The 71,446-nt window shown below is 43.3% G+C and overlaps 2 protein-coding genes across 5 annotated transcripts; both read left to right on the top strand.

The window, feature by feature from the left end:
* Positions 1-8,706: 8,706 nt before the first annotated feature.
* FIBIN (fin bud initiation factor homolog) lies at positions 8,707-10,769 on the top strand. Of its 2 annotated transcripts, XM_075094949.1 has the most exons (2): positions 8,707-9,078; positions 9,166-10,769. In XM_075094949.1, exons 1-2 carry the CDS (start codon positions 8,905-8,907, stop codon positions 9,529-9,531), a joined length of 540 nt encoding a protein of 179 aa, XP_074951050.1. In that variant the 5' UTR covers positions 8,707-8,904; the 3' UTR covers positions 9,532-10,769. The 2 variants fall into 2 exon arrangements, with proteins under 2 accessions (XP_074951050.1, XP_074951049.1); XM_075094948.1 differs by having other exon boundaries at positions 8,708-10,769.
* An 8,382-nt stretch (positions 10,770-19,151) lies between these two features.
* Positions 19,152-57,852, top strand: BBOX1 (gamma-butyrobetaine hydroxylase 1). 3 transcript variants are annotated; one of them, XM_075094944.1, is made up of 8 exons: positions 19,154-19,237; positions 25,209-25,629; positions 27,331-27,445; positions 43,280-43,478; positions 51,388-51,493; positions 53,190-53,386; positions 54,048-54,214; positions 55,831-57,852. In XM_075094944.1, exons 2-8 carry the CDS (start codon positions 25,258-25,260, stop codon positions 55,989-55,991), a joined length of 1,317 nt encoding a protein of 438 aa, XP_074951045.1. In that variant the 5' UTR covers positions 19,154-19,237; positions 25,209-25,257; the 3' UTR covers positions 55,992-57,852. The 3 variants fall into 3 exon arrangements, with proteins under 3 accessions (XP_074951047.1, XP_074951045.1, XP_074951046.1); XM_075094945.1 differs by lacking the exon at positions 19,154-19,237 and adding an exon at positions 24,780-24,850; XM_075094946.1 differs by lacking the exon at positions 27,331-27,445 and having other exon boundaries at positions 19,152-19,237.
* The last annotated feature ends 13,594 nt before the right edge of the window (positions 57,853-71,446 follow it).

Here is a 71,446-nt window from a genome sequence, read left to right as displayed (position 1 = left end):
CCTAGTTACTAAGGTAGTTATTTTCTCCACTTACGCTGAAGCAGCGTTGGGCCCCTGATTCTGTCACTGCAGCAGAAGCAACAGTAGCAAACGTCCAGATACTGTTCTCAGAGGTGTGCTCACATTCTTGACAGTGAGTTAAGACTAAACCATTCCCTTTCAGAAAAAAAGGAGGGGAAATAACATTGATAAATGGAATAAGGCAAACAGAAGATTTTGTAAGGGGCAAATAATATGATTTAAATAACTGCTATGGAATTAATGGTCCTAACTAGAATTTATAACTCGCAAGTCTTCCCAAAAGCTGTAGCGTAGTGCTTCTTACGCACTTTAACGTGTTTGAAAACCCTGCGTGTACATTTTCAGGAATGTGAGAAACCACCACAAAAAAAAAGCTCCAGTTTGCACGCCCTAGTTATATGTGGATTACTGGACTACTTCAAAAGAAAGCTAGGTTAGTTTCAATGTATGTCTGAGTATGTTTTGGTGAGTCCATCTCAGCAATGAGACCTCCTTCGTAGTTCAAATTCTTCAGTTTTTACAAGTGATCAAAAGATTACAAACTAGTGTCTATAATTTTTTATAAAGTAACTTTAGAGAGCTTGGCCTGACACTCTGTATGTTGGATCAGTTCAAATGTATAATGCTCTTTTAAAAAAAATCAGCAATAGGAGAAAATAAGCAAAATGTGGCTCTTTGAAGATAAGTACATAAAAACACATAAGCGCGTGCAATGGCAGTGCCTCTTGTTGCAGCGTGGTTGACAAACCCTCAGAACTGTGCCTGAACGGTAGCTTGACCCCACAGCCCCTCTGGCAGGGCAGTTTCCTGGGGCAGCGAAGGTCAAGCACGTCTCGTAATCATACTCTGCACAAGGTGCTTTGGGAGGCAAGCGTGAAGGTAAGTAGAAAATGGGAAAACCTCTATGGTTTCATTACCCAAAGAAATTTTTTCTGCTATTTCAAGAGTTTTTATTTCTCCTAAATTACTCCTTCATCAAACTGACATTCAAATGATTCCAGTGCAACAAGAGGTTAAGAAAACATGGGATATGTCACCTTTTGCCATCATCCTACGTGCAGACTTTCCACAAAAGGGAGTGATTTTGAAGTCCGATGCCTCTGGGAGCAGAGCCTGCAAAATATATTATAACACAACAGAGTAAGTAGTGATTTAGCAGGTTTGAAACCAAGGGTGAAATCCCACCTCCCACCATAGGTATGGCAGAGTGCCAGGAGCCAGATTTTACCCGGAGGTTATTTATTGCTAGTGTACCCCAAGGTACAACGGGGGAGCCAGAGAGGGGAACGTTCATTGCCTTTTTTTTCAGAGCAATGTTTGCACCTTTGAATTTTTCTGCTCTAAGCTCTTTGGTAAATGGGGTGAAAGAGGCCACACGCTCGCACTACTCCTTTCTGTTCAGCCATTGTGCTGCAGATTTAACTTGCAGATTTAATGCTGGAAACTTAATTATGCAGCGTCTTCCTTGGGAGAAGAGCGGAAGGGGAAGGAGAGGCAACCCTGTAGTTGTAGGCACGCTCCCTCTGCTCTGAAGGCTGCTGGTACCAAATAAGCAGTGCACGTTGCAGCCGTTTAACCCGCAGAGGTGTTCTGCCTGCGGGCTGCCCTTGTAGAGAGGTTGGGTTGTCCAGCCCTGCCTCCCAGACACGACACTTCTTGGTTTTGAATGTACCCTCTTAATTTTCATTTCCAACAGTTGTCACAGCATTGCTTTGGTTTGGTTGAACCATCTCAAGGCTCTGAATAGCAAAGTGTTTTGAACGCTTCCAAAACTGCCTGCTGCGAAACAGAGGCATTTATTCTCTTAACAGAGGGAAGCTGCTCTTCTTTGTGCCTCTGTGGGTTTGGGTGCTGAGAACCTTCACCAAATTTATGCTCAGGCATCACCTGTCTGACCCCGGAGGAATTCCTCCCAAGCCTGCCGCGGCACTACAGTGCTGCCGTCTCGGGCTTTCCAGCGCCCTGGCAAGACAGTCCCTAGGGAAAAGCAGGTTCATCAGCTGGCACAGGCTCTGGGAGCGTAAACCCCGGTGGGATTAAAGGACCGATTTGTGAGACCAAACGTGGTGTTGAGAGGCTCTGAATGCCAGAGGCAGGGCCGGGGCTTTCTCATCCAGGGCAACCATGGTGGAAGAGCCGTAGTATTTCCTAAGCCTAAATTAGCCCACAAACTTTATTCAATTCAGCTTCTTTCCATTAAAGCCAATTGTACGTCTTTGCTTCTTGACCATAAACGCGGAAACAAGCGGGCAGTGTTCCTGCAGCTCTGCACAGCACCCCGTGCACTCTGGTTCAAGGTCAGTCGTAGCGAACGACTGCGCTGGGGCTCCAGGTCTAGCTGCGGAGGCAAGTTTTGCCAGTGCCCATCGCATCTTCTCCAGAAGGGCCTGCACAGCCACGAGCAAGTCATCTCAAATGCTGGTTCTGTAGGCTTGCCTTTCGGAATAAGAGTCATAAATTGCAGTAGGAGGTATAAATTCCCTGTCGATATTCTGCAGCAACCTCAGGCACGGGAGAATAACGCAGTGTTAGGGCTGCTGAATGAGTGCTCTGTGTGCACCGAGTCATTAAAAACCTGGGGAACAGTCAACCATGACTGCACAAAAATAAATATAGAGCTGACTGTAAATAGTGCCCCTTCACCTGCTTCTTCAAGTAGAATTTTATAAGAATGTTTGTTAAAAGGAAAGATTTTTTTTTTTTTAAAACGGGGAGATTTTGATATATTTCAATTGAAACCATATGCTTGGTCTTATGCTGCTCAAATACAAAGTCAGCCTAGTTTTAAATTTAATACACTGTTAAAAACACCTAAATAAAAATCCAAGTGAATGTGTTAGGATACAAAAAGGACATTTTCCAACTCCTAAAAACCAGATCTGGGAATACAAGTGCATTTTACTATAGCAGCATGTTTTGTTTTATTCTTTATTTGCTACACTGAGAAAGGTACGGGCGAGAGGAGATTAAACCAGTTAAATCCTAGGAATTTTATTTTTATCATTTTCCATCTTCCCTCACTTTTACTGCACATAAGATACTATTATAAATATTTAATTTTTATCTGAGGCAGAAAATAGAAAAGCTAAACCATTGTGGAGATGTGTTTAATAAAACTACGTGCAGTTCGTGAGCCTGAACAGGTAGGCTCCCACGCTAAATTCACAAGCAGGGACTTCAAAGGGTTGGTGAGAAGAGGAAATCTGACAACTGATCAGCGTAAACTGTGTCAGGATCTAGCTCTTATTCAAGAATTAATTCTTGATCTTAATACCTAGGTTTATGTGTGATCAGAATATGCCATCCTTATAAAGGTGGCAAAACTGGAAATTACATAGTGTAAAATCTGCTTAAATTGTTGGGGAACTGACCTAGAGAATTGGCTGGGTGAAATTTGGCTTTCAGAAAATTCAGATGTTTTCAAGACCCTGCCTCAAATGAATACATTAGATCGCAGGACTGCAAATCCTGAGCAACTGTATCAATGGATTAATCCCACTGGAAATGGCATCAGCATTTCCCCACCAGACTCTCTTAGATTTCTTCCAAGACTTTTATTCAAATTCTTTTCCAGTCCTGCCTGGGCAGAACGCATCAGGTTATCAGCTTTTTACTGTTTTGTAAAGGAGGGAGAGAAGGAAAGAGAAGAAAAGGTTTGTTGTGCTGTGTTTTTTTTTAAATCCTAAAATAAATCTTATTTTTCTCCTAACAGGTTAGAGGCAAGGAGAACGCATTATCACGAATAATTAGTGAACTATGTTTCTGTAACATCTGCAAAGTATATGTTTTCGCATACAGCCTCTTCACGTTCACATAAAGCATTAAAAATAACACAGAAAGGACTGAAAATCAAATCAACATTTTAACAGCACGATACGCTGTCTCTATAACAAACCACATTTACAGTAATGGGAAAGCTTCTCCATGTGCTGGCCAATGATGATGCTTTTTAAAGTGTTTTCATTTCCACCAAGGAAGTGTTGTTATTTCCACTTCAGGAACCTTGCTGAAGAAATCCCAGCGATATCCCTTTTTGGGTTCGAAGTTTTTCATCAACAGACAGAAACTGCACTAGTACAATACCAGTAAATGCTGCCCCCTCTTCACCTCTTATTTAATCCCCCTCCCTTCTTAGGAAGCATCCAGCTGCATCACTTCTCTTTTCCAAAATAACCCAAGCACATGCTCCATTTTCTGCTTTCAGCAAATTATACGTAAAGTAAACCAGCGCCCACTACAGAGAGGGGCTGTGGTAAAATCTCTTTCTGTATTTTTCTGCCAAGGTTGAGCTCATTTTGGTGTTGGCTAAAGTTGAAGTAGATTCAATACTAATTGCATATTCTTCTGAGACATCCAGCCTGACAGACCCTTTTTATTAGTTGTATTCACGTTCAGCCTCATACCCAATACTTTCTATAACTACTCATGTTTTTTGAATTTGGTTTTCTGTATTGCTTATTTAAGAGGAGCCAGTGCTACAGGGCTCAGACAGCTCTGTGCCCAGACACGGCTGTGGTTTCAGCCTGAAATCTGCAAAGAAGAAAAGGGTTATCAGAATCTGTCCATCTTAAACGTAAGCTAACAACAAAGTTGTTTTCTCTAGAAAGTTGTATTTGAGAATTCTCTGGTTCAGCTGTTCCAATTCTGAACTAAACGTGCCTTTCTGAGAAATTCGAATTTTCAGTGTAACCCCAGGTGAGCATGCTGGCCCTGGGACATTCAGTATGGTTCGTACCTCAGCATATTCATCCCTAATTTCTGTTGTGCTCCGAAGTTACACTGAATTAATATGAAGTGCTTCATAAAAGTTTCATTCAACAAATCTTTTTTTTCATTTTGCAGAATTTCTGGCATATTCTTATGGCAATTTTCCTACGACAAACTGCCGTTATTCTTTCATGGGCTATTTCATGCCCACCTAACTTGATGACATTTAAGCATTTAGTGCAACACCCTACAATTAGAAATTACACACACATACTTATTAGGCTCGTGTCTAAACAAGGTATCTTTATGTAAAGCTAAAGAACAGTTCACGGCAGGAAAACAGACGCCACTAGTCAGAAAACAACATTTATACCCTAAAGCCTGTGGGGCCTTTAGGACCATATAACATATATCTGTTCTCCAAATTAATGGTCATTTACATCTGAAACATTCTGACGCGGCAAAGTTTACCGTCACCTGCGACAGAAATAGCAAGCGTGCGTGAGCCAAGAACCAAAGATGAAGCACTGCTTGCAGAGGAAGATTATGCAAGCGTCACCTGAAGTCCAGCGCCGAGCTGTGTATTTGCCACCAGTTTATAGGCCGTTTCTGGAGTGGAGGCTGATTTTGGTGTTTAGGTTACGCGGAGTAAATTCTGCACTTCTTTATAGTACTATAAACCTAATGCTGTTCAGTGGAAAAACAATGGCTTTACCACAGCAGAGTGTATGATGCCAAGTATTTGTAAAAGACAGTATCGGTATGCTGCTGTATTTTTGTTTCCAGTACTTTTTCCTCATTTTATGCAAAAGGAATTTTTAAATGCTTGAGCAGGCAGGGAGGGTAAAATACTGTCATGCTGAAATCAATGGGCCTTTTGACAATGCCAGGATTTCAATGAGGGCCTTCATGGGAGCATGCCACAAGGAGCAACTGTTTCTTGGATGCATCCCAAAAGCTCCCCAGATATCTGATCTCATACAACTACCCCTATGGGTTCCCAGCAGAAAATGCAATGTTCAGCAGAAAACGGCTTGCTCTCCTCCCTGGTTCTCTCCACCCCGTGTTTCTGGTATTCCTGAGAAATTCCCTTCTGTCCTCCTTTGGTTTTATTGCCCTCTATGCCTCCCAGACAATGCCAGAAATTACTTTTAAAAACTCTCTGTTGACACTGATTTTTATGTTGTTATTTCAGCCATTGCTGTGGTGTTCCTGCTGCCTTTAACTGTGATGAAAACGTCTGACCCTTCGACCCAGGTCTGGATGGATAAAGGTAATTGTTGTTACTCTCACTGTGTGTCTTTCAAAAGAAAAAAGAAAAACTGATTTTCATTCGCATGCACATGGTTTTATGGACAGTTTAAGGGTATTCATATTAGATTACCTCAGTGCAGTCTTAAGACTTTTGTCTTGTAGATGTGATTTTGGAACGAATAATGGCTTACCTACGCGCAGTATTACCCCACCAGCGTGAGCCTACATCTTTTCCGTTGTTTGATGCTTTTCAGTTAAAACTTAGGGTTCTGCTGCGTTGTAATCCTCAACCATAATAGGTGGTGCGTATCTTTCAGCAAGTTCCAGCTTTTACCAAAGCTTTGCCCACTGAGTCACCGAGCCTGCAGATCCCATATTGCAGACTTCCTTCAGAAGCAGACATTCCAAGTGGGATAATTGGGGAGAGACTATTTTGACGTCAAATTTAAATAGAACTTGGATAATGCACATTGCATTGAAAACAGCAGTGGCCAGGAGTCAGCAGCTGTAGCGGGGCGCAACAGACACCTTTTAGTCTCTTAATGTATGAAGAGATGGAGAAAAAGTATTTACTAAGGCCAATTATTTTTGCCCACTGTGGCACCGGTGAAAGCATAACCATGCTGACAAAGCTGCAGCCGAGTGATTTACAGCGCGGTACTTCCATGAAGAGACCTCAAAAGTGGAGTCCACCACAACCCAGTATCAGCCAAACCAGTCAACTGGCAGTAACACCAGCTGGGTGGAAACTTATGTAGATAAAATACTATGGCTGGCAAAGAATTGGGAACCAAATAAAATATTAGGTGAAAGAAGAGCGTCCTGGGAATAAAATTGTTTGAAAGAGCCCCTGTTGGCAAACACAGACCAAGGACAAATGCCAAGCAGGCTCAGTTGAATAAGCTTTAAACCTTTTATAGAAAGTTGAAGCACAAAAGCTTAGCCTAATCCAACCTATTTATATGAGTGTTTTCTGAACTTAATTACAAATTTAAAATGCTTCCAAATGCGTGCAGTGTTTCTGTTTGGATAGCTTGTCTGGCCTGGGCTTTCAGCAGTGCAGAAGTTACTTGGTCTCTGCAGACATTGCTCACCTTGAGGTGCACATGCGCATGGTCTTAACTGACTCCGAGGCTCGGAAAGTCTACCTAAAGCAATTCAATAACTGTTTGGCTATTACCTTTGCTGTCTCTGGGTTAGGTTTCTGTTGGTTGGCTGACTGGTTGGTTTATTTTTCGCTTGTTTCTTGGTGTTTGTTGGTCTTGCGACCTTCCGCGCTTGTGTAAAGCATTTCTGTAGGCTCTAAAGCCAATACTTGGGAAGGCTGAAATACATATAGCATTAAAGGCCATACTGCTAGTGAGAACTTGTTTTCAATGCTGCTGTGTCATACACTAAAGGGCCCGGCGATGTAGTTAAGCCCATTGCTGAGCTCCCAGCCCCATTGGCAGCGGGGGCACCTGGGGACAGAGTCAGCAGCCAGCCAACAAAGCCAGATACGTGGAGGCAGGGGCCTCGCTGGAGCCTCTCGGGGAAGTGCAAGCAAAGAAAGGAGCAGCTTGTGGAGCTCAGCACGCTTGAGCTCAAGAAGAGCATCTGGTCTCTAGAGCAGCTATTTGCTCCACATATGTCCAGAAACAGGATAGCTTGTGATTACAGAACGAAGCCGCCGTGAGGGAAGGGGCTCGAGACTGTGTTTGAAACGTAGGTGTCTAAAATCATGGCAGCGTAAGAAATGGTAGAGCCAAAGTCCCCTGCGCCCCGTAAGGCTCTAATCTACAATGCCCAACATAACAGTGAAAAAAAGCATAAGTGGCTGGCCTATTGCCCAATCGAGTTAACTGTAAGCATCATAGTGATTTGCAACATGCAGGAAGTGTCAAGATGGTAGTTAAAATATTTACATTAAAGAGGTGATATGAATATTTTTGCAGGCAAAGCCCTCACGGACAGCAGTGGGAGTTTTAACTCTGGATGACTGCAGGATTTGGTATAATCCCTGCTAGCTGGTGATTTTTTCCATGGAAGAGGAAAGATGACGCGAAAGGAGCTGGTAACGTTACAGACCCTTTCTTTTTGTGATCCTACCTTCATTTAACAACTCAAAAATAGTAAAGACAGATTGAGGCCAGTTACGTGCAAGGTTCGACCCTGCTGTAATCCAGCTACTGGATTCACGCAGAATATTGTTTCGTGAAAGAGAAACACTTAAAATTTTACATAGTCAGCGCCACGGGATGAACTGTGTGTGGATTTTCCTCAAACGCACCCGACATTTTATTTCAGGGCAGATTTTGCGTTTCGCTTCCCTGCCTTTGCCCTCCAAGGTTTACTGCATTACACCTTATACCTGAACCCGCATCTTTTCCCCTCTGAAGTTCTCAGTCGGTGACCAACCAGGCTGCCCGAGCTTTGCGAAGCCCCTCTGCCCCGCACCCTGTGTTTGCTGAGGGGCGCGCGGAGCTGCCGTGAAAACTATTTCAGGAGAACGAGGAGCGCGGAGCCGTTCCAGGTTTGGGGTGATTATTCAGGGGAGCGGGGTGCCCGCGCCCCCTCCCCTCCCCGCGCAGGCCGCCCCCCGCGGGGGCGATGCCGGGGGCGGTGCCCGGTGCCCGGGGCGGCCCGGCCCGGCCCGGCCCGGCCCTGCCCTGCCCTGCCCGGGGGCCGCTTCCCCCTCGGCGGGGGCTGCCCCCGTTTTAAAGGCGGCGCGGCGGCAGCCGGCCCCAGAGCGCCGCCAGGCCTCCGCCCGCGCTGCGCGACCGGCGCCGGCCGTGCCCGCAGCGGAGCCGGCCGCGCCCGCGGGGCGGCAGCGGCGGGGCCCGGGCGCCTCCATGGGGCGCGGGCGGCGGCGGCGCCCCTAGGCTGCCCCCCTCGGCTGCCCCCGCCTCGGCTGCCCGGCGCCCCCGGGCTGCCGGCCGCAGCATGCCGGCAGCGCTGCGGCTGCTGTGGCTGGGCTGCCTCGGCAGCCTGTGCCGCGGGTACTTCGAGGGCCCGCTGTACCCCGAGATGTCCAACGGCACCCTGCACCACTACTTCGTCCCCGACGGGGACTACGAGGAGAACGACGACCCCGAGCGGTGCCAGCTGCTCTTCAGGGTGAGCGAGCAGCGGCGGTGCGGGGCGGCGGCGGCGGCGGGCGGCGGGCTCAGCCTGCGGGAGGAGCTGACGGTGCTGGGCCGGCAGGTGGAGGACGCGGGCCGGGTGCTGGAGGGCATCGGCAAGAGCATCTCCTACGACCTGGACGGGGAGGAGAGCTACAGCACCTACCTGCGCCGGGAGTCCGCCCAGATCAGCGACGCCTACTCCAGCTCGGACCGGTCGCTGAGCGAGCTGGAGGGCAAGTTCCGGCAGGGGCAGGAGCAGGGGGACCGGGAGGAGGCCCGCCTGGGCGACAGCTTCCTGGGGCTGCTGCTGCACGCCCGCGCCCTGCTCCGGGAGACCCGCCACATCTCCAGCGGGCTGCGGGACAAGCACGACCTCCTCGCCCTCACCGTCCGCAGCCACGGCGCCCGCCTCAGCCGCCTCAAGAACGACTATCTCCGGGCCTGAGCCGGGACCCCCCCCCGCACCGCACCGCACCGCACCGCCGCGGGCGAGGGGCTTCGGAGGGGCGCCGCAGCCCCCCCGGGAGGCGCCCCGGGGCGAGGGGAGGGCGCAGCGCCGGGTCTCCCTGGAAGGAGCGCCTCCTCGCGCAGATGCCTCCGTCATCCTGGAAAAAAACTTATTTATTATAGTTGACTTCCTAAACAAATAGCGCGTTTCTATAAACCGGGAGGTTAGAGGTACGTTTAAGTTAATATCCCATATTTAAAAAACTACCCCGTGTTACGTTGTTCACCCTTGCTCGCAAAGCCAAGTAAGCTTTCTCGTCTCCCGTTCCCTGTCGTCGGTTCACATACCGCCTTTCCTGCTGCGGCTCACCTGCCGCCAGCGTGGATAAAGCGTGATGCTTGTCAGCCCCGTCCGGACGCGCGTGTCGCAGATGCTTAAATTGTCTTTGTTGTTACTCTCCTTCAGGGTGAAACCTCTGGCCCTCTATTGCCTTTCTTAAACTTTTTGTAACGGTATGTATTCTACACACGTAACGCATTGTTCTACTACGTAACTTAAAGCTGTGATTTCCATTTGTGTTTTGAAAGACGGAAACTATTCTGGCAGGATTTGTACTCTTCCAGGCCTGCTTACCTGTGACTCGGAGCTATCATAACCCCAAGACCCAGCCAAAAAGGCTTGTGGCGGATCCTGAGAATGCCGATGCAGGTTTTTATAGTAAGAAGGAGCCCTAGCAGCGATTGTAGTTTCAGATCCCAAATTTGCAAGCCGGGCTTCTTAGAGCATATTTTTAAAGCAGACAAAAAGGTTTAGTCTGTGCCAGCACAGTGGCATTTCTCATTGGCGCCTTGTACTTTTGCTAGCTAAGCTATTAATAAAATTATTTGTGCTCCTAGACAATAGCAAAAGTGCCTCCTGGAAAGGAGGGGGAGGATTGTTTGGGATTTTCGACTTACTGCTATTTAATTGTCAATTTGGGGTAGTATGGCTACCAGGTTACAGATACCGCAGGCAGAATCGCTGTTTGGATGGAAAAATTCATATGTTGTTTTAATAAATATTTGAAAACAATGTTAAAGCACATTTTTTCCCTTTTATTGCTGTGCTTGAGACACTCTTGGTTTAAAACATGCTGTCGTAATATGTCTTTTCAGCAAAAAACTGCAACTGTGTAGATCCTGCCAAACAAAATAATTGCTTTTCAGTAAAAAACAAATAAAAATTTACAGGCTGAAGAGGTAAGCAAGTTTCATTAAACGCAACGATACAGAAGGGTGCGCAGGGTGGATATTTTTGGAGTTTGTAAGCCTTTTTAAGAAACCAGCAAGCTCCTGACACTGGAAAAGAAGCTGTTTGAGTCACGTTTGAGTCTGATCTTGTTAACTACTCGCTTTCAGTCAGACTTCGGTCTGCAGACCATCCAGTTGGTAAGTTACTCGGAAGTGCAGGGGGTCAACATAAGTCACCTGCGAGCAGAGCGCTGAAGGCACCAAGAAATGTCTGATGAAGGTAAGTGCTCACAGAACCCCTGGACGATGCCGGCAGTTGCTTTTGCACAAGGCAGTATACTTCAGTTGTCAATATGCACCTTTAGAATCCCAGAACCTTTGAAGATCTGCCTGAAAAAAACCTGAAACATTTTATTGATTGAGTTCAGTGGAACTATTCAGTGTTATTTTCAAGTACATTGTCAAATGAGAAGGTACAACAGGTTCTGGCTCTTAAAAATTCATTTATTAGTGCTACTTTCCTTGCCCCTAGGGTTAGATGTAACAGTGCAGGAGTGAAAAAGGCCGTCTGAGTCACTGAGTCTCGTCTGCCCACTGTCACAGTAAACTATATAGCATCCTGGGATGGACTGAGCTCTAAAAGTGCCCAAGGGTTTCATTCATGTCCAGTCTCTCTTCCAGAATCTCGCCCCTTTAGAAGTAGGTGCCAAAGATGTCGCACAGTTCCATTTGTGCCCAGATGCTTCTTAGAAGGTGTTTTAGTCTCTGCTTACTCACTTTCTGAGTCATTGATGATAACATGAACTGTGAGCATCAGTAAAGAGACTAAAATGGCAGGCCACGCTAGTTTTTTAGCCATATGAGAGCAGTATTCAAATCCTAATAGAAAAATAGTAGTAGTAGTAGTGTAAGAGACAGCTTCTTGAATATGCTTTAAGCAGCTTGGCTAGTCTCTTTGCAGTAGCAAACCTTTAGTCAAGCTCAAACTATCCCAACATGTGCAGCACATCAAGAGAGTAAATGTTTGCAGAGTGCTTGCTTTTCAGAGCAGGCGATTACGTGACCTGTAGAGATACACAGTATAACTTGTTCCGCTCAATACGCCTGTCTGTAAGTTGTCATCTAATGAAGCAAAACCATGGTTCTTGGAAACCCACACTAATGTTTCATATGATAAATATTAATATTTTGATAAATATCTCCATTGATTTATGTTTCAGCGAAATACAAACATTTTAATATTTGAAATTAAAAATCAGAGTTCTGCTCTGTAACGTTGATTATAAAAGGCTTAAAACGTTCTCTTTCAAGAAGAAAATGTGTACATCTGACTGGTCTATGCGTAAGTTCACATGTTTAGTAAAAAGAGTCAATCTTATGTGGATTTGATGAAGGCAGTACAAAACCTTTTTAGGACACTTAGATCTACTAGAATGTGATTTACATCATTTTGGCTGGTCTAAGTAAATGTGTATATTAAATGTAGCCATTCACTATATCAATTTTGAGTCAGAGCTGATACATTAAGTGGCCTTTATAAATCTGCAGTGCCTGCAAGAACTGGGTGTCCAGTGATATCCAGCAGTTTAAACTTTTAAATTCAAAATATTTCTTTAAAAATGATGAAAACTATATTGCAATCCTCTTTGCAATCTTATAATTTCTTCTGCTTTTGCTTTTTTATCTGATAAAACTTATTTACATAGAAGAGATGAAGATCCTCTGGTTTTATACAGCCTATTTCAAATAGTAAAGGCCTTTCCGTCACTGAAAACTCAGTGAGGACTTTTAAGCAGGGAGCTTTAAAAGGATGAGTGTAGCAGCTATTTTGACCCAATAGCTCCTCCTGTTGTGTTTCAATATTGCATCAGTATTGGGCTCTTTGCGTCTTCTTTTTTTTTTTTTTCCAAATGCAGAAGTTGGAGCTAAGACTGAGCTGACTTGGTCCTTTTTGCAGTATTCTGGAGATTTTCAAAATATATATGGTGTTCTGAATTTATTAAAGAGTTTGATTACACTGAAGAGCAGATGACAATGTTTTCTGAAAACAAATAACAATACAGCTGGAACAGTCATAGAGAGCTTTCTTAAGTTTTCTTTGCCACTCAGCCTGTGATTTAATTCCTCAAGAGCCAAAGCAAGGTGGTAAGAGAGACACCTCCACTCCCCTCCAGGTAGCTTAGTTTTGAAGGCAGTGTGCTCTGCTGTGGGCATTCTCGCATCTACTGCTGTACACGTGGAGAGGAAAAGGTTCAGGGTATGAGTACGGAGCAAACTCTGCTGTCTCACATCAGCGCTCAGAAAAGCTTGGGAGAGAAAAGGCTGTGCTTGCCTCGTGGCAAGGTGCTGGCTAGGAACGTAAGGAGGTGGTGGTGGTGGTGGTGCAAACTGTGGCTTTGTCAACTGCGACTTCCAAAGTTTCACAGGTTGACCCATCCTGAGAAACAGAAGTCGAGGGAAGCTTTCAGAAACATGGTCAACCTCTCAAAAACCCTGTGCGCGCCAAGCTAGGCGTATGAATTGTCTGAAGCGAAGTTGTTGCTCCTATAGCTTGTCATGTGCTCGGATGCAGGCTGCGAGCTGTGTGCCTCAGAAGCAAAAAATACGCTTGCCTTAGCCAAGAGAAACAACACGGTGAGCTACAGTGAAAGCATCAGCTCTGGTTGTAATCTTACCTAGAAAACGTGTATTTTGTGGAGAAATCCTACCGGGTGCATCTGATGCTGTTGGTGTAGCTGTTTATTTAATGGGCTTCTTGTTACTTTACCTGCTTCTTGCTCATGCTTCTTGGATATCACTTCTGTGGTTGGTAAAGAAGTTTTCAGCTAACACCGAAGTGCTGTTGTGTGAAACGTACTTGACAGCCATTATTCCTGAGGTAATCCTGTACGTTCACAATCTGGGATTTTTCTATCTTTTAAAAAGTATTCTTACTTAATAGCCCATTGGGGAATTTGTTTTCTATTACTTTGCTTTTTGGCGAGCCATTAGCAAAAACTGAACAATTTGTGGGTCCGTGTTTCATTCCTGAATTATGTGAAACTGAAAAACGCTGACCCCGCTACACACTCTTTTAAAAAGCTTTTACTAGGATATATATGTATAAAAAGGCTATAACTCTGTGCTTATTTTATTTTCTTCATAAAGTTGTCATCCTGCCTAGAAGATCAGTTTACAACTAGAAAATGCAGAAATTAATGACTAATTCTGTAACAAGAAAAACATATGGTCTCCATAATCATTACGTTTTTAATGATTTGCTTGGACAGAGTCATTCATGGCTCGTGGAGTCATTCGTCCTTGAAAACTGCCTTACCTTGGGGAGGTTTTGCTGATGGTCTCTAACATGCCATTAACATTCTTTCATAAGAAAAGACAATGCCAAGTGTATCGCATTTTCTCAGATGACAACAGTCCTGAGGCTGTATGGATACCTCTTAAGTGCGTTCAAACTGCCTATGTTTACGCCTGAATGTTCACGTCTGAACTTTCTTTGGGGGGGTGGGGAAAGTCCTTGGAGAAGGTTGGCTTAGGGGAAGATGCGTTATCCAGCACTAGATATTGGCAAGTGCAGGATGACCGAAAAGGCTATGTACGTGCATCGTATTTTCCATACTTTTTCCATGCTGCAAACATTTCACTGCGACAGGAATTACCAACGTAAATTAGCTTCAGTGTAAATAATAGAGAATTTACTACAGACAGGCTGCCCAAACTGCAAGATGTTGTCTTCTCTCTACTTATCATCTCTTCTTGAAAATAGCATGACCAAGATTTTCAGGTTTGTGCTAGGTCCAAGACAATGAATTCAGTGGGCCTTTGGTCTTAGGTTCTCAGCTTCTTTACTTAAATTTATCTGAGAGCTTGTTATGCCTTTACCTGGGTAATGGTAAAGAACTCTTTCCTATACACTTTCTGTGTTGACAGCTCTTCGCTTAACCAAGGGCAGTCAACTTTTCTTAATAGCAGGCTTTGCCCTTTTTTATGAATATGAATTTGTTTCTAATTTAATGTGATTTAACTGAGTTTTGTATTAAAACTCAGAGTAACATGAATGCATATGTTAAATATCTTCCAAATTATTTTTACATTTCAATGCTTTCTTACAGAGTAACTCTGGATTCTAATGGAGGCACAACAAAACACAAGCTAGTTCCTAACTGGGTCAGCACACAAGTCAGGGTGCTATTGGGTTTGTAATTTTAAATAATATTTTGCACATCCTCTAATTTCGGAAGAGTAGCCCTAGAAAAAAGCGAGTGAAAGAACAAGAGAGAAACCACGCTCAGTTTTTTTCCCTGATAGGAGTGCAGAGGAATAAATCTGACCGTGTACATCAAGAATGAACTGAAGATAACCCTGTGCTCGTCTACCCTAGAGGCTAATTTGCAGCCAGGCCCAGTTGTTGTTTCTAACATTTATATTTCTGTAGTAATTAGGGTTTTCAAGAGTCAGGCATCCCCCTGTGCTGCATATATATTGATTTATAGCTCCTATCCTAACCACCATCCAATTTGTCTGGTTCCACAACCATATGCAGGCTGTGTGGTATTTATTTACTTACAGAGTCTTACTGAATTTAGTATTAATTCCGCTACATTTCAGTCTGCCCTGCTGCACAGATGTCTCAGGCCTGCTCTAAGTTGCTGCTTAGATCTCCTCAGCACACGTGTAGAGCTGAAGCTCACGGGACCAGGAAAACATCATTGTTGCTGGTATATCTGACTCCACTGGGAATACTGGTCTAGTTTATAACCTTCTACTGTCATTTCAGGGTAACAAAATTATTGGACAAACATCGGCCTTTGCTTCCTAAGGATGAGCTGCTTCTTACGCCCTTTGCGTGTTAGCCTGTGGCTTTAAATTTTGCAGCGCCCTTTACCTACTAATTGCTGCCAACCCGAAATTTATTTGGCAGTAACTTACTGCATAGACTAGTAGTCGCACGGAAACCTGCGGCGTAACCCCCACGCTATCGTACTTCCCTAGATGAGTGAAAGCGCCGGAGTAAAGCCCAAAGGGAATTGGTGAACTGATCTTGCGCTACAGCATTCAGCAAAACGATGTCGTGACAGTAAAAAGGCACATAAATACACTGTAAAATAAATAAGGTCCAGATTTTCATTCTATAGCACATCTGATATCATAAATTTAAATTTTAAATTCTTTTTTATAGATACCCGGCACATACAAGTACAACACTAATGATTCGTATTTTGCTGAGTTATGTCATCTTGAAGGCAGTTTGTTTTTATTTCCACTTGGATAGGATACTTTTCCACTTGCGTATTATATAATACTCCTTATAAAAATAGAGACCCGGTCTTGCAAACACCTTGGAGCGCTCCCGTTACAAAATGAGACTTGTGACCGTTTCAGTTCTCACACCCTCCTTCTTATGCTTAATACTTAAAAATGTTCCTATTTTGGCTTGAAAAAAAAAAAACCAACCTCCATTCTTGGTCTAAGTACAGCTTTTCTTCCTAAGGTCTAAACAGAATTTCTTCTGGTTCTTTCTTTCAGCCTGATGTGGACTAAATGTATGCTTATATGCTTAGTTTATGTTAATAATAGTTTCCACTCGTTAAAAACCCCTAAATATATTATTTATGCACAATTTGATTTGTTTCTCCATGCTTGAAATGGATTCACTTGATTTTTCCCTTTAATTACTAAAAATAAGAAATTATGATAAACATATACCATATAAAAATGTTTTCTTTCAGCCATTATGCATTTAATAGGGTGTGCGCTGGATCTAAAAGAAAGCAAAGAAGCAAAAGTATTTTAAAAACTTAATGTAATAGGTTGTAAAGCCAACAGTATAAAGAGTCAGGAAATTAAAAACTGTGGCTTCTCAAGCGACGATCTACAGTCAGCGTAGGCTGAATGTTCACACTGCCCTTTCCTAAGAGCTACTACTTACAGGTTAGCAACTGACACAAGGAATAAATGCAGGTACAGAATTTTCTTCTTTCCTTTTTTTTTTAATGAAGAGTAACTAAAACACTGGAATAAAGCAGTTTGTAAACAGTATATATTTTGTAAACAGTATATATGAAATGAACCCAATTATCTGCCAGACATCCGATCTATCAAACCTTGAAAATAATGTAGAATTTTCAAGCTCCTGGTTTCAAATAACAAATTGAATTGGGGGGAGGGGAAGAGGTGCACATTTGTTACTTTGGTTACTTACTAAAAAAAACAAAAAACAACCTAGGATGACAGTCATGACAACCAAGAATATGTGTGTTCCACAGAGAAAATAGGGAAAAAAACAAGGCAAGGGTGTGAAAGAAAGGTGGAAAATGGATGTGGGATCTAATATGAAAGCAGCTAATTCCTACTGCTCTTTCCTTAAAAGAAAGTAATGAATCCAACTCCATGCATTACAGCACTGCTTTGGCACATGAAGATTGTTTTTTATTGAAGATGTTGAACGATAACTACCAACAAAAATATTTAATTTCCTATAAGTCACAGACTTGGTCTTAGCCCTTTTTAACTGCCAAAATGCTTAGACAGTCTCTAAACAGTCATTGAATATTTTCACTTCTGCATGTACTTGTTTCCGTCCAACTAGCCAACTTCTTCATGAATGCTTTACTGTCTGTGAAAGTGCTGCTTAGGCAACATTTATGTTGAAGGTTTTCCCTTTATTGGCTATACTGAGGCACCAGGACTTTTCTGGGCGCTTTGCAGACCACAGTATGGCCGCTGAGTGTCCAGTGGAGCAGGTGCCTCTTGCACAGCTGGGAAAAAGCTTCCCATCAGGAGGAAAATAAAGGTTTTCCTTTTCCTTTTTAGTTCATCTCTTATTTTTTTCATGTCAGTCATGCCACCAGCTTATGCGTACCGAAGAAGGTGGGGATTCCAGTCCAGTACAAGCTGAAAACTTGAAGACCAACATGGGCTGCTCCGGCCAAAAACTGGCAGGTGCTACGTCCTGCTATTGCCTTCAACCACATGAGCCATGTTTCTGTCTATTAGAACCTCCCTTCCTTCAATCATGAGAAACACGCTGTTCAAAAAAATGTAGCAATAACGTATTTGCCAGCCAGAAGGTATCAGGCACTAAATAATGAGGGTATGTTAATGCTGTTTTTACATTTATTCCTAAGAGGCTCGTCTGCCTGAAGCTTACTGCTCAGAAGGTTTGTTTGACAGTGAAATCATAGAATGGAATCATTAAGGCTGGAAAAGAATTTTAAGATCTAGTCCAGCTGTTAACCCAACATTGCCAAGGCCACCACTAAGCCATGTCCCTAAGCACCACACCTACACCTCTTTTAAATACCTCCAGGGATGGAGACTCTGCCACTTCCCTGGGCAGCCATTTCTTCTCATCCTACCACTTCTTACTTGGGAGAAGAGACCAACACCCACCTCGCTACAGCCTCCTCTCAAGTAGCTGTAGAGAGCGATAAGGTCTCCCCTCAGCCTCCTCTTCTCCAGGCTAAACACCCCCAGCTCCCTCAGCTGCTCCTCATCAGACTTGTTCTCCAGACCCTTCACCAGCCTCGTTGCCTTTTTCTGGACACGCTCCAGCACCTCAATGTCCTTCTTGTCCTGAGGGGCCCAAAACTGAACACAGGATTTGAGGTGGGCCTCACCAGTGCCGAGCACAGGGGCCCCGTCCCTGCCCTGCTCCTGCTGGCCACACCAGTGCTGATACAGACCTGCACCGTTAACTGGGAGGATACAGACAAGGTCTGCCCTATCTGAAACAGCAGGTAGGTTTTATGCCACAACATAGGCTTTGTTTGGCCATAGTCCCACTAAATGTTGCCTGTAAAGGCCATATTTCATATTTGGTGATGTTTTCCATAGGCTATATCTGGCATATAGAGACCCCAGGGGTGTGGGGGTTTTTTGTTTTGTTGTGGTGGGGGTTTGGGGTTGTTTGGTGTTTCCCCCCCCCTTTGTTTCTCTCCCTGCTTCTGCTGTAAGGGCAGGTGGCTCAGCACCCCCAGGACACTCCATAGTACATTTCTTGCCAGGTCCTAGCTTTGGTCCTGTGGGTCGAAGAGGGTTCTTAGTCTGCTCTCTCTCCTCACCAAAACCTGGGAGCCTGAAGTAGCTGCGGAGCGTTTGCTGCACACGGGAGAAGAAGCCATAGGAAAGGATGGCTTTTTCCACCCCTTCATCTTCAAATCAAGCCAAATGCCTTTTTAAAAACCACACCGCAGTCAAGCAGAAGGTCAGTGCGGCGGCAGCCGGGAACTAACCGAGCCCGGTTCTGCGCGGGGCGTTTCGCAGCGGACTAAATAATTTAGGAAAGATCCCCCTTAGCCCGAAAGCGATCCCGAACCCAATTCCCCGGGAAGCGCCGGGCGCGGGTGGGCGCTGCCCGCCGGGAGGGCGCTGCGGCGGGGTCCTCCCCGGGGCCGGGCCCGCCCAGCCAGGCCGAGCCCAGCCGAGCCGAGCCCCGGCAGGCCGAGCCCGGCCCCGCGGCGGGGGGAGCCGGGCAGGTAAGGGGCGCGGGGGCGGGGGGCAGCGGGGGCGCGCGGCCGTGGCATCCTCCCGGAGCCCACCGGGCGCGGGCACGGCCGTCCTGCGCGCCTCCCCGGGGGCGGCGGGCGGTGCGGCATCCCCTCGCCGCCGCGGAGCCTGCCTGCCCGCCCGAGCTGCTTTGTCATTTAATCAGGCTAGTTTAGAGGATTGGAAGGTGGAGCGGGACTGACGCCTGCCTCCCGAGCGGGAACCCTCGGGCAGGAGCTCCTCCCGGGCCCCCGTACGCGGTTCTGCGTGGGCGTGAAGCGATGGGAACGCGCAGGGGCTTTTTCCCCTTTACGTACAATATTTGCTTCTTTGTTTCTGTTGTAAGCTGAGATAAGAGTATCAGGCAAGCGTTTCCCTGCACGGACTTTCCGGTACGATTGTACCCAAGAGTCAGCGTCGCAATCGAAGGCAGTACGTGCGCTGTATTCAGTCTAGGGTTATTCTTTTCCTGAAGTTTGCATTATTTTTTTATTCGGGTAATGCTTACAAGATAGAAATCCTCAGTTCAAACTGAGGCCAGTGTGAACTCTCCCTGCAATTGTCCAAGTTTTCACTTATCCGTGTTAAATTCTACTTCCTACATGGAGCTGGTTATGCCGACCAGCTTCTGATGCAGCAAGCTGGTTTTAAGACACGGCTAAAACTTGGTTATCATACACTAATTATACCCTTCATTGCTCTGCAGCGTCTTAACCTTGTGTGAAAAAAGCATACGTTGTCCAAAGGAGCTCAGCTGTCTTAAAGCACCGTTAACCAGAATTAACTTTGAAGCAGCTGTGCGGGTAAAGCTAACAAACACACTGCTGCTGTCAGCACACAGGGGAGTCTGGGTGTGGGCTGAGGTTCGAGGGGTCTGAAGGAAACAGATTTTTGAGAAAGAGAATAGCGAGCATTGCCTTTTAACTGGAGAGCTGGGGAAGGCCGAAAGCATCGCCTCCCGGTGATGGGGATCGCCTTAAATCGTAGTTGCTGTCAGCATCCAGGCTGACCCTCGCCATGCTGCTGAGGATTACGAGTGAATAATGAAAAAGTGGACAGAAAATCCTTGAGCCTGGGGTGATGTTCCCATGGGGCAGTGTGGCTCGTAGGAGCTATTGGTAGTATTTGTTTTAAACTACACAAATCTGAGGTCTCATAACTGAGAGTGGAGTTACGTATGGTGGCCTCCAGGTTTCATGCAGATAACTGGTTCAAAGACAAGAAACACGGACAGCTGCGATGCAGAGAATTTGTTCTGCATTATCAGTTGCTCTTCAATTTGGTCATGGTTATAAGCATGCTAACTTTAGACTAACTGGTGACTTTTGCTTCTAGTTTAGTACAGAATGTAATTTCAAGTGTAAAACAGCAGTACAGGCGTTAAGTATCTACCTGATAATTTTGAGTGTGTGAGGAGTTAAAGACTCCTGGAACTCTTGCTGGGAATTTAGTCTCCGTTACTTTGAGACTAGCATCCTACTTTTATTGTAAAAATGAAAATAAAAATAAAAAACAAGGCAAACCTCTATCCAACTGTCAAGAATTGAAGAATTACACTGAAAGCAATAAGAGAATCCATGTTGCATGACTGATTCCTTTAAACATCTTCAGTAGCTTCCTAGAATAAGAGATGTGTTTTATGCAGTGGCCTGGCACCATCAGCACCAGGCATTTGGATTTGTTTTTCTTACCAGCAGCTCAGATTTCTTGGACTCCAGCTTTTTTTGAGACATAAAGTTGTATTTCTCTAGCATTTAGTATCATGTCTTAACATACAGGTTTTGGGAAAACAGCAGTATAACCCAGTAGTTTCAGTGTGCAAATCACTGATCAGGGATGGAAATGGTCATTTTGCCCAGCTGCACCATTTATGGTTACTAGTAAGGGGGGGGAAAGGATGTTTTTTTATCCATCGAAGGGGAAGGTAGTAGTTGGCTTCTGTGTGGTACTTTTAAGTGTGCAGTTGCAGGATTTTCTGAAGATGTCAGTATGAACAGTTCCAAGTTCTTTACTGCCATTTTCAGGCTCACCTTAATGTTCTTTATGTGCTCAAGGTAAAGAAAAATCACTTAATTAGGGATCAGGAATAACATGCAGTTTTCAGACAAAACCACCGAGTCCATGGACACCTCTCCTTTCCTTACAGTAGGCTGGAAATGGGCAGAGCCATCAGACTGGGGTTCTTGTTCATGTGGCAGCTAGGAGCTTGTCAGTGCTACTTGAGGAATATTTCATCCCAGCCCTATGCCTTCTGCCATCCATTGCTCCAGGAAGGAGGAATGCCAGCACCAGGCTGCCTTTGTCTTTCCAGCAGGAGCTGGTAGTTACCCTCTTCCCCCATGGTGGTTTGGAGTGCTGTGGTCCCTGGGAGGGTCGGAGTGGCTGGGCGCTGCATCTGCGGCCTGCAGCTGGGTGGCCTCACCGTCCAGGTCTTGCATGGTGCAAGTGAGAAAGAGGGGGCTTGATGTGCCTGTCACGCACCTGGCACACGACTCCCAGCTGGGGAGGCTGAGCACCGGTAGCAGAAGTAGTGACAAATCCCTGGTTGCTGTGAAATGCCTTATTGGAGTACTCCAGTGAAGACATGCCAGGTGTCTTCCTCGTGGAGAACCTGACCCAGAATACTCTAGCAGCCCACTGATGCAAACTGGAGAAAATCCTACTGAAGGAAAAGTTTCTGCTGTGGTGCTGTGTGTATGGGACAAAAACTAGACTTGCAGATCTATTTGATTTGTGTATCTAAGAGGAAAAACATCTAGCGGGCATGCTGTAGCAGGTATTTTTAATCACTGGCATCTGGATTTTCACTTTAATAATGATACCATGATGTGGCTAACTCAAGGAAAACAACAAACGGCCTCTTTATTGTAACAAGATTTCTGTCCGTAGGTGGCTAAGCTGAAAAAGTGCTTTACAGCAAAGACAGAAACAGAACTTTGACGCAAACACTGCGGTGTGTTTAAAGAGTTAAATGCTTAACTTCACCGCGAGGGAAATCTTTTTGCTACAATAATTTTCATGGTTTCCTCTCACATAACCAGCGAACTGAATAATACTAGAGTTGGCGGGCCTGATTCTCTCCTGATTAACAGTGGTGTTATGTAGGTACTAGTTCATTGACCTCAATAAATAGATATAAAGGAAAAAATTGGATAGGTCTGGAGTCTCGGGGCAGAGTACCCGTAGGTAAAGTAGGCAGGTTTGTGACAAGGCCGGCTGAACTGTGATCCAGGTGTGCCTCTTGGCAGCGTTGGGGCTGGGGCATATGATGTTCAGGCATAGGTCACTGTGGCACATGTCTGAAGTTAGGCGAGAGGAGCTCTGCTGTACGATCTTCTCACGTCGAAGCAATGGTGAAAATACCCGCTTGGCTTACGGCCTTCGCCATTGTAACATAAATGGCACGTAACTCACCTCAGTAGCTTCCAGAAGTTTTGTTGGTTTGTTTTTTATCTAGAAGTTTTGTCTGGCAGGACTGGTTGCATCTGGTTTTTTTAGGTTGACCTTTTGTTCCAAAGCATTTACAAAACTTACTGTCATAGATTTAGAAGAGATTCTGCTTGACATGCATTTTTTTGGTGACTGAGTTATCCATTACCAGGTGAACAAATACCAGTGAAGTGACATCTGTGATAGGAAGTCAATAAACTCACCCAGTTTTTTTGCCATAAAAGAAAATTCTGATGTGGTTTTCTATTACCACGAGTGTTATGAGAAGTCTCTTAGAAGTTCAGATTTCTTAACTGAATGGTAAAATAGATGCCCAGAAGCCCTTTGAATCTGGCAAGCTTCACGTAGGACTTTAAACTTCGTGATGGCTCTTCCCTGAGAGACAGTCAGAAAGTGAAGGCTTAAATATTTTTTCCTTTTTTTTTTTTTTTTGTTTTGTCTTGCTTTTTTCCCCCTTGTTTTGCCATTTTGAAGAAAAATGTTTATAGTAAGTTCATATGCAATGTCCAGGTAGTTACAGCCTCCATGCTAAAGTTAAAAGACGACGACCCTTTGCTTGGGTTAAACACTAAGCATGTGAATAATATTTGAATTATTTAGTAAGCCACATAAGTAAGATGAGAAAATTGTGTACAAAACCAGTACATGAACGACTGGATGGATGGATGTAATGAACGTATGAAACACATTATGGACAAACTACATAATGAACTCTTTAAGTGGGTGCATTACGTATTTCCAGTTGTCAGATTTTCCCCTGCCCATCACTAGTAAGCCAGAGGAGCTTTCTGGTGGCCTTAAACTTCAGAAGCAAGTTCTGGTTCTCATGGGCTTGTCTTAAGCAGATGCCTACAGGAGTACCTACTTATATTTCGTACGCAAAGAAAAACATCTGTATCCCCAAAGGAGCCGGGTAGTTGGCTCTGGGAAGAGTCCTCTGCGCTTGAATTCCTCATGCACTGAAAGGCAGGTGGAATGAACTGATCGGACCACTTATGTTGCTCATATGCTTTCTAGCAGTGTTCTTAAATTCAAGTGGATATGAGCGCCATGCTTTGTGCTGGACAATTCAGTTTTAGGTTTGGTTGGGGCTTTTTGGGGAAACCAGATATTCTCTAGTTTCAGTATATTGGAAACCTTCATTGTGTCCCAGTACTTGTGTTTTGTTTCAAGGAGGTTAGAATAAGTATCCAATTATCACGTGTTAAAATCCCTAAAACATACCACGTTCTTTGCAGTCTCACATAATAAAACTTTGTCCAAGAAATCTCAGAAGGAGACCGCAGCCAGTCTTGCTGTGTAAATATTTTTACAGTTAGGAGGAAAATTGAGTCACTTGAATAATGCTTTGGAATTAAGGTGGAGATACACATGTATTTATTTACATATGTATGTTTGTGTGTGTATATATATATAAAAAAGGAAAAATATTCAGTCTGGATATAAAAGAGGTTTAAGTCTGTGTGCACAAAACTAGCTGTAGCTTGGACTGCATTGCAAGGGAAGGTCGGTAGTTTCTGGGTTCCAGTGGAACTACTGTGGCACGCAAGAGAAAGTGGAAGTTGATATTCTGATTTGCTATAGTCAATCAAATGAAATAAAAACAAAAGGAGACCCAAGGGTCCTGTATAATCTAGTTCTAACTTGTAGCAAAGGAAAAAAAATGAAAAAAACCTTCTGACAACTCCAGTAGGTCTTAGTGAGTCAAAATACTGAAGCCAATGAGGTTTTTTTTCTGCACAAAGACAGTTGGGGAGAATTTGGTCATGGCAGGGCATCAGTATTTTGCCCTGTGGGCTTAAGAACAAAAACAACAGGAAAAGATACTGAATAATTTTGCAATATTTGAAATGGTTAAACACTCTATTAAAATATATATGTAATAATTTATTGTTTTGGGGGGAGGCCAAGTATTTTTCTGAATAAGAAAGACATTAGACCAGAACTTCTTTTCTAATTTAGGATTCGGATGCATTATCTTTCTGCAGTACAGAATGCAGCTAGTTTAAATAGCAGAGCGTATCTATAGAGAGCAGTCCGGCTGTGAAAGGAGGAAGGAGCTCTCGCAGAACTCTCTTGCTGTAGCTAAAGTCATGTTTACAACAGATGGCTTCTGTGTTCCCCTTTCCATAGTAGCCACAGCAGGAATTAAGGTATGTGTACTTTAAAGCTTTAGCTTTTGACCATGGTTGGTAGTACCTCTCGCTTTTGATACGCGGGACTCATCTCAAGGTCTCTTTTTAAAAGAGACTATTTGTGTGATACCTATTGAACTGAGTGCAGCAACAGAAGATGGCTGAGGTGATGAATCAGATTGAAGCCCTGCTAAATGAAGCGATGTTTTAATAGATGGGTCTGAATACGCTCTCTGCACCTCAGAAAATATTAACGACAGATAATGAATGTTCCTAAAGATTTAGGCATGAGGAAGGGAGGGGAGAATAATCTTAAAATGGTTTTTCCTATTATACTGACTCCTTCAGTAACAAACTCCTCTTCGTGGTGTTTTAGGAGCTCCGTGAAGGCATTCTCCCTCTGATGACTTCATAAAGACGCCAAAATGTGGAGGGCGGTGGCTAACGCCCTGCCGAGGGCCAAAGTCCCCGGAGGCAGGGCATGCTGGCTGCGGCCGGCGCAGGGCAGGAGCCCGCTCACCGGCACCCCTCGGCATCGCGCCGCGCCAGGGCTCCGCGCCGCCCGGCTGCTCAGCATGAACCCGGCGATACGGAAGGTGGAAGCTCTGGATGCGGGTCACTTTGTCCGCGTGGAGTGGGAGGATGGGAGCGAGAGCCGCTACCCCTGCGTCTGGCTGAGGGACAACTGCCAGTGTCCCCAGTGCTTCCTGCGCTCGGCCAGGGCGCGCAGGCTGGTCATCGAGGACCTGGACGTGAACATCGTGGTGAAGGAAGTCGCTCTGGCAGACAGAAAAAAGGTATTTGAAACAATCTTCCATTCGCCCTCTCATGAAACTTGTCTAACGCTGCTTGTTAATCTGTAAACTGGGGGCAGTCCCAGGTTATACTTTAATCGCAATTTGTTTATCCACAAACCCTACCGTGTATTTGCAAAGCTTTGAGGAATAATCGCAATTTAGGAAACTCAGATCTTCCCATTTTTATATGAAATTTCACTTTACAGATGTTATGCAGAGGCCGCAGGAAATTATTATTATCATTTTTAGGAAATGTGCTTTTTAAAATTCTGCCATACGTTTCTTCATCACCAGATGTTGAAAAGAAAATACAGGCATTCCTCACACAATTAATTACACCCGCCCTCTTTTTTCCTCTTTATTCTATAAGTAAATGGCTTGAAAATCAGGAAAACAAATTGCAAAGCAAAGATGACCTTAATCATAAGAAAAATAACAGTTTATTAGCTAATTCCCAATGTGCAAAAGGCTTCATCTTAGAGCAAGCACTCAAACCAAAGTTGAACCCAATATTCAGAGTTGGCCTGGTGTCCGTAGCTATATCTACCTATCTACGTTAACATTTGTTCATGAAAAAGAGGTGGCTATCGGGCAAGAGAGGACAGGAATTGCCCTCCCTATGCATTTTAATCTTTCCTGCCATAAAAAAACCTAATATATCATTTAGATTTTATGGGTTTTATTAAAAGCAGTACTTGGCTCCTTTGATATGAAAACTCATTTCCCTCATTTTACACTTCAGAATGTTCTAAACATGTTAAAGATGCGGCAGTCGACCCTGTAGCAGCTGGGGCAGCCTCCCTGCAGAGAAAGCTTGCAGAGGCTGACCCGTGCGGGACCGTGGCCCAGCCGCAGGGTAAGGGCCCGTGTTGAGGAATTCTGGTCTCCAAGTTGATTGTTTGTTACCAAAATTAATGCCGTGTAAATTCATGCTTTGAAGAGGCAAATGCATTATGATAGTAGAGGGATTGTCGTCTTCCACTTATACTCAGGGACTGATGAAAGCACAGCACTAATCCTAAACTCATACGGGTGTTTTACTGTCATGTGAAGAAGCAGAATTAAGTGAAATGGGAATGAATACCTACTCAACAGCCTTGAGAATTCAGCTGAGGGTGTGTGCTGCGCTGACCTCGTTCAGTTCATGACAAGCAAACCTTGTCAACCAATGACAAGCAAACATTTCTTTCCATGTTATTTTTTCAGGAATTAAAAGAACCCAACACCTTTCTAAAATCTGTTTGGAAGAGGGAAGACTTTTCAAAACCAGGACAGGGATTTCTCTCCTGGCATTTATTTTTTGCCTTTCTTGTCTTTTTTCTTTTTTAACAAGCTGTCAGTGTTTTGGAAGATATTTTTGCTCTCTTCTGCATTGTGGTGAAGCGCTCTCCCCAGTGATATGTGCCAGTGTCTGTGATTCGCCTCTTGCTGCTAAGCGCGGCTTCACAGTGAAAGCAGCGAATTAGGTCATGGGTTCGTGTGAAAATGACCGTTCATAAAATGTGTCAAAATTTGGATGATGTTCAGATTGGGTTTTCATTACTTGTTCACTATTATGCGCCAGGGAAAGCTTAACTGTGATTTTATTGATCTAAATATTATAATTTCTGCAATTCCTAAGGGTTTTTTTGGTTGTTCTAGGTGGGGTTTCTCTGTGGTTTTTTTTTTGTTCTAAAATGATCTTTTGTTTTATGTTGGAAGATCTCTATTACATGGCCCGATGAACACGCCAGTGACTATGAAGCCGAGTGGTTGAAAAAACGGTGCTTCTCTGAAGAAGCCAGAGCAGAAATGCGGGAAGGTTTATTTTTACCAGGTAGGAATGAAAACCCCACCGGTCGTGCTTGTTTCAAACGCACGGGGTCTGACACTGACCGTCCCAGCTAGAGGTCCCTGTGCGAGGACCAGCCTACCCAGCTGGAGCAGCGGCAGCCCCTCCTGGTGCTCTGCACCAGGCTGTGCGTGCGCAACGGGAACCCGTGTTACCCTTTCCCCCTCCTAACCTCCGGACCGGCGACGACTTCAACTGGTTGGGCTACGTTTACTATCCTGAAAGCCTTTTCTTTCCAGAAATGCTTTTTAGGTCTCAAAAACGAGCCTTGTGGACCAGCAGTGGTCTACATGACAATGCAAGTGTTTGTGCGCTGTTTAAATTATTAAATTTTTATTTTTAGAAAGTGTCTTTAGAATTGCAAGGGAGTTATAACTGAATTTGTAAAACTTACCTTTTCATGGCCTTCTGTTAAAAAGTAACTGCAGAGCGTAACAGTGCCTGGTGCTGAAGTTCAGGTTGTGTTTGCTCTCCGTGCCGTACTTACTGCAGCCACCGGCTCTCCTGTGGCATGAAGCCTTTTGTGCAGCTGGCAGCGTAACATTTATCCAGTACACATCACTCACCCTTCTGAGTGAATAATTTATAAACCCACTAGGTTTGTCGAGATGCACGTCGTCATTTCTTCAGCATGCTCAGGACTGTGAGCACGGGCCGTGTGACAACTTGCAAGATTTCTGCTAGTGCTCTTGACAGTGTCCCCGTGAGATCTGCTGCTGCAGAAAGCTGTGGATCTGTATTCAGAGCTGATGGTCTCCGTTCAAACAGGATATTGCTTTAGAAGGAAGAAACTAGAGGCAGGCTGATGGTGTGAAACTCAGATCCAGGTGCCGGTTTCCTCAGAGCTCAGCAAAAGGCAAATCCACAACTGGTTTATGCTCCCTTATTTGGGTGATTTTTAATCTAACAAAGAAAGTTTGGTTGGTTCGTCGTTTTTTTCCCCTGAAAGATGAGAAGTGGGAAAATATGTGGCCCTAGGTACCTCCTGCATCTGAGCTTGGTTCGGCGCTTTACGGGCAACTGAAGGGACCAGTTATCTTTCCCAATTTCTGCAGGTCAAATATTCCTTAGCTCCTAGCACCCATTCTCCTAAACAAAAATCAGTTCTTAAGATTCAGCCTTTTATATCTGGCTTAAAATTTAAGCGATGAGTAATATTTCCATTCATTTCAGTGGATCATATAACAGATGCTTCATAGTACAGAACGGAACTTTTTTCCCCTAGTGGTATAAAAATTCATGTCTACTTTAGCTTTGGCAAGAATAAACTATGCTGTTTGCTATTTTGGAGGGTTGGGCATGTTCTCAGAATGAACACGGTGAAAGCGTAAACTTCATTCAGGGAAACTAGAATTTTTATTTGGACAAATTTGGACAAATGCTGGGGAAGCTAGCAAGATGTTTTGTAGCCTTTGAGGGGAACAATGTAAATAGAACATTGCTTTAATTAATGCCCAGGCAAATTAGTCTAGATCTCTGGTTATGTTTATTAGCAAAGGTATCGATAACTGAGATTTCAGTATTTCAGATATAATGCTACTTTTTTCCCCCATTATGAAGTCTCACAGGCTGTGATTTGCCTTCATGGGCACACATTTACATAGGGCTTACTCTCAGCATCTAAATACAATGCTTGTTTTGGAGGCCAGTTCTCCCCTCTGCTACCACTCTTCTCCCATGGAGCCAGGTAAAATATACACCAGAGGCATCTTTGATTCTCTGGGCACTGCTTTTGCAAATTCTTTTTTCCATTATAGCTCTGAAGAAATATGTTTATAAAAGTTACACTAAATAAGGGCCTGCGTTAACTTTGGCTTTGTTTGGTGGTGTTAGTCTGCACTTCCTCGTGTTTTCGGAGATGACCCGGCTCACTATGATGGACAGCTTCTCCCAGCTTTTCTCAGGTTTCAGTTGCAAAAAAGGCTGCGGTTCTAAAGCATGTGAGTTGCCTTGGTGGCAGTTTAAGACCTGTTTCTCACTGTGTGTCGGGGTAATTTTAGAATTCCCTTTCTTCTGGTCAGTGGCGTTACACACTGCAAATTACATGCCCTTAAGTAGCTAATCATATCCCAGCAGTATAGTATTACAGCTGGAATGCCAGCCCTGCATGCTGGCTCAACAAGTATAAGAGCAAACTCACCAGGCTGCTGTAGGGAGAGGTTAACCTTCACTGCTGACATTATCACAGCTGTGGCTTTTTTTCTCCCTTTTTTTTTTCCTTTCTTTTTTTTTGTCTTTGCAAGTGGTTAGTTGCTTTTCATGTTGCTTTTATGATGTTTTTACATCATAATTTCTGACTCAAAAAACCCTAGATGTCAGGCGTGTGTCAAACCCCAAAGAAGAATAAATCAGACTTTCACTGCATGATGGCAGTGACTATAAATAGCTCTATGGCAATATGTCAAGATTCTCCTTTTAAAAACACTGCCAGATCCTATCTGCATAGTATGCAAAGTCCGCTCTTTGTGTATATCAAAGCTCCTTTCAGCCCAGCTTAAAAGCTAGTTCCAAAGGGGCAGCAAAAGAACCATCTTCTACTTCCCGCGCTCTGGTGACTCAAAGATACTCTTTTTTTTTTTTTTTTTTCCCCCTCCTGTTTACTTGTGGTCTCCCCAGCCAGCCTCACAGGAGTGATTTACCACCTCAGGAGGTCTCTCCATAACTTAGGATATTTTGTGTGGCAGAGGAAGCTTGTGGGAGGCACTGAATAAACCAGGTGCTTTCCAGTATCAGGGCTCTCAATGCATCGCATTGCGTTTGCTGAGGCTCATTTTCTAAGGCACTGGCATCCCAACAACTGGATGTGTGGGGAAAAAAAATATTTAAATAATATCACAATGATGATTTGCTGTTGAGTGGAGGAGAAGAAGGTCCAGCAGAGTGGTACCTGGTGCTCCTTGCATAAATAATATTTTTAACCTTAGGTTAGGTTAGGGTTTTAACCTAAGATTGAAGGTTGCAGATTATGACAGTCCTTTAAAATGTGATAATATGATACTGGATATATATCCAGCTCCACCGCAGTTTGAGTCAGGATGTTAACAGCATCAGGGGTGCTTTCAGTTTCTCTACTAGGTCATGAGAGATTATGATTGTAAGTAGTAGTAGTAGTTAAAAGTTGCTTTTTACTTAAAGATTTTCATATCTTGACTTTACCCTATAGTCCTAATTAATTAGAGCTGCCCCCATGAGTTAGGGTGCTATATACATAATTCACAAAACAGCAAAAATATATTTGGCCTTCATAAAACATTAAAATACACATTGTAGACAAAATAATTTTAGATGAGGTAAGTTACTCTATGCTCTCTAGACTTTCTTTCCCACGTGACTCCAGTAGAGAAGGTTTTGACCAGCACCGTCCTAATCTGCATAGTAAATATTGAATAATTCCCAGTGGTTGTTGATGCACACACACTGCCTGCAGGAACTGGGCAAAGGCCGTCCTCTCATGCTGTACAAACTCTCATGCAGATGGCTTTTTGTGACTAACTGGTATGATCAAGAAATGGGATTCTTTTTTCGCCTTTTTTTTTTCCCCCCCACCAAATTATAGTTCTGAAATTGAAAGAGGCGGTGACTCATTAATTCCCTCAAAAGCAGTTCATTCTTCCTGTTTTGAAAAGCCCATAGATCTGGAGTTTTATTAGTCATAAAGACACAAAATAATTCTATAAGACCTTTGCTTGTATCCCTTTCAAATTGTTCATCTGCATTTGTAAAAGTAAAGATTTTTAATTTGGCGATTGCAGCTGTGCTTTGCAAGTGAGACCTAAGGCTGCCCAGGCACTAATGGCTCATTCCTATCTTTCTCACCCCTTCAGCTTTTAGAGCTTATGTTCTCAGATTTCTCCTACAGCACTATATTAACTGTGGTTATGCAGGGGGAAAAAACATGCTATGCTGACATGATAAAATAATGAAGACCGTGAGTGGGATCAATTACTACCAGGAAATACTTGGAAGGAGTACAGGCCCTGTTCAGTGCAGCTTCTTGATAGGTCTTCAGGCTGAAGGGTTTTGTGAATAAAACTGAGAATACAGTTCCTGTTGTTCAGTATATGGCAGAATAACGTGCCCTGTGGGCACACAATTTTCTAAGACTTTCCTATGGATGTTTTTAAAAACATTGATAAGTGGAAGAACTTCACATCACAGGATCTTTTTGGTTTTATGACGTATGCTGGACCTGTTACTTGTCTGTCTTCTACTACTGTTGAACTTACGTGGCTGTGATGGGCTCTGGGACCGGTCAGGAGAGGAGGTCCTTCACTGCTTTTCATAGAACTATGAGCGGTTTAAAAGTAGTTCACGCATATATCAGACATAAGTGCTAGAAATTAATCCTTCTAGTACTTGCAATAGATCTGAGGTCTAAAACTGGCACCCATGTAGTTGAATTAAGCTCTAAGATCTCTGGAGAAAAAAAAACCCACAATTACTAGTATGTAAAGCATAAAGATTAAAAAGGCTCTAGGAACTTCTGTGCTAAAATGATGAGGAAGTCACTATATAGTCTACTCTCTGCAACTTACTGAATGTACCTGGTATAAGTAAACATCCAATAGTCAACTGCAGAAAACCAGTATGATTGTCAGCCAATTTCCTCTGTGCTAATAGCAAAAACATTTGAGCTGACGTTGAAATACTGCAACTTTCTCCCCATTTTGTATGGCTTTATTGCAATGAATCACTTTATTTTAGTCCTGGCTCCTAGATTTTTTTTTTTTCCCCACTTCTTTCTGTTCATGGAGATTATGCCTTCCTAATATTTTGAAAGGTTCAGGCAGTGCAGTAAAGACAGTGGTTTGGCTTGTGCTCTAAGTAAGCAAGTTTGTTCTTTGATTGATTTTCATAATTTTCTCCGGCATATTTAGTATTAAACTAAGCAGTCATAAAGCATTTTACCCTGTTGCACGTGAAATTTCCATGAATGTGCTAAGGAAATGTGTCATTTTGAAAAAGCGGTGAAAGAGTAGCTGTAATGGTTTACCATTAAGACAGAATGCTATATCAAGGCAGGCTTTGTGAAGGGCTGTGCTTTATGCAGTACCGTTCCTTATTTTCATCAATGACTACGGTGAAAGGAATAGCCACATTAAGTTTGCAGATGACACCAACTAGGTGTTGATTGGAAGCGTGTTGAAGGACCGGGATTACAACTCTAAATGACCTTGACAAATAGGAGAAATGGTAAAAACAATAAAAAATGCCTAACGGGTTGAGTGACTAGTTCATCTAGCCTAATAGTCTCCAGCAGCAAGGCAGTAAAAGTATGTGAGCCAAGCCACTCTCTGCAGTTCGTTCCCTTGGTAGTTCTTCAGCGTCCGCGTCATTGCGGCGGGGTTTCCCGTAGGACACTGCAGCTCTGCCAGCCGAGTGCAAGGTAGGGAGATGACCGGCTGGGCTGGGTGGGGTTGGTACTGGTCACGAGCTGAACGTGAGCCTATGCTGGCAGGCTGGTTTGGGATCAGGGCAAACATTGCTTTTAGCTGAGTCCAAAGAGCAGTCTGATCTGCAGAAGAGATGAAGCGTCTGCTCCATTTGATGGAGTAAGGCTTCCGTAGCGTGTATCATTTCTGAGCACCACACATCAAGAAAGATTACACAGTGCTCATTGGAAAGCACTGTACATGCTTAACGGTCTAGAAGTATCTAAGAAATCAAGTGCTGGGGGGCAGAGTGGGGAGAGATAAGGAACTGTTTGTTTTGCCTGTTCGTGGTAGGTACGTCACTATACAAATGCATGTGTACGTACGTGTACAGCTTTTCTTAATGCTGTTCAGAATAGGTAAAAAATTAAGCTTAGACAAGCCATAAAAAGTTTGAAATTAAAAGAAAGATTTTAAGGCACATAGTGAGGGCATCTTTTTAATAGCAATTACTTTACAAGCTAGGCTGGCTTTTTTTCCTCCCAGATAGCAACGTTCCATACGTTTCCCAGGATTAGTAATACTTGGAGCTGTACACAATGCGTTTTCAGCTTTTGGCATGTTTACCAGAGTGTCATTACGGAGTACATTGGCAAATGTCAGGGGGAAAGGTTACTCCTCCGGTAGCTCAAAGACTAAGCTCTTGGCTCCATCGAGATGCCACTGAAGGGCTGGGAACTTGGAGCCTTTCTTCTCTGAAAATGAGGTAGGTTTTATAAGTATTCGTGTACCAGCCTGCACCTTTGAAAAGAGAAACAAACCCAAACCACTAAGGATGCTGGTTGCGCTTGTCACTGGAAGTGAATTAATGTGAGAGAACTGGAACTTCGAGGACAGAGTTTATAGCCTTGCCAGGCAGGATTTAACTATATGTACCTCTTTCTGACTTTTTGGGGTTTGTTTTTTGTTTGGTTTTTTTTAATACAAAGTAACTAAACATCCAAAAAAAAAAAAAAAAAAGAAAAAAAGCCTGAGAAGCTGCTTTACTGAACCATTTCTCAGTTTTAGTAGCTGCCTGGAAAAGTATCAGTGAACAGGTCAGGTTCCTTGAAATTTTGCAATTTCCACGTCACAGTGGTATTGTAGAAGTTAACCATCTCTTCAGTCAGTAGGCGGTGTGACTCCTGAATACACTGCAGCGTCTGGGAAAGGATAAATTCCCAATACCTTAACAGGGTTCACAGTATTCATAGTTTCTATGCAGAGAAAAAAAAATTGCTTTTGCGGGTTACTTACAGAAACATTTTGAATTTGAATTTTTGTCCCCCTCGGCTCCACAGAGCTGTAGATGAGGCCGGGTGGCGGCCTCCACTGCAGCGGGTCTGGTCGGGAGGAAGACCTAATGGCTTCTTGTTCCTTGACCGGTCTCCTCAGGTCAGCTGTAAGTGTCGGCAGATCTGTTATACCGAACCCAAGGACTGTCCCTCACAGGCATGCTGAGCGTGCGCTGGTTTGCGGTGCTGTGGCACGGCAGGGGTTGCAACAAAAGCCAAAACCACCCCAAAAACCAACACCACAGCCCATGTCCATTGGCTGCGGAAGGGGCAGCCCGTGCTAGGTGGAACTTCTAGCAAGCGCAGTAGGAATCGGGAGTTTGAACACGAGGACGCATCAGTCCATGTACTTGAGGAAGCCTGGGGCTCCTGGAGCTGCAGTTAAATTCCAGGGGCGTATATTAATTTTTCAAAGTGGGGAGAAATCTGTTGGTATAGTCCTTGAAATACTAATATTCCTCTACTTGTTTTATATAAGGAAGATTAGGAAAATATTTATTAGCAATACAGCAAGAAAGACTAGGAAGGAAAAGTTGAAACTTAAAATGTTCCATTAGTTTTCACGTGGTTATTTACCTGCACCAACACTGACGCTTAAAATTGTCTTTCAAAGGCTAGTCTTGGCAGTTCACACAGCATACCTACAGCTATTTTAATTTCATAACTTTTAATAGCGAAAAAGGAAAACATTATTTTATTTTCCCCCATCTTTCAAGTATGGGAAAGGCTGTGTATTGAGTTAAACACACTGGAGCAGTGAGTAGCAGGCCATGGAGTGGTCTCAAAAAGGAATTTAACGAGGTGAGATTATACCTCTCCTCAAGGATCGCGCTTTTTTTCATTTTGTGAACATGTTGTGAAATTCAACAGCTTGTCAATCATACTACAGCCTCCTTGAAACACGGGATAGAGTATAAAAGATGGTCTATGTGGATCGCTCATATTTGGGTACGTGCGTTGTGTTTCTTGGACAGTCTCTAACTGGCCTTAGCCAAAGGGGAGGGGAACACTAGGGGCTGGAAATTTGCAGACTTTGCAACTGTTGAAAAATGTTGTAACTATGTAGTGTCTGGGTTTGGTTTTTTTTTATGAGCACATTGCATTTTGTATTTGCTGCCTATACCTAGGGAGAAGAAAAAAAAAAAACCCAACCTGTCCCTTTACATCTGTTTGCAGTGCGGAATGTCCCTCAGTCACCTGGTGAAATCCCCCAGAGCTCCCGTTCTGAAAGCTGCTTGCACTATGTAGTGGGTTTTATTGGTTATTTACTCATTAAAAAGTTTTACAATAGGAAAACTGATTCGTGAGGAATCATCTTATAATAGCTACTGGTATTGTGGTGTGTCTGTGTGTGCTATCATAAATATACATAGATAAGTGGTGGTGCAAATACAACAGAGAAACGATTACCAATGATGCTTTCTAGCCAGGCATCTTAATAAAAGTTATATTTTGACCTAAGATTCATTTACAAGAGTAAACCTGTAGTCCTTTCAGTTTTGATGTTCTAACAATGCTTACAAATGCAATATGTAACAAGAAAACCACTACCAAGCCCCTGTAGCGGCTTTCTTTCAGGTGCATGGGCAACCCTTTCACTTGGCTTTACACCCTGGGCTATTTAAAGCCCCCTGTACTAGTTTAAAAGCTCCATGAATAAAAAAAATAAACAAAAGACCAAGATAGGTTCAGTGGTCCGGGGACACCATGCAGTACTTTAAGATGTTCTTCTCTGGAAGTCTTTCAGCTGCAAAAGAAAAATCACTATTAGTTGTGAAGTACCAAGCATGGCCCACAGGTGTGGGATTCCCGCGCCGTCCGCCAGTAGCACAGACAGACAAAAGTTAACTTCGGTAACAACTGACAGGCTCCAGCAAGTGTCCTGGTGAGCAGCTGTGCGTGGGATCCACACCTAACTTCCTACCTTTTCACTTTCTGTCTACATACCAACCCCTGAGTTCTCGGCTGAATGCACTGGAGCCGGTCAAACTTAGGTGATACCTGTTTCAGTGTTGTATAGAAAAACAGGGGAAAAAACAGGCGGGGTGGGGTGGGTGGAGATAATCTTGATTATTTTAACAAAGTGCGCTTGGCTTATGAATATTAAGGCCAAAATAAAGAATCCTGGGGTTTAGTTGTTATTATGTGGTTTTGCCTGCACTAATGAACCGCTACAGCACTGTGTGTTATTGAAGGAAATCAAGTACATTGTGCAAATGTCTCTGAAAAAAAATCTTTAAATATACCTGACTGGAGTACTTTAAAATGGCTTGTTAACAAAGATGTTCTTCCTGCAGCATCCTGATACTTCCCAGCTTCCCCGCAGGGACAGATGACCCTATCAGTAGGTTTTTTCCCTAACTCTCGTATATGCTACTGGTATGGTATGAATGTGATTTGAGTTTGCGCAAAGTTATGCGTGGGAATAATAGACAGTATGAACACCAGTTGGGAAGGTCAGTGATGCGTCCCATCACTTAAGGAAGAATGAATATATTATTATATTTCTTTTCAAATTTTGAAATATTCTGAAAGCAACAGGTGAGCGAAGTCCCAGGGGAGTGGATGTCTGAGCTTAGACTGACACAATTTTTGAAGCACACGGCGCTATATTTGGCCTTGTTGTGAGTCTGCTAATTTTACATGGAAATCGCTTTCCTCATCTGTGTTTTGCAATGGTCCTGCTATATCCCTCACCCGAGGCCTGGAGCGTACTCAGTGTGAAAGGATTATATGGGCAATTTCACTGTCAAACTAAAAAAAAAAAAAATGGCTGTGGAGCATCTGCAGGGTGATATTTTTTCCAAAGCTGTAAGCATTGGCCAAACTTGATGAGGTTCACAGGAATGGCAAAGGGACATTCCTAGCACATGACCAACTTATTTGCCAAACTTAACGCTTGAAAGAATGAAAGCATTAAAACTTCTCCTCTAAGGCAATGTAGAAATTTTGACTTGGCTACGTTACTCATTTTTCGCTGGTCTAGGCTTTTGCTCCATTTTTCGTTGTCATTGAAGCTTTCCCACTATTATTTTTGGCAAATACTTGCATGGAAAAACCTCAGCCCGAACGGTTAAAGTTGACCCAAGTTACAAGCAAGTGAAACACGGCTATGGAGAGGTGTGAGGCGGCTCCGGTGGGGGAGCGCTCCGCCAGCTGTGCTCGCCGACCAACTGCTGCTGTACCTGGGCAAGGGCGGCGGCAGCCACTGGCTCAGGTTGAGCAAGCGTCTTCACAAGGCTCCACCAGGCGTTTTAACTGTCAAACCTTTTCCCCTAAAATACTCTGTGTGGCTCATGTGCGTTTTCTGAGCTGTATGGGTAAGACTCAGAAGCTTGATATGGAAAGATGACGGAAGAAGAAAAATCCATAGTTGTCCACTGAGGAAGTCCCGGATATCTCCAACTGCGGTCACAGCAATAACCATTTGGTGCTCAGCCATGCACAGAGTCATAATCTTCATTCTTCCCTATGTATGTCTCTCTTTGGCCATTAAAAATAAAATGGCCTTGGTTTCAGAAGGCATAACCTTAAGAGTTAAAACCAATTTTCAGCAGGGAAAAAGTGTCACAAAATTCACAGCTCTTGTTGAAAAATGCTGTAAACCTGTCTCTATTATTTTTCATACTGGTACTCACAAAATTTTTCACCGTTCTTAGGCCCGCTCTGCTCTCCACCAAAAACGGATTTTTAAAATTTTTATTCCATGGGATCATGCAGCACATATTCCACAGCATAGTTCTGGGAGGCGGGGGGAGAGGCCAGGTCAAACAGAGACTATCACAAATCCTACTCCGTAGTGCTGAAAGGCTGCCAGTGTTCAATGGCCGGGTGAGACGTCCATGGGTGGGGGGAGGAAATGGTGCCGACACCACCGACACATATTTACTTGCGTTAAATGCTATGGCAGTATTACATCAATCAGAAACGTTCCAGTATAGCTAATAATAATGTTCTGAGATAGCAGGCATCAGGTGATGCCAGTGTGGTCCCCAGAGAGGGAACTGAACCTCTGGTAACCCTGCAGCTAATTGGTTGACCTCAGATGACCCCCAGAATGGTCCCCAGAGCAGGAGGTTGACCTCAAGTAACCCCGAGGACTAATCGGTTGACCTGGAGTAACCCCAGTGTGGTCCCCAGAGAGGGGTTTGACCTCACGTAACCCTGAGGACTAATCGGTTGACCTGGAGTAACCCCAGTGTGGTCCCCAGAGAGGGGTTTGACCTCAGGTAACCCCGAGGACTAATGGGTTGACCTGGAGTAACCCCAGTGCGGTCCCCAGAGAGGGGTTTGACCTCAGGTAACCCCGAGGACTAATCGGTTGACCTGGAGTAACCCCAGTGCGGTCCCCAGAGAGGGGTTTGACCTCACGTAACCCCGAGGGCTAATCGGTTGACCTGGAGTAACCCCAGTGCGGTCCCCAGAGAGGGGTTTGACCTCACGTAACCCCGAGGGCTAATCGGTTGACCTGGAGTAACCCCAGTGCGGTCCCCAGAGAGGGGTTTGACCTCAAGTAACCCCGAGGACTAATCGGTTGACCTGGAGTAACCCCAGTGTTTTCCCCAGAGAGGGGTTTGACCTCAGGTAACCCCGAGGACTAATCGGTTGACCTGGAGTAACCCCAGTGCGGTCCCCAGAGAGGGGTTTGACCTCAGGTAACCCCGAGGGCTAATGGGTTGACCTGGAGTAACCCCAGTGTTTTCCCCAGAGAGGGGTTTGACCTCAGGTAACCCCGAGGGCTAATGGGTTGACCTGGAGTAACCCCAGTGCGGTCCCCAGAGAGGGGTTTGACCTCAGGTAACCCCGAGGGCTAATGGGTTGACCTGGAGTAACCCCAGTGTGGTCCCCAGAGAGGGCTTAGACCCCAGGTAACCCCGAGGACTAATCGGTTGACCCTGCCTCCAGCCCCAGCGGTTGGAGAGGAGGTCACTGGGACCCACCCCTCTGGGAGTGCAGCATCTCTACACTGGAGCTCTGCCCGTCTGCCCACCCCATGGCACTGCCCGCATTCAGTTTTATTTGAGGATGCTGCTGTGTTTGGAGCAGAAAGATGAAAGAGCTCCAGCTCTGTCTTCCCTGTCTCGTACAACTGAATCTCTGTGTACGTCTGTCTATACATACCCTCACCTAAAGCAGTTACAGAGTTTGGGATATGTTTAAAAGCCATCAGCACGGTTTGAAGCTTCAAAACAATGGTCTAGATTGACATTCATTAAGAGGCCACATTGCCAAGGATTAATCACCATCAACACATGGGTAAACAATTAGTCTTTAACAAGCTTGACCTAAATTAGCCACGAGCACAAAACAGCAGAGAGCTGGGGTGCTGGGGTTCCCAGTTTGGCCCTGGAGTCGGTGTTGTGGTTTGTACAGCTTTTAAGGTGAGGGGGAAAGAGCACTTTTTGGTGAAGGAAGGCAGACCTGGAGTAGGATACTGGTTTTTTTACCTTGTTTTTTTTCTCATTATTTGTTGGTGTTTTCTTCTTCTCCTTCCTTTGAAAAGATGAGGGACAGCACATCTCTTCTTGACTGTGTTGTTTCATTTCTGCAGACAGGACTTATTTGGTTTTTTTTCCCCGGTGTGTTTCCTGTTGCCCTGTAGGGTTACTTTGGCTTTGCCAGTTATCTTCTCTACCTGCCATACATGTAGTTGTTTTTTTTTTAATCTCTTTCTCACTTTACTTCTTGTACTTGTTTCCCATATTTCACATGTGCAGTTGTCTTTTTCTTTGTACTTATTTATTTTGTGTATGTTTTTCCTTAGCTATTTCATAAAATGCTGATTGCTGAGTTTGCTATCAGAACTTATACCGTGCTATAAAATGCTTACGCACAGTCACTGGTTACATTATCTTAGCGTGCTTATGCCTGTGTTTGAGGCAAGTCTTACATCTTGCTTACCTTGCTTCTACTTTTTGTATGCAACAGGCTACCACTTTGGCTACCTTGCTCTGCGGTGGGTGGCCGTTCAGCTGTGGTGGTGAATGTCACTGTTGGGGTCCTCCTGAAGGACTATGTATTTACCCGAGGGAAAACATTGAGACAATATCATCCTGGGGAGGTTGCCAACACTTACTCTAGACACGTATGCCCTCAGAAAAGAGTAGAGAAGCTTCCCTCCAGCAGGTTCCCAAGACTTCCTTCAGTTATGTATGTCCTCAAAGAAGAATAATGGGACAGGCTTTCCCCTGTTAGCTGCCATCTGCTCTTGTGGACCACAAGAATTGGAGAGCAGCTGTTGTCTTTCCCTGAACCCTCCCCAAAAGGAGGGCTCCAGCAGCACCGTCAACCTGCTCTCCTGTGTAACACTTCTCCTCTCCGGGCCAGAGCCCAAACACCTCTGTAAGTGTCCCAGGAGCTGCCGAGGCCTGGGCTGGGGGAACAGGTTGCCTGCACTTCTCTCCTGGCTGCACTTCTGAACTCCTCAGGGGAGTCGCAGGACGTGGGTCACCCTTGGGTGAGCGTGGGCACGTTCCCTTACCATTTACCATGAACCATCCAAAGTCCTGAAAATGAAGAGGCATGAGAGCCAAGTTCTAAACTCTTCATCTCTGTGTGTCTGCATCTCACCTGCAGAAAGGAGAAAGCTGCCTGAAATCAGGAGGAATGAAGCGGAAGGCATGGGACTTCTGTCCTAGGACAGAAAGGAGGCAGGAAAGGAAAAGCTATTTTTTAGGTCCATGTGAAGGGACTGCCTACCTCTGTAAACATTTGGGCTATTTCTATGGCTCTCACTGGATTTGAGAGTGCCTCCAACACAGGGTAAGACAACCTACTCTTCATTAGACCCAGTGATAGGAATTCCTTCTTACCTTTGTACTCAAAATCTTATGAGAGAGAAAATCCCGGTCTTGACACCTCTGTTCAAGTCAAGGTTTCCAAATCTAAGGTTGCCTCATGGAGAAGAAAGGAGGTGCACTGGAAAAAGGACACAAAATAAACCAAGAAATAAAATAAAAGCAAGAAATAATAAATAACTCACGGACCAGAACCTGATTAGGGGCAGCCAGAATGCACAGACACAGGGGTTTTAGCAAAGCAGAGCAAAAATACTTGCTGGGAAGACAGGGCTAGCTAGCCCCGGCTGAGTGCCTGGTGGGAGCTGTCCTCTCTGCCTCTAGTGCAGCAGCTCAGGACGCTGGGTTTGGTTGCCAGAGTGCACCCAAGTGACCTGCAGTGACACACCAGGGGTTACAGTCAGCATGTGCTCCTGGAGATCAGAGGGGACAACCAAGGGCTTTGCCCTAGGACCTTGGCTACAGTAGTTGAAGTTGTGGCTAAAGCATCACCTTACCTTCAATGGTGACTAGATGCCAAGATCAGTGCTAGAGGAGTTGTGTGTTTTCCCCTGGGGAAGCCTAAGCAGGTGAGGGATGTATCCTGGCACTTAAAGTAGGCAGAGTAGGACTTACGCTGTGAGCAGTTACTGTGCCTTCCCACGGCGTGCCTGGGGGCTTCGTGTCTGTCTGCCTGGCTGGATGTGTAACAAGCCTTTCCTTTTCCAGGTGCAGCCTCCAGCACTGTAATCCAGATCAAAATTTTAAGCGTGTACCATTTTGTTGAATGCAGAATACTGTAGGCATAATTTTTAGAACTTACTCATGTTGGAAGAGCAGATTTAGATTGTGTAACCCTTCATAACATGGAAAATTTGCCTAGATTTCATGATCATACCTAATTATTACTTTATTTTGTTGCTGTATGTTTATGCTTGTCTCTTCTGTAGAGTATTTTGGCCACATTGCTGACACCAGAGTACATGTTTTCCTCAGAAAACAACACAGTTCAGAGAAAATTTTTTGTTTTCTAGTTATGACCCGGTATTTTAGTTTTATTTCTTCTCTCTATATTAGGTGACACCTACTTGGTAACTCTCTAACTCAAATGCTTTAATAATGCTTTTGAAAAATCTCAAAACCTATCCTAAATCAAAGCCAATAACCATTGTAAGAGCTGGGGTACAAGAAAATAGTAATAAGAATTGGTCGTGCATTAAAAATCCCCATCTGCAGATAAAAGTATAGATATACTGTTAGAGAAAGGTACAGGTTTAACAGTATTTGCGCAGCTGTAAACACACAAAAGGATGAGGCTAAGCAGCATTTCATTTTAAAGCTTTGGATGATGCACTGTGCAGCTGCTGCTGCTTTGAGGGGACAAAAAGAAAGAAGAGGGGAGCGGCAAAAGGTCTGAAGGAAAGCCAGGCTCAAAAGCCCTTTCCATTCTGCCTGCAAGTCTCTACCTGCCTCTACCAAATGGCTGCACAAGGTCTATTCAGCAAGCAAATGTCTGGTTATGGTATAGCAGTTCTAACACTCTTCTATGGTCATATGCTCTTATAATCAATTTTGTTTAAGAATAGGCATGACGTAACTTCTGGCTCATCACTCAATCTTTCCAGCATTTTCTTTACCTCCTGGCAGTGCTTGGATTTGTTAGTGCCTTGGGCGCTCATTTGCATCTTCCTGAAATCAGACAGATGCTCACAAAAGCATCTGCAGAAGAAAAGACAAGGAATTGCACCATCCTGCAGAATTTAACTTAACCGGATATGATTTCATGAAGACAAATCTACAAAAGAAAATTGATTGGTCACTTATGCAATTGATGTAGTTACTCTGCTTCTAAGGTGTTATACTGATGTATGTCTTTTCCTGTTCCTTCATCAGGAATATCATCTTATCATTATTATCTATCCATAAAAAAATACCTCTGAGGGAGATCTCGGGGTGCTCCATGCTATTTTACCCTAGATGAGAAACTTTCAAAGCAGTCTCAGTTTCACATTTTCACTCTTGTGGTTCACCAGCACAGACAGAAAAAGGAACGTGCACATTTCTGATGTACTGTTAACAAAAAAATATCTCTTTCAAGTGGTCTTCTGTTCAACTTCTGATTTAAAATTTTTTAACTGCGATGTTTTGTTGAATTTGATCTTACAGATTGCTTGTTTTCCATGCAAATTCAGGGACCCAGTTCCAGGTGGTTGACTGCAGGATTGATGGTGTTTTCACAAATGCATAGAAATCCCATTAACTTCATACTTCGACGATGTCCTGAGCTTTGATGCGATAAACGGCAAAGCACTTGTTTCTCTGTTTCTTCCCCTTCAGAACGCCAGTACTGGGGATCAGACCTGCAGCTTCCTGAAATACCTTTTGAAGACATCATGTACAATGACGAAAGTATGTACAAGTGGCTGTGCACCCTAAAGAAAGTAGGAATCGTGCTGCTAACAGGAGCTGCTACTAGGCAGGGAGAGTTGGTTAAACTTGGCCACAGGATTGGGTTCCTGCGTCTCACTTTCTATGGGTGAGTTTGGTTTTTAATATCCTTGCTTTGCTGGCTACGTAATCACCTCTAACGTATTTCACTTCAGCTTGCTGGACCTCTTTTGTTGAATTAATTTATTAAAACAAGGTGAATATTTTTCTTCTCTGCATGTTATAAAACGTGATCTCACTTAATGTTCTGTATGAGAAGATTGCTCTGCTATCAGGGGCAGGGTACATAAAGAGCAGCAACTATAACATGAATTGCTGAGAGAAGGAAAGATGCCTCAAAGTAGATAATGTCAAATAAAAAATAACCACAAGATAGCCATGCTTATCTATGCCACAGACAAATCAAAAATCCCTAATCCAGCCCCCTCCCTAATAGAGCAAGTTATCTGTACTGAAACTTTTTCTTAGCCTGATTTTGAGTCATGGAAATAGGTAAGACTTAGATGAAGTTACTGCGTTTCACATCACTGAGATGGGCAGAGCACTCGTCTCCCTGCTTTCAGCTGAGTCTGCTGGAAAGCTACCACCAGTCCCAGCAAGCATTTTTTAAAAAAACTGGGTTTTTTGCAAAAATAAGGGCTCAGCCTGCAGGAGTGCAAGCCTGAACTTGTAAATCATCCCTTTGATGCCAAGAGGTGGTAAACTGAACCTCTACCTCCCTCAAGCACCTACTAGGCAAGTAAACAAATTATGATGGTAGCTCATGTCTTGCTGAGCTGAGTCTGTGACCTCCATCTAGCCAAGTAAAGGAGCTGTGTTATTAGCTAACATATTGCCCTGTTCCTCACCTCCAGATGTTGGTATAATTTTTTACAACGTATATCCAAAAAGCCTATTACTTGGATGTGTATTTAGTCTTAAAAAAAAAAAAGACAAGAATAGATAGTAACACTTAAATATAGTTGTGATTGGTGCCTGAAAAGCCACCAAAACCAGAATATTCAGGGCTTCCCATCTGAAAAGCTCTCTTCTTCCCCATCATAAAATAAAAGATAGTAAAAATTATGGCACTAGATCTCCTTCACTCAGGTTGACCTTTAGTTAGGAGAATAAGCAAACAAACTATGTGGACAATAACCACTGTCTCTTCCTTTCTCTAAAAAAAAAAAAAAAAAAAAGGGGGGGTGGGGGGAAGGAATCCAACCTTGGCCAGAAAGACCACATTCCCTCAAGACTGCAAATCAGAAGGAAAGATTTTCTGCTCCTTAACACTGCTGTGTGAAGGCACATATGAACACCCTGCTGGAATATGCAATGCAGTTGACGGCGGTAAAAGCAGCTCTGCGATACCAGAGAAATATGTTAACTCAGAGTATTAATTGTGAGGTGAAGGGGAGGAAGGTGAACAAAAGGTCCCTTCTTCATGCTATGACGCTTATTGATACTTCTGTTACACTTTCATTTTGCAAGTGTTTTTCCATCACTAGCTATGGAGAAAGATGTCATTGATGTGGCTGGCTTTGAGATTTAGTGAACAATTTCTAAGAGGCAGAGAAATAGCTATTGTGATATACTGGCAACTTCTAGCAGTGTATAAGTTGCTTTTGATCCCATGTCCATCCTCCATTTTTGGTTCATTTATGTTGAAAGTCAACCTGTTTGTGCAGAGACTTTCCCCATGCTTCAAATCAGGAAAAACTGGCTCAAGAAATCCTCTAGAACTCAGCATATAGAACAGCCTGTGAGAATGTCGTCATTCTTTTTTTTTTTTCTTCTTCTACTGTTTTCCAGAAAGAAGGGGTGGAGAGAATAACTGCCTTAAAATGCCATGAATATTATGAGTTTTTGTCAGTCCCAGCAGCCATGATAAATATTTGTAAAGCTTTAAAGGGAGTAATGTATAAATGTACTAGGGTAGTTAAGATAACGTACTTTCACTGAGGTGTGGTTTCCTCTTTCTGCTTACTGTGCCAGAAGGAAAGGCAGTTTTCAAAGTTCACTGGGATTCAGTCAGGTTAATCCTACTGAAATAAAAGGGAGCAGATCCCCCTGGTCGACTCAGAAGCCTCCTCCAGCACTACAAAACATTTTCTACCGTTAAAAGCATTCTCAATGTCAAGTACTTCTATTTTGGCAGCCTACTACAGTCTCAGTTCGAAACTTGCATTATTATGAAAATAGTATTGCTTTATATTTCTGTTTTGACATGATCCTAGTTAACAGATACTAGGAGATTCTTAGGGGTATCCAACCCTGATCATATCTGAGGGTGTTTCCCAGCTCTCCAGGGTATCTGAAGGATGAAACATTCGTTCTGTTTGTATCCAGACAGCTGCACAATCATTTTGAGTTAGGAACAAATATAGCAAGCCACAGATAACAACACAAAATATTGGTTCTTTGTTAAAGCATATCACTAAAAAAAATATATCTCCAAAATACTGGGGTGGGGGGAACAACAAAAACCAAAACGACAGGGGGTAAAAAAAACCCCACACAACCCCCTCAACCTGTACCATGGATTTGTGCTTAGGTTACAACAGAACCTTTAGTTGCTTTCCTAAGTTTCAGCGATGAGGAACTGGGTCTAGAACAAGTTCCTAGATCCTAAAACTAGAAATCATCTTTAAATCTTCTAGACTAATGTTCTTGACATGGCAGCCTGCTGTGTTTCACCTATTGTCCATCTGCTGAGCCCTGTAACATGTTTTTCACTGAGGCATACAAATGTTTTTGATAATTAACTCAGCGGCATTGTAAGATACAAAGGAAATCTACCATTCTGCCTGGTACTCTGCCTCAGCTCTTCATCATCCGTGCTGTTTAAAATTACTGCCAACTGTTTGAAACATCCAGATTGTGATAACTCTGCTATATTTAAGAGAGACTGAAAAGTCCCTTAGTGTATAAATGTGCACTAACTGTGAGGATATGCTTTCCGTGTCTAAGTTCAGGTAACAAGTGATTCAGACTGCCCTAGGGAGACCTGTCATTTATCAGTTGTGTTGTCAGAATGTTGGGGTCTTTTTCCAATTAAAAGTTAGTCTTGCCCCTCACTGACTCTTCCCTAATATGATTATAAACAGTAATGATTGTTAAATGCTTCACCTTGTTTGAAGTTAGCTTAAATTAATGTTTACTCTTTTTAAAGATGGTTTCAATAAAAGTAATTTGTCAGGATGAGTTCTGAGTCTTTGAGATATGGATTTTAAAGTGTTTTAATACATCCTGCAAAGAACCTCTCACCTTTTAATGTTCCATACAAGATCAAGGTTGAAATGTGACCTTGGTTCACACCATTGAGCAAGTAAAGGTTAGAGCTCTGTTCACTGTTTAAATCATATTTACTATTGATGTTGATTAAACCTTATTTTTGTTTCCTTAAGTATTAGGCTTCACAGTAAAGGAACAATAAAAGCCTGTAAGTCTCCTTGCTTTTTCAAAACCTATTTGCTAATTCATGTATTAATTAAGCTGCAGAAAGAGGGTTTCAATGTTATGAAAATCTTCCGATTGACTAAGAATTCTGCATTTAAAAGAAAACATACTTAGTCAGAATACTTTGTTTAGTTGAGGGTTTGGGGTTTTCTTGGTTTTGAAACACAGTTTTAGTATTTGAAAGTCTTGAAGCCTGGTTTTGATCACCCCAATTGAGCCACCATGGTTGGATTTACTCTAGGTCATTTGACAGTTGCTCATTATGTTTCTGTGTATGATTAGGTTGAATTTGCAATATTAAATTAAAATCTGAAGAGCTTAATGTCAAAGGGAGCCTGAGATCCAAAGACCAGTTTTGCAGACTAGTCTGGATTTCAAGTAACAAAAACCAGCTCTGCCACAGGGTGAGGTCAACAAGCTACGTACAGACCAACGTCCAGCGCTGGAGGGAGAAAAAGCCTGTGTGCTCCAGTGCTAAAGGGAAGGCAGAGTTATAAAAGGGGTAGGATGTGTCTGTTACAATGTGCATATTAGCAGAGCCAAGACTTTGGGGGGGGGGAGAACCAAAGCTGCTGAACACACTTTTCTTTTTTCAGAATATGCTGCCAGCTTGCAAGGAGAGAAAGTAATTGTACGCCCAAAGGCAGCCTGCTCTGGAGTTCAGAGCCAGACTCCGTGAGCTGATTTGGGGCGAGCATGCTTTCGTTTCTCCAGTTCAGAGATCAGACACTGTTTAGCTGCCTCCAAGATGCACTGTAAGGATGCCTGTGTTAAGGCTATACAGTAAAGGCTTACCTATTCAAACACAGCACTCATAGTAATGCAAAGGTAAGCTTCCAGAACTGTAAAGCACACTTATCCTGCCAAGGAGGTGTACAAGATGAAGGATACTGCCTGCCTTTGAGGAGTTCTGGCACTGGATATAGTCTATAGGAAATGTTTTACAAAAGCATCACCTGTTTGCCTGTGTGTGGCTTACAGACCTCTGTATGGTTTGAGACTGCTTGTGAGCACTGTCTTCTCAATGCATTGTAAGGAGGAGTTCTTTTTCTTCAGTTTAAGAGGAGTTTCTTTAATTACAAAGGCAGTAAACAGAAAGTTGGGTTGCAAAATACCGCTTAAGAGTTGCTTTCCATTTTCCTGCACAACTGTCAACCAAGTCCCCTTCTCTGTGCACGTGCACACATGTTGCACCCTGACATCTTAATGTTCAGCTGCTGTCATCGCCTTACTGGTGATGTTAATGATTAATGCTTTGAAATTTTTAAAAAATTATTCTGCAGACCAGGTTTTTTTCCTTAAGAGCCTCTTAAAAAAAAAAAAAAAAAGGGGGGTGGAGGTGAGTGGGTGTTTCTCAAGTACAGGAAAATACAAGCAGGATTGTGCAGAAACTTTCAGTTATTATTATGTGTAATGGTTTAAGAAACCATCCCTAAAGTATTTTTTAAAAGCTGTCACAAAACTAGTTTCAAATGTTTTAATACAGATGTGTGTGAAGTGTAACATGCTAAGCATATCAGAAGATAGTTAGAGAACTGTATTCAAACAGTTTCATAACCCAGTGTGTGTTAAATGTGTAATTCATCACCTGAGGTCTTGAAAGAGACTTCAATGGCTTTGGCTTATTTTTGGATATTTGGGGGGGGCTAAGTGTTTCAAAAGGAAAAATGTTATTTAACCCGCCTCAAAATATTATGGAGAAGAAAATACTTCTTTCTTTCCCTGTAGTACCTTTCCTCCTAGTTTAACCTGTTTCATTTTCAGCTATAGTTACTGTAGTGCCTGGTCTTGTTGCTCTTACATATTTCTCACAGAAGCAGAAAATCCGTCAAGTTTTCAGTCTTAACATAGACTTAGAGCAGCATTTTATAGTCCATCTCTTCACCTCTAAAACAGAAGTTCATTTCTTACTGGCATCCAATTCTGAGGTGGCATTTACAACTGTAATAAAATAATAACTTTGGGTAATGCCCCTGCTATTTCACTAGCAGCCAAATACAAGGCCTACCAAATATTATAAATAACAGGATAAATTTGGAATTGACAGGCTTGCCAAATAAAACATTACCTCAACAGGGCCTTGAATTTTTAACTGAAATATAACAGCAATGACTATAACCCTGGCACATGGCAAAACAAAAGCCTTTTTTCTTGTCTAGTTGTCTGTTTGGTAAATGCTACCTAAAATGTCATTACTGTAAAAGTGGAAACATTCTCTCTCGCAGCCATGTAACAACGTCAAGGGGTTCTACACTTTTAGATTAACATTTTTCTTTACTTCTCAGGTGCACAACTCCACTAACAAGGTCTCCAGTCATACCACAATTCATTTCTCCAACTGCTCATGCCCTAGACGTGCTCCTCCCCTGTTCTGAAGCCTTGTCCAGGGCTTGGGGTGGCAGGAGGGGCTTCTTGTGGGACCCCAGCACTCCCACTGAAGCAGCCAAGCCCTCTGCACCTCCCAGAGGGCTTCAGCTGCAAGAGAAGGACACCAGTCCCAAGCGTCTTGTGAATGAGGCCTAGATTTTTAATGAAGGGCAAGACAAGATGATTCAAGTGTGGCTTCAGTTCCTAGTGCAGTGGTTTTGCAAGAGCGAGGATGCAACAGACAGGCTCGTCTTCTGCCCAGGGAGGCTAAGCCCACGTTGCTGCTTAATGCAAAAAATTGCTACACCTGCCTGGTGCCAAATTTCCTCCTCTGTCAGACAGCCTGAGCAACTGATGCTGAAATCTGACCCTAATTACTAACCATAAATGATTCCACTCCTCTTTGCTCTCCCGGAGGGCCAAGAGTCCTCTGACACTACACGCATTTTCCTCCTTTACTTCTCATGTGCTCTCCCCACGACCGAGCTGATAGTTCAGCTCAGAGGAGACTTTGAGAAAGGTAGGTTGATTTTTTTTTCACATTCAGTGCTGAGCTCTGTATTCGCATTGCTGACTTTAAGTCAGTAACGAGCTTTGACTGAAGCTCCTCACGGGGAAGGGAAGCTCCCAGGGACCAGCTCCCCTCGCAAAGCGTATCACCGTGAAAGCACGACCGCTTCTGCAAAACCTTACAAGGATTTTATAAAGTACCTCCATTCTGGCAGTTGTGTACATTGCATATAAATGAGACAATTAAAATGTGTTATTGTTTTAGAACTATCAAGTGACACTGGAGCCTTTTAAATTAAAGATCTAGTGAACCTAGCTACCTTCAATACTAATGACAAGGATGATATAACGGGCTATTTTTTGGCTGTAAAATTGGAAACTATGGAAGTGTGGTTGACATTATCATACTTGAGTACTGAAGTCATGTACTGATGAGTATGTGCTCTACCAAATAATAAAATTATTTCTCCCAGGCAGTTGAACACATTTGCAAATATTCAAGGGGGTTTTCCCTCAGGCAATTTCATAAATTTAGGTTTTAGCATTTTGCATAGTTTCTATACTAAATACCACTCCTAGAACAAAAGTGTTAGTGTACTATATATAAATCATTTTGGTCTGCATGTTCCTTAGCCTATTTTCTTTTTAAACCGTTATTAAGAAGTAATGCTAGATGCGAACCATCTGAAACATAATATATTTGGTCTATAGTATTTCACAAGGGAAAATGAGTTTCATATTTTCTTTTAAATCACTTATGCTCCTGTGATTACATGGACTACGTATGGTGACCTACACTTTTCCAGACAAACGTCTGGATCTATAGCATGCTTCTGCTGAGGACTGTCTTCAATCATGTGAGCTCTGTACAAACAAAACCTCTAGTTCTTGGTCTTAAATTCTCCTGCGTGGTGTGTCACTCAAACAGATTCTGGATGTGCTGCAGCGCAATGTATTCATCTCTCTGTCATACAGCTAAGACTTTGTTTTGTTGTCAGTAAACTTTCTTACTGAACTTTGTAAAATTTCAAGACAAACTGTGTAACAAAAGAAATGGGGGTAGTTCTCTGCAAGAGTATCAGAGAAAGGGAAGAAGTCTTTCATCAAGACATTTTCCTTTAGCAGCAAGTCTTCAAGTTACAGGAGAGATCCCCCTGCAAAGAGTACTCTATATTTTTTAAGATCATAAAGCTTTAAAAATAATTTTTAGGGAAAGTTACATACCCTTTAACAATTTCATATTTCATTGATAATGTGCTCCACCTGGCAGGGAAAAATGGAAGGTTGATAAAAAGAAATGGGCCAACTTCCACTCTCGTATTTCTGAAAACTCAGTAATAAGATGATGATTTATCGTAGCAGATACCTCTTGGCTAGTGTCTTCAACTGATCTTTGCATTCAGCAAAGTACCGCCGCTGGAAAGCCATCATTCTTCTAGATCCTACACTGGGGCCAGAGGTCCTTTGGAACACTTGAGTTTGAATCTAGGACTGCTGAAATAAGCCTTCTTTGCTAGGGTGGGGGGACACTCCTAAATCATTATTTCCTTATAATTTTACAATATTTTAATGTTCAAAGACAGAATGAGTCTTTTGTACTATGATTTCACAGTTTCAATGTGTACTGTCTGGCATGCTGGCTGGCTGTTTTAATGTTTTCTCTTTTTCCTTTCATTATGAAGACCGACTTGGCAAGTGCAAGACAAAGCAGATGCTAACAATGTGGCTTACACAACCGCAAAACTATGTTTTCACACCGATTACCCTGTTCTGCAGCATCCACCTGGGGTAAGGTGAATCTACTGACTTTTTCACAGCACAAAAGGGGAAAGGGAAACATTCCTATAGCGTGAAACACGGTTAGCATTCAGTGACTCTGAATTTTGTCTTAAGAAGAGCAATGTAAAAATAACAATACATTAATCTGCATATAACAATCTATATGCGCATGGGTACGCCGTACTTACATTATGATCTAAATTCTGCATAACAAGCCCGTTATGTATGTCATCATTTTTAAATGGAAACTCGCAATGTACTGAGAATATTCCCGTATGAGAAAGCATTAGGGCCCTACATATGCTGTTGACACTACTTTCATTACGTCGAAGAAGTTGGGTGCCGACATGCTGTAGTCAAGTTGTGACTTCTTAGGACACATCTGTTCACCTCAGGGGGAGGAGATGTTAGAAGAAATATGATCAAGATGTTATATTCTGTTTTCTATAAATCGTTTGAAATTAGACCCTTATTTGCCCTTTCATAATTAGACAAAAAAACGGGCATTTTGTAAAGCTGGACAACTACCAGAAATACATTTTCACCTAGTCCCTGTCCTATCAAAGCCTAATCCACATAATTCACCAGAGAACTGAAAAATAATAGGAACAGTTACAAAGGAACAAAGATAACACTGGGAAAGTTTGCATCTAGAAGCTTCATTCCTACAATTCCCCTTCTCATGTTGCGGAGTATCTGTTGTTTCTATAATTAAACAAAAAACCAATGTGATTTATCCAAAAACAAGTGCCGAACACTTCACGCTAACATCACCTATTAAAATCATTTAGATGATGTTCATTAACGTGGAGCAAGGATGGAGTAGGTCTTAATTAATAGACTTCAGTTTCCCCCTTCATGACCATCATCAAGGTCTGTGGGTCCAGCCAGTGAGGACATTCTGGGGCAAACCCTGTTCTCCGCTCCTCTCTCTCCTCCTGGGTTTTTTTGCTTTTTCTCCTAGTCGTCTCAGAAATGAGTCACTGTCACGGAAGGGAAAGGTGAACACTGTTACCATTGCCGTGACACGTATTTTGTGTGGTTTGGCCGAGACGAACGGTTACACTTTGTGTGGTGCTGGGCTCTCTAATGCCACGGGGAGTTTACTGCCTGTGTCAGCAGCTCAGATTTATGCTGGTGCAACTGAGAGCCCGGGTTAGACTTTCTGCTCCATCTTACGCTTTGGCAATTTCACTGTGAAGTGAAACGCAACTATGTTAACCCTACTTTATGATAGAGATGCTGGGCCTGTTGCCTTCTACAAGAGTCACCTTTTCCCCTCTGTAAGCAGATAATTCACAGTAGGTTTTGTTTCTGCAAGAGAAGGATAATCCTCCTTGGTGAGATAAGACTGCAGTGCATTTAAAATTATATGAGTGCCACAAAGAGGGACTCAAAGGAAAGAAGGGAGACCAGAGCTTTGCGGTTGACTCACAGGTTGCAGGCATTAGAAGGTATCCCAAATGGGATGGATTTATGAACATGCTACTTTAATTTTCTGCCTGTGTGATAGTGGTGGCAGAGTGCTGTGAAGCTGCAGTAATGGGAACTCCGTCTTTTGCTGGGGTGGGGAACAAAAACAAAACACACACACCCCAAAAAAAAACCCAAAGAAACAGAACCACAGATATGAGGGAACTGATACTAATGAACCGTTAAATATGCAAGCTAATTCTTCTCATAATTAGATGCTAATTCATTCCAGGTTCAGTTTCTCCACTGTATAAAGCAAACAGCTGCAGGAGGTGAAAGTGTAGTTGTAGACGGATTTCACGTATCCAACAAGCTGAAGGAACAAAATCCTCAAGCCCATCAGATCCTGTCCTCTACTGCTGTGGACTATACAGATGTTGGGGTGGACTACTGCGATTTTGCTGTGCAATGTAAACAAAGAATTATAGAGTGAGTAGTTTCAACAACATCAAAAAATAAAATCCCTGTAGCACGGTGGATTATGCGTTAGCGGGAGAAGGTCTCCTCCTGCCACCTTGTGGGGAAACACTGGTTTAACTTGGTCTGTAGTTATTGGGTTTCTTTTGTTTTGTTTTATTTCGTGGGGTATTTTTGCTTTGTACCACCACAGCATAGTTTTCCTCGTTTGGTTTTGCCACACACCGGCAAGAAGTGGTGGTAATTAGAGCAGTTCCTAGGTACAGACAGGCTAACAGCAGCTGGGTCTGTTACTAATTCCAGCCGATGTGTATCCGTATCTGTACCAAAAATAAGCCATAATTTGAAGCATTTAGATTAAGAACTATATATTATAAAAATGCAAATGATCATAATCTCCTCTGAATTTAAAGAGTTTACAATTCTATAATTAAAATGTATAGAATACAGATGTTTGAGGAATTCAAGTGTCTACACTTTCTTCCTGATTATTCCTTTTCCTACTTAGGCAAAATTATAAAAATCCAACCCAATAACAATCTGAATTTCACTACAGAAACATTCTGAAATTCCAGAAGGCGAGTTCAACCAAAGACGGTTGCTGTTTAACCATCTTAAAATGTTTCAGTAACAACATAATACATTCCTTTTCCTTTCCTTCTCTGTTTCATAGCGTGGATTCCAGAGGCCAAGCAGTTCGCATCAATTATAATAATGCAACAAGAGACACAGTGTTTGACATACCAGCTGAGAAAGTGAGGCCATTTTATGCAGCTCTAAAGGAATTTGATGATTTATTAAACAGCGCAGAGCACAAGTTTGCTTACAAGCTGAAACCAGGTCAGTAAGTTGCTTCTCCTCACAATGATTTTTCACATGTTCTTCCTAACAGTCAAAACACTTGAGCATTGTTAGCACTGGTACTTTATTTCATACTGCATCCTTACATTCATTTCATAGATTTCTTTTGCCATTGTTACACTATAAAGGATAAAAAAAGAAAGGCAGGAGGGGGATAGAGTCTGTCTATTGATTAGTCCAATGTACTTTTAAACTACATCAAAAATCCATACCATATAGGAAATTGTAACTTGTCATTTCAATAGGAGCACAGATGGGAAATATCACGCGCAAGACTGCTGTGCCATCCCCGTGCAGTGTCTGTTCATTAAACAATGCACAATCACATACTTTCTCCTCTGCTTCATTTGATGCAGAGTACGGACGTTAAGCCAAAGTACAAGTCGGTCTTTATGACGCTTGAAGTTGTTAGTGGAGCACCTTCCCAACGGCTGCAGGAGTCGCAGAACATCTAGAAGATGATACAGATGCTTAATGTGCATAGCGATGAAGGAAGCTGAATAGGACCATGGGGAATTGAGTTATTGTCTTTGCTTAGACACCAAATGCCAGTGTAATGCTGGACGAATTGCCAAAGGCCGCTGCTGCTGTGCTGCTGTGTCTGGGTGGCCTATGCAAGACATCTGGAGGCAGATTTGCAGAAGTGCTACGTGCTCTAAACTTCAGCTAGAGTTGTACAGGGCTGTGTTTGGAACATAAAACATGCTGCAAAAATGCCCTTTACTCTTCAAAAGTCAGCCTGGCATATATTTAATTACTTTGGCCATAATCTCTGTTCTTTCATTCCCTGGCTATAAAACAAAGATATGAATAGTCCCTCATCTCTCAAGAGGTGTTACAAAAGTAAATTCATTAGTATATCTGACTGCCTCCTGTACTATGATGCTAGTGTCTTTAAAACATCTACGTGGAAATTAATCTCTCTCTATTGGGAACATGCAATAAAATATTTTATAAAATCACATAATAAATGGTAAACCAAAGTACCTCACATTACATTAGTACCATCCATTCCATCAATTAACACTCCAAAATGGTGGTAGAGGGGAGGGGGAGAAGGAAAGAGAGACTATAACATTATTTAATTAGAGATTTATCCTAACGGTGGCACGCAAGGGAGAAAAAATACAATTGCATGCTAGCCTTAAATATGTGATTTCCTAGTTTTCAATGGCTTGACTGTGTCCTCATAAAATTCTGATAATGGGGATAATAATGCAGGATGTGTATAGTACACATAGTATCAGACTGATCAAGTAAAAAATCATCCTAGTGGTTTTTTTTATCCTTCCTGTGGATTTGCTGTAGGTGTCTTTCACCTCAAGGCCTGCCTTTCTCAGCAGGGACTCCCCTACCACTCTGCTTTTTAACTCCTGGCTATACAAGAAAAGAAGCAGAGGTCAAAAGGAACCTGCCCTCTCTGGTTGAGAACGACCAGCTAAATTAAAATTACTGTGTCATTGCTGTGTATCTCCAGCTGAGCCACTTGACATTATTGATCCCTAACTGTTAATATAGATCTACCTCCAGGTTATCTGTTTGAAGGAATCAGCTATAACATACTGAATATTAAACTTTGTGCAATGTCTTTATAGGGGACATAGTGACGTTTGATAACTGGCGTGTGCTTCATGGTCGCCAAAGCTACCAGTCAGGATCAGAAGTGACTCGTCACCTGGAAGGTGCCTATGCAGACTGGGATGTGGTCATGTCAAGGCTCCGGCTCCTCAGGAAGAGCGTCCTGAATAGGGACTGAGCTTTCTTCTAACTAGAATGAGCAAAAACTAGACCGTCTAACCTAAAAAAAAAAAAAAATTAAAAATTAAGTTTTCTTTTCAAAAACTAACATCACAAATATATTCTTGAGTTCCGTTAGATAAGAAACCTGTTGTTCATAACAATTTAAGATTTATCTGTGTCCTGGTCTTTGAATCTATAAAATGCATTGTTACATCTTTCAGTTTATTTCCTTTTTTAAAATCAGTGCACAAAATGGCTTGAAACATTATCACTTTACTGGGCTGACTAGGTATCACAATGCCTTAATTTTTGTCTACAAATATACCTGCCCTCCCTAGAAAGCTTGGAAGGGACCATCAAAAAAGAGCTTATGAGTATTACTTACTAAAGATTTGTTATGAACAACACCTTCCTCTACTTTCAGAGAAGCATTCTTTATTGCGTAAATCATAACTCACATTCATTATCAAAATAAGCAATGACTGCAGCAGTTGTTTTTATATACACACCTTTCTAGGTAGAACTCCACTTTAATATAAGGTCTCATTCAGCAGATGCAATATTGTGTATATCCCACTGTACATGTGATGACTAACACAGCCACAAATAACTTCTACTCTATTTCTAAGTCCATAAACTACCACAGAATGTGTCATATTTATTTTCCTCTGCATTAGGAATAGAAATAAATCTCAGTGCAGAGGTGGCAGATGGGGTCAGAAATCCCATCAGATGCTGTGCAGAGATGTAATTAAGATCTGCAGGGCAGATGGACTTTTGAGTAAAGTCAAGAAAAGGAATGCCGATGCCACTTTGCAGCTAGAAATCACAAAGCACGAGGTGGTTATTGACTCCAAACCTGACAGAGAAGTGGTGACTGAACTCAGATCCCTTTTTGATACACCAAATACAAGAGCATGCCACCGATAGACTTGGTCGGCAGGATATTTTCCTCTAGGTTGCATTCTGAAGAGAGATCATGCTGCGTAAAAATTACTGCAGCCAAAGTAGTGGTTTTTTCCCTATATTCAGATGCCAAATTGAAAGAGAAATAATTTTAAAATACGTGGGTTTATACCCAACAATATATCCACTGAGTTTATTCTTCACAGTCCTTATAGCTGCAGAGTTACCAGGATGCTCTCTCACCCGTGCTGAGAGCCTGGCAAAATAACCACGCCTCCACCCTCAGGTATGCTCCGTTCAACTGTTCATTTTCAAACTATTCCTTGAAACTCTAATAAAGCCTAATCTCTTCCTGGTAGGCTAAAAGAGTAGAACTACAGAATTAAATAACTGTAGAATTAAATTTGTTGATACAAAAAAGAACCCCACCCAATATAAGTAAAAGCCTAACATAAGCTTGCAAACACTTCCATAGCTTCTACTCATCATTTACAGTCAGAAGGCGTCTCAGATGAATAATCCAACAAAACTAAATTAGGATTTGGTCATGACCTAGCATAGCATGCTTCGAATCCCTTCCTCCTTCGTAAGTAGTGAAATGTTTTTATCAAAATTTTGAGATAAAGACATAGTGTAACAAAACTGGCTTTTAGTGGTAATTTGATTCCTCAGTGCCTCCTTTAATAATTAATTTTGGAAACATGAAGAAAGAATTTTTGCCTTTCCTATAAAAGGGGGAGAAGATGAGGAAAGGTTAATAAGTATATTTTGTAAGACGCCAGCAGTACTGTGCTTTAACTGTGATATTTTTCATATAACAGTTTAGTGAAGATTGCTATTTATAACTTTAAAACAAGATATCTTGGGATTTATAAAATGGTTAATAGGGAAGAGATTTTCTCCTTTTATTCTGTACTTTTCTAAAACCTTTTATTTAAATTCCTTTTTATTAAAAGCTATTATGGAACTGATTACTGCTCTGGGCTCATATCTAGTCTCATGCATAATGTCTTGCATGCAGATATGAAGTCATTATTGTTATTTACAAATAATTGTGAATATGATTAAACCTGGGTCCATTCAGGTTTGTCCCATATACTTAACATATAGTTAAAATACAACTAAACCCATAACTTTGAACAGCTGCGGGGAAAACATAACAAACAAAAAAATGTAATCAAGGCTCTCAATGGATCTAATTTTGGTCAGTGAAGTATGCCCTAGTAAAAATTCACACAAGAGACCCTGAAGGTCGTACTTTATGCCAGAGATTTGTTGTACTTTACATAACTACACCTCCTTGAACTATACACATTTCCCCAAAATACGTAGTGTCAATGTCAAATAACATAATAATAATAGTTAAAAAAAAGGCAGCTTTGCAGACCGCAGGCGTATGCCACATACACAGACAAGACGGGTGGGTGCCGTGGCTCCAAGTTCCCAACAGCACAATAACTGCTTGTATGCAGTTTGCAGCATATAAATCCTTTAGTATTATATATAAACATAATTCAAGCTACTATATATTCAATAAAGTATGTCATGCAGAATAGAGTACAAATAATGATAAAATCTGTTCAGCAGTGGAAATGTGAAGTTCCTGCCAAATAAAATCTAGTCCCTGCAACACCTCCATGAACTATGGCATGATATTCCACTTAACTGGGAAAGGGTCAGACTACCCACCCAAACCTGATGCACAATCACAACCTGTGTTTCTGGCTGCCAACCCTCTGCTCAACTTCTAGGATCCAGCTGCTATCTATATCACAAATTTTAATTTTAAACACATTTACATATTACTATAGTTATACTGGGGAAAGAGAGCATTTCTGTAACTATCTGCAAAGTAGATCTCCAGATGACTATACTGGTACCTGGTCAGGCTAAATAACGGAGGAAGCCCAGGATGGGTTTATTTCCCCTTCACCTCCAAATCCACACCAAAGAATGATATTGCAAAGCTTTCAGATACCTCTAGCTTCTGAGCTGCCTGCGATACTGACGTGTGCAGGTCACCCAGCACTGGTACCCCAGCCTTCAGAGACTGCTAGGCCCAACTGCCTCTACCATCTCACAGTGGCATGAAAAATTAGCTGGCAATAGGTGTTTGCAGGACAACTTGGAAGAAGCTTTGGGCTGTATCCAGAGGGTGCTAATGGACATGGTTTCCCTTAGCTCTTTGTAGTTCAGAAGCTATAACGTCGTGTTACCTTTGTGCTGTTCATGGTATATCAACTCTCCAGCTGGTAGTCATAGAATCATTAAGGTCGGAAAAGACCTCTAAGATCATCAAGTCCAACCATCAACCCAACACCACTATGCCTCCTAAACCATGCCCTGAAGTCCCACATCTACAAGTGTTTTAAACACCCCCAGAGATGGCAACTCCCCCACCTCTCTGGGCAGCTGGTTCCAATGCCTGACCACTCTTTCAGTAAAGAAATTCTTCCTAACATCCAGTCTAAACCTCCCCTGATGCAGCTTGAGGCCGTTTCCTCTCATCCTGTCGCTAGTGACCTGGGAGAGGAGACCAACCCCTACCTCGCTACAGCCTCCTTTCAGGGAGTTGTAGAGAGCGATAAGGTCTCCTGTCAGCCTCCTCTTCTCCAGGCTAGACAATCCTAGTTCCCTCAACCTTTCCTCATAAGACATGTCTGGAGAGCAGCAGACCCTTCACCAGCTTCGTTGCCCTTCTCTGGACACGCTCCAGCACCTCAATGTCCTTCTTGTAGTGAGGGGCCCAAACCTGAACAAAATATTTGAGGTACAGCCTCACCAGTGCCCAGTACGGGGGCAGCATCCCTGCCCTGCTCCTGCTGGCCACACTATTCCTGATACAAGCCAGGATGCCGTTGGCCTTCTCGGCCACCTGGGCACATGCTGGCTCATGCCCAGCCGGCTGTCAGCCAGCACCCCCAGGGCCTTCTCCACCAGGCAGCTTTCCAGCCATTTTTCCCCAAGCCTGTAGCGTTGCATGGGGTTGTTGTGACCGAAGCACTTGTCAACTTCTTTTAGCTAGGTGGACAGTAAACCAGAATCCAGAGAGATTTCCAAATACCTTTTGTGGGAAGAAAGCTGCCCAGCTTCACATGTTGAAATATATTACTATATATATATATATGCCCAGATATATCTAAAATGTTATGTGTGTGTATATCTATACACACACAGAGTCATGTTGCCCAGAGGCATTAAAGCAGATACCATCCTGTTTCATATTTGGTCTGTACTGCCTACGATAAGGTCAAGAAGGCTCACTCCGAACAGCTTACTCTCATATACAGGTCTTGTCTAACACACCGCAGGGCGTACGGCTCGCACATCTCCGACAGGAAGGCCTGGAACAGATGTGGTTGCTGTCATGGGGTCACATCATGCCAGCATCTTTTAAACAGAGCTCCTGCTGGTGATGGTGGGGTAAAAGATGAGAGAACATTAGAGCCAACGACTCCATTCTGCAGCGGTGGGAAACACAGGATGCTCCCTAATGATTTCCAGGTACTTCTATGCAAAAAGACACTCAGCAATTAGGCTCAAACTCCACCGGTATTTCAGGTTTATTTGCTGTACTCATTTCTACTCTAAGCTAGAGAAGTAGTTATACTCATTAAAATAATGATCACTTTGTGACTGATTCTTCCTTACTCTGAAATACCTTCAGCTTCTAAGTTATTTGTACAAGTTGACAGAGTATAGAGCACATACTGCTGCTTAAAATTCACGCTTCTGTAAATTCACAGCAAGTTAAATGCAGCCTTTAATCACATGTGCAATATATTACTCCTGGAAAAATATGTATTTACTCTGTACTGTGTTTTTCTCTGACACAAATCAGAGAAAGTACTTAGTGGTCTTGTCTCAAATTCTCCCTAAGGCAAATGAGTTTTTTTCTAATCTACACATTCATAAAGCTAACTGTCAGTTTAGGGCAAGTCCGTGTTTGAAAGTCTCATGCTGGAAATTTGAAATCGCTTTTGGTAAAAGCTCACATAACAAATGTATTTTATACACACATTTTAAACTTGTAGCGACAGAGCTCCCCACCCTGTTATACCAGTCCAGTAGTGTCAAAAAACCAGTGAAGGCCGAGACGGAGAAGCAGCACAAAAATGCACCTCCCCTTTGAACAAAAAATAAAACCAAACCAACAAACAAAATCCATCCAACACCAAAATAATAAGAAAAGTAAATCACAACTGCTCATAAGAAACCCATTTATCCACATAACACCTGATTCAAGTCTAGAAAAGGAAATTGTCAAAGCCAGGGAACGAGCTACAGGACCTCTAGGGAACAGCCAAAGCAGTATCAAACTAACTAAAGCATAGACATGGCAGCTACATGGGGTGTTTCTGGCTGAAACCAATCGCAGTAGCAGACATGGGATGAGAGGTAAGAGGAGGAAGAGAGGGCATTTTGCAGCCACCCTTTTCCCCCTAGTGCCGGACCAAGGTGTGGGCAGAAGGTCCCTCCTGGGAGCATGAGGGAGGGGAGAGGCACATCTCCCAGCCTCCTGCAACACCTCCTGCAGGACAAAGCTGGGGAACAGTAAGAATGACTGGAGCAACCAATGAGCTACTCTCTTCCCAGGCTACTTAAAAGGATCTTTAACAGAACCACAGCAATTCAGAGCAGCCCCAAGGCCGCTTTGCATTGTGTCAAGGACATCTGGTCAACCAAAGGATTAGGAGCTGCTTTTAGGGTGTTTTGTAAGATATAAGCTGGTTTAGTTAGCAGAACGTATTTAAAGTCAAATGTTTTATGTATTTTTAATGACTTTTCTTTAATATGTAAAAGTTCCCAATAACTTTAAAGCAGACAAAGGATTTTCTTTGTTGCCATGCCATGATACATGTCTTTCCCCATTAGCTCGAGCAAAATGAGACAGGAGGTCTAAACATGTGGATAACAGACCGTGGTTTCTCTATGGTCCTTTCTTTCCAAGCAGCCATTTAGATCAATAACTACTCATGTTGGCAATAATCGAGCCACACATCTCTTTCAAGTTATTTTTTGAAGCATTCAAAACAGCAAAGATCACAGTGCAATGGACATGGAGAAGATACAGCAATTTTCAGAGTATGTCATACCCGATTTCTGAAATATTGGCCTGCTTTATTTATTTAATTAAACAGGAATGTTGTTATAAAAATGTACTAAGGGCTATATAATGCCCTTGAAAGGAAGCGGGCAAGGAGCAGGCTGCTGCAGCATGCTCTGCGGTAGCATACCTTTGAAACGCTACTTGTGATGGAGGAGCTGGATAACTGCTGGATAACAGCACGTCTGGAAATCAGCAGGACACAGCACTCTCGCTTCTAACCACCCACGTCCATACCTGCCTCCAGTCCTTTGCTGCCTTCAATACCCTGCTCCCAATTAAGTTGCATCTTCGTTTTCACTCTGATGAGTAAACACACTAGACCAGGGTAGGCAGGAGGAAAACCCTACCCATTCATTTTCTTGGCTCCTCTACAAGATTGCCAAGAAAAGCAAATGCTACACAGCCAGATCACGTGATCTTTTTTGGCAACTGCTAAGACTTAGAAAGAGTCTTTCCTCATCCTTTCGCATTTCCCCAATGCCACGTGGCAGCGGTTCTCTTACAGGCATGCCCTGCAAGGAAACGGAGGCAGCTTTGTGTGTTGTATTTGCAGCTGCTCCTTGAGTTCATCACTCCCCTGCACTCACAACATCGTTGCATGCCCAGAGGCATGCAACCTGCCAGATTCTTTAACTCTGGATATTGTTATAAGTTATACACTTTATGCACTACCTGCTTTTTATCCATTGCCATTATTTCCATCGTTACTAATTTTAAAAGCATAATTTAATTGTTTTTTCATAACGAGTAGCTATCAAAGCTAACAGAACCATCAGTCAGAAGGCAAAATATTGTCTGCTCTAGTGCACTTCATCTCCAGAGCTAAGGATTTACTTCTGTCTTTCGGGGTTTTTCCTGTCAGATTAATTCTTTTTGAATAAGAAGATGCAGCAGAGGGGTAACAGCACATACTTCAGAGTCTGCTTCTGGCTACCCCCGCTCCTTTCCCACCCTGTGGGATTTAACCAGCCTGGCAGATTTCCACTTGGTTGTTTGAATTTCTTTCCCTGGTCTCAATATTTGCAGCCTCATAGCAGCAGTGCTACAAACATCAGCTGAAGCACAAAGCCATCTTCTTTGTATGGGAACTAAGTGAAGGCCAAAAGCTAATGTGGAGGACTATGCCCGCGGTTAAACTTGGGCCTTGGGCATCAGGTGTTCAGTTGGGGAATTTAGATTAAATTTGTGAAAACGTAATGAGATCAGCATTTCGTGACAGGTCCACTAAGGTCCAGTGAGAATAAGTATGGCTGGTGGGATTACAGCTTTAGCCCAACTGGAGGAAGACTGTAAGACCTATTGCTTTTTTGGATGCAACCCAGAACCCAATTCAAGTCAAGCCAATTTAAATTCTCATAACTAAGGTTGGATCCCCAAATCCCCCCAAGGCTGGAAGCTGTGTGCCAGCCCCGGCCAGTGGCTCTTTCAGCAGCAGAGCAGTGACCCAGCCCCAGCAGCCCTCGGTCTGCTCACCATCCCTCTACGGTGTACAGGACAGAGGCTGCTCATCTGGGAAGCACAGCAGCCAAGGTTCAGGGAAATTTCATCTCCGTCAGATGAGTAAGGTAAACCAATATGATAGGAAAAACCAGACCACGTTGCTGCTGCAGCCCAGACAGATGGTTGCTGTCAGATGCATCGCACATTGTACAGCCACATCTGCTGGAAAAGCACTTTACGGATGATTTATCATATTACTGTGCCAAGGAGCTGAAAAGCCCCCTGAAAGTTTTCCACTTAATACTAACGTTCCCAGCTGAGTGATCCTCCCTGACATTTTCTGCATTACTGTTCAAAGCAGTTCATGGAAGGGGGGAAAACCTTCACTGTCCCCTGGCTTGCCAGTGATAGCCTCGCAGACTGACCCAGGATGCCTCAGGGAGCCAGAGCACCAAACAAAGTTTAGGACAGATTTGTTGTTTTCCCTTCAGGTTTTCCATTTACTGGGGAAGGGATGATTTATCCTGGCTGCCAATGTACGCATCATCCACAGAGCCTTAGAGCCAACACCACGGGGGGTGAGGGGTTGTCCAGGCAGCTGCCCAGGCGTGCGGGCAGCAACGCACCTCCCGAGGTGCTCACAGGGTCCTGCCTTCTGCAGGTGGGTGAGTCTCCCAGCATCAGCTGCCATCGCAAGGGCAGGTTTAAGCCAGAGGGTTTGCAAAATTACTTTGGGGTAACTAATGACAACCGGAGCATTCCCAGAGGGCTGCATGTTAGCAGCGGTTGTCCTGCACATCTCTTTTTGCGGTCAGCTGGGTTTCTGGTCTAGGATCCTCCTAACGATTGGTCTCCCTACCGTTATCATTGCTGCGTACTGTGGAGGGAGCCCAGAAACAGCAGAGGCTCAAGTCAGGAAGGGATAAGGATTGGTTTAATCACAACACTATGATTTTTTACCAAATTAGCACCAACAGCTCCTCACAGGATCACTTGCTGACAGGGATGACCAGCAAGAAGCCACAGCTCCCAGCAGCTTATTCCTGCAGCAGGAGCACTCCCTTACCCTACAGGGAAACCAAGGCTGCCCAGCCCAGGACAAGCCTCTAATACCTAGATTTCATGTAGAAATCATGAATTAGAAGTGCTGTTGATGACCTCATAGGAAAATGCTTAAAAATAGCTAAAGAAAGAAAACCCTATAGTCATTTAGAAATATACATACTTTCAGTAGTTTTGGGGTTTTTTTGTCCTCCTGAAAAATGCAGCAAAGCGGCCTATTTTGGCTGATGGGAAGGACACCCACAGCACTGAAAGTATTCTGTTTCATCAGAGCAGGTCCTGGGACCAGCATATTAGACAAAAAAAAAAAAAAAAAATAGTGCCATTAGACTTCCCCTGTGTGGGGCAAACCCAAAGCCGCCCACCTAGTGCCAGTGGACAAGACTCCCATTAATATTATGTACCACTTGGATCATATGCCAAGGTCTGAGTAGCCATTTTGTTTCATTTCCCCTATACTGAGGTAGCCTCCTCAGTGTTAGCTGCAGCTGATGAGACAGGACCTCCACCTAGCAGCTCCAGGGAAAGCCCCAGCCTCAGCAACCCAGATGTGTTTGGGTTGAGAAACTCCATTACCCTGCTGCAGGCAGCCTCAGCCATTAATATCTTAAGAAACCTACAGTTGGAAGGAGTCAACCAAATCACCGTATGATGAAGGTTGCAGTTTCCGTTGCGGAGCCAAGCTCTTCAGGTCGGTTTTGGTCGTACCTGCTGCATTAACAGCAAAGTTATCCTCCTAGTCTGGTAGTGAGATCTAAAGTCAAACAGCCCAGGACCTAACACAGCAACCCTGAGTCCGTGGTTAGAAATATGACTTTATCTATGCGGTGCCCAGAGGGCTGCAGCCCAGCACCCACAGTGGCGCAGCCCCACACATAAGGAGTCGCAGGAAACACACACCAGGGGACAGACTGCAAGGTGTCATCCAGAGCTGGATCCACCAGCGACCTTCAGCACCTCACTCCAGAGCTTCAGTTAACAACCTCCCCACTTCTGCCTATACAGGAGGGTGCCCAGACTCACAATGTGCCCATCCCACTGCTTGACTTCAAAGCTCCCAAGGCGCCTTCTTCCAAGTTCAGCTCCCCTGCATGCCCAGGACCACTTTTGCCTGTGTCCCCGGCCCCTTACCCACCAGCACCTCAGAGCTGAGAAGAGCAGTACCAGCATCATCCCTGCAGCCAAAACAAGCAGACACCTCCCCAGCAGCTCGTTGCACACAGACAGGCTCAGGTGCTGCACCAGACACACATGCAGATGTTCAAAGCACCATCCACATCTGCTGCTGCCTCCCCAGCAGGCAGAAGAAAGCCATGTTAGGCAGTAACTGTCTCTAAAAGCGGGGAAGCTCTGGCATCCATCTCAGTGTTGCTCTTCTCTTGATGCCTTTCAACTGTGCAGAGCTCCAGTCCCCGCTGCAGGACACACAAAAGCCCAGAGCCGCTGAAAACATTGGTGACCTGGTGTGTACTAGCATTGGCTTACGTAGGTTAGAAATGGGGTTTCCAAGTCATGAACTCAACCTGAAAAAAACCACCCTAATACAGGCTAAGGATTAGTAAGTATTGCCACAGTCTTGTCTGACTTTTTTACCTTCTACAGGAGGCTTCACCAGGGTTATGGACTGACTAATGGGTCTGATCTGCAGCCCAGATCTCCTGGAGGTTAGATAGCACGTAGGGCGAGTTTGGCTCTGCAACTGCCTCTCCCTATCAGATCAACTGCCTCATCTGAGTAAACACATTTCTCTTCTCTTTTTACCGGTAGGCTTAGTTGTCTGAAATAAGGCAAAGAATTAATAATCCTTGAAAGCTTCCTTTTTCCTTCCAAGTATTTTCGTTTAGTCCACATGGCCTATAAATCTGAAAGCGTTTTGAACAGAGGCATAGCTCCAGTCAGCTTTTACGTGGCTAAGGAGCCATATTCTATGTTTTGCAGCAAGGGATTTTGGCAGTATTTTTAAGTTCTTGTTTAGGAAAGGAGAGGCCAAATGAGCTCAGATTTTCTGCTCCCATTCACGACCCTCCTCACTCATAAACACATCCCTCACCGCTCCTTCTGGAGGCAGAAAAGTGCTCTCTCAAAAAAGGTTGTTGAACATATAAGTGGCATGAGCTCATGGATTCCTTTCCTTCACAAGGCATGTTTCAGAATATTAAAAGAAAAAAAAATTAAGGACAAGAAAGATGTGAAAAAGTAAGGTCTCCTCTTGCCACTCGAGATCCCCTGCATGCTCTTGCCCACAGATGCTGACACAAGGACTTGTGCAAGGGACCCAACATCACTCAGTAAAGGGCAAAACCCACAAAACTGTGCAATAGATGGCTATCACAGCATTAAGCACAAACGCTAGACCAAGAATTAAAAACCCTGTGTTCAAAACTCAGGGCTGCTGCAGCTGCCCTATTAATTTGAATACTTCAGTGATCTGAGTGCAGAGGAGTTTGGATGTACTCCAGTTCCGTTCTGGGTCAACATAACCTTTGGCATCAGGGTACCAGTATGACCCTGAAGCTGGCTAGATATACAGATAAGTGCTCACTAAAACTTGTTTAGACTTTACTAACCCCAGTGATCCCCATTGCAAGGAACACAAGCGTATGGTATATTTGAAGACAGGAGCAGCTGCAGCTGTTGCTGTCTGAGCAATAGGGGTATCTGCGCAACCCTGTCACCAGGGGGTCAATGCTAGAGTAGGACACCTTAGCCAAAGGGTGCTCAGCTCTCGGTCCAGCCAATGCTCAGAGCCCACATCCTCCTCCTTGGGCTGCAGTGCTAATGGTCCCTAGGAAAAACAAAGCAACCTCCAGGGATGCTACCTCCTGAAAACTTTGCGCCATGTCTCTGCCAGAGCCAGGCCCTGGATGGGATTTTTCAGACCAAACAAGGCAAAGATTCCTGGTTTTACTACTTTTCCTACTTCACCCAGCCCAGCCAGATCAGGCTGATGGCTCAGCAAGACTTCACACGAGGCTGTGGATCTGCTGCTCGAACAAATTAACTGCAGTGCTTGATTTCAAATGAGTAATGGTGCCGAACGCCGCTTCTCTTGTTAAAGATGACTCTCCCAGGAGATATGTACCTTCTCCTGCCAGTAACACTGTGTCAACATGAGCTCACATTTTCCTCTTAGCCCAACACACTGTCAGTACACACAAATGCACACAAGGCAATATTGACGGATGAAGTTTGAGAACATGAGTTTTCAATAGGTAAGTCAACAGGAATTACTTCTTGGACACTTGTATTATTTGAGTTGTGCAGAATTAACTTGCTCTTATAACTTGTGCTTGAGAACTGAAAACTTAACATTCAGCTGTAACCAATAAGCATGAAATCAGCTCTGTGAAGAACATTTTTTACGTTCTAATATGAGAGCCTTCACCAGAGACAAATATCATTTGGATCAAAGTGGAAATTGCCTTTAGAAACCAATCTGAAGAAAGCAGAAAAATACATTTCTCTTTAAATGAGGGTCTCTTCTACTCTTGAATTCACAGTAATATTATGTGTGTTCATATACATTTATGTATAAGAGCTCGTAACACTAGCCTGAAAGAAAAAAAAAAAGAAAAACTAACAATCAATGATTCTTTTAAAAAAAATAATTTTTTTTTGTTCTGATTAGGTCTATACAACTCTTAGTATCATCTTTATCAACTTTGCTAAGATTTAAATCAAAAGAAGAATAATCAGTTCTTTTAAATTAATGTCTGGTGTTTCTTTTATTTAATCCAATAGGTTATTGTGTTTCCTAGAATAAAATACAAAATGTCTTTTTATGTTTGTCTGCTGAACTAAGCAAAATATTTGAAGTGTAAAATCAATGATCTGCCAAAATCAGGAAGGAAAGGAGACCTTTTAGCACACTTGAGAACTGATGTAAATAATATGAACACTATTAGTCTCTTTCCTATAGATATTTTAAGTGCGATCCTCATGAGTGATGCATGGTTAAACAGTAAACCCCTTTGTAGCTGGTTGTACAGAGGCACCCAAGGAGATGTGGGAAATGCTAAATAACATGTACTAAGCTTATATAGCAAACCAGCCACAGTTTACAACAGACTCATGTGTCTCACACTAACCCTTGCACCAGTTCCTGATCTCACTCTTTCCTGGGCCATCACCAAATGATGATTAGTCCAGAAAACTCTTTCTGAAAAAGCAATATTTCCAGAGACAACAACCAGGGTCATTTAGAGTACAAATTACTTCTTTTACCTGTGCTGATATTCACACAGTGCACACAGCGCAGCTTAATCTCTTTTCCAAAAGGGCAGCCTCCGTATCACCCAAAAATATGACTTTAGAGCTCCAGGTATCATCTTTTTGTTTTGAGTGAAGACTGACAAATTGCAAATGTGTTGCAAATAACAAGATAAAGTTACCAAATACAACTGAAAAGGCCTTGATCAAGACCACTGCCTTCCCACCCAGGCCCCCAGGCCAGACTGGGCCTCCGGAGAGAAAAAGACACATTAGCGTCAGTCCTTTCTGAGGTATTTCCAGAATATTTGTAAGGGTTGTGCTTCACATGGCAAAAAAATGAATTTTGTTAATTCAGCATTTCATTTTGGTCAATTTTATTTTTAAATATGCTCATGGTGATGTGATTTCCAGATGTTTAAACTCTGGGGCAACTCAGAGTGAAAATATGCTGGGCAGGACTCAGTCCTTGAGGCCAATTTTCCGCTTCCAGGCTATTGGCCTATACTGGGAGTGGGCTGCACACGCACAAGACGCCTGGCTATCAAAACAAGCTAAAACAAGGAACAAGAAACACCACCACCCTACCCCCCCCCAACAAATAGTGTGATCAGACGGACACGTTCCCATGCATGAACCCGGGACACGAGAACAGTGGAGCTAACAGCTTACAGCTTTGTTTTCTCTAGCGAACGCATAGATAATTGTTTGCCCTAAGACAACACTGAAGTATTATGGACTTTTTGACATAAACGTGACTGTTTGGCCCTGCTGCACATGCCCTGCAGTTCTCCTGGGACACCAGGAGGTATCTGCAGGCTGGGGAAACCACAGCAGCAAACAGGGCTGTTGGGGTCAGCACTGCCGTGGTATTCAAGCCCTTCTTTGGGTTTTGGCTTATTGTTACAAAAGCTTCTTGCTTGGTTATAAACCTGTTCTGAACTTGGAAAGTAGAGTGGTCAAGCATATTCCCATCCCACATTGCCTCTTTATTACAAGAGGATTATTCCACAACATGGAAATACGCTGCAGCATATTTGATGCCCTCTAAAGGGTGTCTTCACATTATAAACCAGCAAGCAATACCTTAATCTCTCTACAAACAGAAACAACACTGATAAAACACCACTGCTTGCATAAAACCTCGCTGTGCAAGAGATTCACACATTCCGACCCCACATTTCCTGTCCTCCCCATCTCTACCTGGCAGCTGCAGTACGCTGGATGTCCCCCCTTCTACTACATGCTCCAGCAAACACAACTCTATCAGCAGGCAGCTCATGAAGCTAGACAGTCCCATTACGTGACCTTCACCAACACAAGTTTGTTAATAAGAGTATCCTGAGGTCCGCTGCCTTTTAAAAACATAATTATTGTTAAAGATTTCAACTGAGGTTCAGCTTTTTACTGTGTGCTGTTGTGAACTGCGAGACCAGAGACAAAGGTGCCCACTAATACCGCACCGCTACACTGTGAGCGGACACCTCCGTGAACTGAAATCCAGCTATATACACCAGTTCTGTAACAATTATGGAAAACAAATTGAACTGATCTATTTCCCTATTTTCTGCCACTGGAGGGCATTCATTGCCCTTACAAAGCATCCCTATTGCAGTTTGCAAGCAGCAGAGTTGCTGCAGAAAGGCTCGCGGTGTGTCTGGGTTGTTCTATCTCACTCCATGCAACGCTAAAAGACACACACACGTGCCGTTCAGCATTTTCCCCACAGGAGCTCCCAAGGAAATTGGGACTCTCCTGCATCAAGGTATTTGAGCATGTATTTCATCTGCATGCTCAGAGTCACCTCGCTGAAGCCAGGAGGCTTATTCAACAGCTTAAAACTAGGCATTGGCTCAAGAGGCACAGTGCCGAGCGTGGCTGAGGAGCGGCATTTGGTCCCTGTCCTGGGAGGAGACAGGGTCAGTCCTTTCGCACTTGCATTTCTGAAGCTCTGACCCAGCAGCTGCATAATCCTACCACTCGAATGTGTCATTATTCCTTTCAATTCAACAGTGCTATTGACTTGGGTGGGTTTAACATCTCACATCATATATTTTATCAAGCAGGAGCAAAGAAGTGCATTTTTTCCACTGGGGAAAATTCAGATAAGCCTCTACAAATCACATCACCAAGGTGGCCGAGTGCCAGTGCTCCACATTTCAGGGAGCAGCAGGAACTGGATTTCTCTCCGAGTTACTTAGGCCAGTGTCACCTCTCTGAGGAGGTATTTATTATAAGAAAATTTCTTCAGGCTCAAAGCAGAGAAGCTGGTCCTTTAATCTACCAGGATTACATTTAGCATGATAGAAGCGCTAGTAGCATTGCCAAGAATTGACTGTCCCTGCTCCAATGACCTCGCCAGACAGAAGTATGCTTACCAGTAACACCACAAGTTTCAGGGCAAAGCTTTTGCTTTCTTAAGCTATTTTTTATTTGCACCCAAGATTCATGAAAGGCTTGAAAAGGTGAAAGTTTGGCAAGGATAAAAAACTGGGGGAGGAAGGAAAGCAACTATAAATAAACCCAGTTGTTTCTACCCAGTGTATATATATAAGGGAGACACTTGCATATCAGTTGAAGATATTAAACGGGTGTGTTGGCACCTCAGGCGGGCCTGGAGCTTCTGCAGCTAGGCGTGAGAGCGAGGACGTGTGAAACGACCGGTACAGCTTCACATCACTGCTCTGGGTTTCGTGTATTTACTGCCAGCCTGTCCCTCTCATTACATCGACCGCCATGTGTGA

This window comes from Phalacrocorax aristotelis, chromosome 5 (assembly GCF_949628215.1).
Source record: "Phalacrocorax aristotelis chromosome 5, bGulAri2.1, whole genome shotgun sequence".
Lineage (NCBI taxonomy): Eukaryota > Metazoa > Chordata > Aves > Suliformes > Phalacrocoracidae > Phalacrocorax > Phalacrocorax aristotelis.
The sequence above is the reverse complement of the archived record's forward strand: the minus strand, read 5'-3'. Positions and strand labels throughout refer to the sequence as shown.

Coding starts and splice junctions, on each gene's coding strand:
- FIBIN (XM_075094948.1), top strand. CDS start 8,905: ATGCCGGCAGCGCTGCGGCTGCTGTGGCTGGGCTGCCTCGGCAGCCTG.
- BBOX1 (XM_075094944.1), top strand. CDS start 25,258: ATGTGGAGGGCGGTGGCTAACGCCCTGCCGAGGGCCAAAGTCCCCGGA. Junction 51,494..53,189: donor TTCTGCAGCATCCACCTGGG/GTAAGGTGAATC, acceptor AATTCATTCCAG/GTTCAGTTTCTCCACTGTAT. Junction 53,387..54,047: donor TGTAAACAAAGAATTATAGA/GTGAGTAGTTTC, acceptor TCTGTTTCATAG/CGTGGATTCCAGAGGCCAAG.